The sequence below is a fragment of the Rousettus aegyptiacus genome, unplaced genomic scaffold, assembly GCF_014176215.1.
Source record: "Rousettus aegyptiacus isolate mRouAeg1 unplaced genomic scaffold, mRouAeg1.p scaffold_m13_p_10, whole genome shotgun sequence".
NCBI lineage: Eukaryota > Metazoa > Chordata > Mammalia > Chiroptera > Pteropodidae > Rousettus > Rousettus aegyptiacus.
The window spans coordinates 64,466,471-64,538,559 of NW_023416285.1; the positions used below are offsets into that span (position 1 = coordinate 64,466,471).

Sequence of the window (72,089 nt, forward strand, 5' to 3'; positions counted from 1 at the left end):
TTTACATCTCCCATGCAACCCAGCTTTCTCAGGTGCAAAAGAAAATCACGTTACAAACCTTCCTACCAATCTCAAGTCTGTACTTCCAACCAGCTACTTTATCTAACTCTCACACATCAAGTCAATATTTCCTCTGTCCAAGTCAACCCAGGGCTAGATACCAACCAGACAACTAGGGACAGCCCTTAAGCCCCAATGCCTGCTGAAATTATTCAAACCAGCGAGTCCTAAGTTGTTTACTTTGCCTTGCCTTTCTAACAGAAACCCAATAAGGGTGTACCTATACTTTTCCTTTGCCTCCTGAAGGAATATGAGACTTCTTCATGTGGCTTACATGGCATGGTGTGCCCCATCCTCTCAGGAAATATAAGTAATAAAAAATCTTCTTTCAATGGCGTTAAACTCTTCATGTTGTCACTCATTCCCCTTATTAAGTAAGACCTGGACACAAACTACACCTCTTCCTTTACAATTTTAGACATGTTACTTCTTTCTTTGAACTTTCTTTAGCTTATCTAAAATATAGAAATAACAATAAGAGTTACTTCATGTGATTATCATGAGGCTTATTTAAGATACGTGATAACAGTATTTGCACATTATAAAGATGTTTATTATCATTAGCTCTGAAGAATCTAATCTGCTAGTGCCTTTTCCCAACAAAATCAACTTCTGATTATTTTTCTGACAATATAGTCAATAAATCATATTCATGTAGGCTCATTACTGTTCAGGTCTGGGGTTCTTATCATAAGCCAGGTAAATTTGTGCGATCTGCCTAAAGCAATAGATACAGAGTTACAATTAGCTGGATTGGTTGGTCTTACCTAATGTAATATTATATACAAAAGTTTGCATTTGAAAAAGAAAACATCAGTAAAAAGGAACCCATTTTATATATATATATATATATATATATATATAAAGACTAGATTTATGAGCGTTCTAGTCAGAACTTTTCAGGAGTTCAGGTAAACAAAGCTTGACCATTAAGCCTTTGCTTGAGCCCAATCGTTAGTTTATAAAAAAAACTTCCCACCGGATTCTTAATTATTGTTGTTCGAAACACTATGATTTGGCAACAAAAAAATGAGATAAATGATGTTTTGAGAAGGAAAGGAAGACAATGGGGGTGGGGGAAAATAGAAAAAAAAATCTGACTTTTCCAGCAGCAAAATGGTATTTGTTATTCCAAGAATTAACAGGGTTTCCACAGAGAGCTCTCCATAGTTTCAAGATGCTAACAAGAAAAGCCTTGTCCGAAACCAGTCAGAGAGTATCAGAATAAAGATGGTCACTCTATTAAAAGGAACTCATCCTGAGGAAATTCTAGATTTCCTGAAGCATTTAATGCTAAATCCACTTGGCTCAGAATGAGAACAGATTACAGCAGGACCATGATCAGGGTGAGGCGAGTGAGATGCCTAGGGCACTAAGTTTAAAGAAGCATTCAGGATTCCCAGCTCTGTGAGTGCCCCTGGTCCCCACTCTACATGTGGCTATAGGGAGAGAGAATTTCCATTCTAGTGTCTTTAACATAGAAGAGCTCTATCAAGTGCTAGCCCTCAGCTGTAGCATAATCATAATACAGACTATTGTAAGTTGCACTCCACGCTGAAGCATGCTTCTATGGATAGACCGGGTTCTTTGCCAAGTAGCCCCCATCCAAACCTAACCAGAGTCCTGAATTTAAAGAGGAATTGAGACTAAACAATGTTTGCTTATTCATACCAGAAGTGGAACAAATGCTCACTCTTAGTGAGGTAAAAGTCAGTAATTCTGAGAAATTCACCTCAAGTTCTACAAATACACTTGTGTGTTTCTTATAAAAATAGCCAAAACCAAGACCACCCATGTAGTTAATTCCAGTGGTGCTCAGGATCAGAAATGTCTCTGTCTCTGCCTCTCATTCTGTTGCCTCACTCCGGGATTGGACAGTTTGCTAGCAAAACTCCGGGTTTTATTTAAAATAAGGAGTATAATTCTTCCCACAAGTCTAAAAGAGATGTTATCATGGCAAATGAGTGCATTTGACAAAGTGTTTGATTTTTCTAGATTCAGTGGCTCTATTTAAACACTTTTCAGCAATTTTCAGATGTGTCCCTGCTAAAACCTTTTGTAAATTCACTATTATGATAGTTGTCCCTTCTTTCACTAGAGCAGAGCACAGCCATTACATCAGAGACATTTCGGATTGACACATGTGGACAGGAGCCTGGGAACAACATTGAGTCTCACCTCAGGAGTTATCCAAGATTTCATGTTGCTTTCTCAGTTCATCTGCTGCCCTGGAGCCCCCATAACTCCTCCCCCTGTGGATGGGTGATTCATTCAATTCTGCAACAAATATTTCTTGAGCACTTACAAGGCACTATTCTAGATAGCAGGGATATATCAGTGAAGAAACCAAACACAGATCCTGTCATTACGTAGCTTACATTCTAGCAGAGGACATAGAAAACAGTGAACACATTGATAAACTGTACAATAAATTAGAAGATTGTAAGTGAGGGAATAAAGAGAAAGTAGAGTAGGACAAATGAGAAAGGAAGTACAGAAGGTAGGGTCTGGCATGGGATGAGGTGTCATGGTACCAATGTCAATATCAAATCGGGCAGTCAGGGTCAGCCTCATGGAAAAGGTGAAATTGAGCAGATGTGTGAAGGAAGTGGGAAAATTCTCCAGACATAGCTAGGGGGAAAGCATTCTGGGCAAAGAGAACAACCAGTTCAAAGGCCATAACATGGGTATATCCTTGTTGTGTTCCAGAGACAGTAATGAGGCTAGTGAGGCTGAAAGGGAGTGAGCAAAAGGGAAAATGTGAGATGTGATGGAGGCTGGATCTTGAAGGGGACAACTATTTTAAACACTTTATGTTTTACTCTGGGTAAAACAGAGAGCCATTGCAGGGTTTTGAGCAAAGGGACAACCTCAAATTCATTTTAAAAGGATGACCCTGGTTACTGTATTAAAAATAGTTTGTTTTGGGGAGGGGAAAGAATACATCAGGATAGACTTAAAGAAACTACTACAGTAATTCAGGTAAAAGGTGATGGTGGCCTGGCCCAGGGTGGTAGCAATGAAAACAGTGTGGAGTGGTCATTTTCTGAATACATTTTGGGTATGCTTAAGGTCAAACCAAAGGCTTGACAGATTAGGTGCAGTGTGAGAGAGGAAGAAGAATTGTCAAAGATGACTCCAATATTTGGAGCATAAGACTTGCCATCAGCTGAGATGAGGGTGACTGAGTGTGGATAAAGCTTGAGGGAAAGAAGTAAGTATCAAGTTTTAATGTTAAGAGGTCACTATTGACATCCAAATGAAGATAATGAATAGGTAGTCAGCCACATGAATCTGTAGTTCAGGAGAGAAGACTGAGTTGGAAATATACGTTTAGGAGTTGCCAGCATATAGATAGTATTTAAAACCATGAGATTAGATAAGAACAAAAAAAAAATTGAGGTTCAAAGACTCAGCCCTGGGACACTCCAACTTAAATAGAAGCCAAGAGAAGGATGAGCAAGGAGACTGAGAAAAACCAGTAGTGCAGGCGGAAAACCAAGAGAGGTTGCTAGAAGCCTAGTGACGAATATTAAAAGCTGAAATCACAGACTCTCTATGAAACTTTTTAGTTTGTTGCAAAGGGCTGCATCACTTATGAATGCATTTGTTGCAAGTAACCAAAAAAAAACACACACACACGCACACACATGAAAATAGCCACTTAGACATGTATTTTTCCATGCAAAAAAAAATAAACTAGAGATAAGACTGATGCACTTATGCAAGAAAGTCGTCAGGGAGCCTGACTTTGTCTATTGACTGCCATTTTTAGTGTATAGTTTTTAATTTCATGGTCAAAAGGTAGCCGTTACAACTCCAGGCAGTGACTTAAAGTTCCAGGTAGGAAGAAGTAGGGTGGACAATTGAGAGATACAAAAACTTTCTCAAGGCTTTGCCTTTTTAATGCAATAGAGAAGCCCTCCCCAGAAATTATACCTACATCTTTATCAGCCAGAATCATGTCACATGGCTAAATTTTAGCTGCAAGAGAATTTGAGTATTTTGCTTTCCAACATTTGTATTACAAAAAGCAATAAAATGATATTGAGAAAGGATGTTGAGTAAGCCAATCTATAATATCTGCTACAGAATAAGAAATAATATAAAGATAAATATCTCATACTGTATAAGTAGATGAGAAGTCAGAACTTCCCAGTAATATCTTTTAATAAATGACTGAATCATTATGACTTTGTACCTATACCTGAGTTATAATCAGACCACTGCCCTATTGCTTCCATTTGAATCTCATTTTGTCTTTATTCTGATCAATAGCCAAGAATTTCAAACATGACAATCCTTTTTTGACTCTCTATTGAACCAATACCATTCTCCTTTGAAATGGTATCAGCTAAATGGATAACCTCGAGAGCCAAACAATCTTTCAGCCCCACCATCATTTTGGTTTATGGAAATGACTGTCTCTGTCCCTGCCTTTCAAAGAGATGTCCTATCTATAGACTATATTTATTAAATATTCATTAGCATGGTTTTTAAGGGAGAGGTCAATTCATGAATCCTGGTGTATTGTTCTTTTGGTTTAGATTGTTCCATATTCTTCTCAGCTAGAAAAAAAAGTCCTTCAAGGCCCAGCTCAAATGCTTCTCTCCAGTGTCCCCTAGCTTGATTAAAGGCTCTTTTTTCTGTACTATATAATACTTTGAATTATATGTCATACTACATTTTACCTACATTTGTGCGATGCAGCTAAAATAATGCTTAGAGGGAAACTTATAGTATTAAATCTTTATATTAGCAAGTATTAGGGTCTCAAATGGATTATTTAAGCTTCTACCTTAAGAAAGTAGAAAAAACAAAATTAAACCTAAAGTAAGCAGAATAAAAGAAGAGGCAAAAGTAGAAATCAATGAAATAAAAATGGGAAAAACAATAGAGAATAGACAGTGAAACCAAGTTGATCCTTTGAAACTATCACTAATATTGATAGACCTGTAGTCAAAATTATCACAAAAAGAGAGAGAGAGAGAGAGAGAGGACACGCAAATTATCAATATCATGAAGGAGGAGACAACACTTTAAATCTTACAATATTAAACAATAAGAAGTGTTGTCAAGAACTTTATGCTAATGAAGTCAATAACTTTATACTAAGAAATTCATAACTGGTATAGACAAATCATTCAAAAATACAAATTACCCAACTTACTCAAGAATAACTAGGTAACTTATAGGAAATAGAATTTATAATTTATAACTTTCCAGGCCCAGTTGGCTTCAATTGGGCAAATTATAAGAAACACTGAAGGAGGATATAATACCAATTCTACACAAACTCTTCCAGAAAATAGAAGAGGTGGAAACACACCCAAACTAATTCTGTGAGGCCATTTTATTACTTTGATATCAAACCGAGGCAAAGACATGACAAGAGTAGAAAACTACAGGCCAGTATCCATCACGAATATAGATTTAAAAATGCTTAACAAAAGAGAAAAAAAAGCTAATTGAATCCAGTAATATATATATATATATATATATATATATATATATATATAGAGAGAGAGAGAGAGAGAGAGAGAGAGAGAGAGAGAGAGAATAAATAATAACTAAGAGGGTTTTAACCCAAGAATACAAGACTACTTAGCTTTTGCAAATAAGCCAATTTAATTAACCATATTAACAAATAAAGAAAGAAAAACTATATGATAATCTCAGTAGATACAGAAAAGGCCTTTTATAAAACACAACATCCATGCCAGTTAAAAACTCTCACCAAACTAGGAATAGAAGAAAATTTCCTTAACCATGAAAAATTTATAACTAACATACTTAATGGTGAAAAACTGAGTATTTTCCCCCTAAGATCAGGAACAAAGCAAGGATGTGACTTTCACCATTTCTACTCTACTAAAATTCTTACTCAGTGCCATAAGGCATCTAGAAGAGATAATAGGCATCCAAATTGGGAAGGAAGATGTAGACTTGTCTTTTTGTACAGATAACATCATTGTCTGAATAAAAAAAAAAAATCCTAAGGAATCTACAAGGTTGCAGAATATAAGGCCAATTGCATTTATATATACTAGCAACAAATATAAATGAAAAAAAAATGCCATTTACAATGGCATTAAAAATGAAATATTTAGAAGTAAATTAACAAAATTAAGTACACAAAAACCTACTATTATTTAGATAAAATAAAGAAGACCTAAGCAATGGATATACCACATCCATGAATTGGAAGACTAGATATTGTTACAATGTCAAGTGCATAAGTCCTTTAACACAAGCAAATTTTAAGTTTCTATTGTATCGTGTCTTGTACCTGTTAGTCAAGTTCAATATCAATGAAGAGAGAATATCTGTTTCTCCTATGAAAGAGAGGAAGAGGAATATAGTTCTGAAGTATAATTCAATTTACCACAGTGTTCACTGAACATCCATGATACTAATATCCTTAGAACTTAACATATGGGAAATGGTTGTCAAATGATAACTAAATGTCTTTTAGAAAAGTATGTCAAAATATCACTTCATGTTTCAATTTGGATCTTTAGTTTCAAAAATTGTACCTAGACTAACACAACCTTACCCTATGATGATGTTACCTCACTAACCATATCTCTGAGACTCTCATCACTACAGTCTCACGCTGGGAGCAAAAAGAGTTATGACAGGAGTTGAGTGGCAGCATCAAAATACTCACATCACTCTTGCTAGGAATGAGAAATTGCCATTTTTTTCGTCCTATTTTTATCGAGTTGAGGTGTAATGGTAAGTCGAACACGTATACAATAGAAAATAACCTTAATTAATTGTTATCTCATAACTTCTCCTACATACCTGTTCTGTAGAGTTCATTCTTCCTGTCCCTTTGGATAAAATTAAGAATATGCCCTTTGATATTTTTTGTTTGCTTAAATAATAAAATGTTCACTATTTCCTCCAGTATGTAACCATGAACTCTGAACTTTATGTGAAGCTTTAATTTCTACTTCTTCGCCTTTGATTTATTGAAGAAAAAAAGACTGTAATGGCAAAAAGAGATGAATATGGTCAATTTCTTTCTCGACTAATTTTTTTTATTCCACTACTTTCCTATTCACTTTGTTGCCACTGGTCCCCCCAAGGTTAAGAGGAGAATCATTTGGAGAAGTAAGGAGATAAGAGAGACCGCACCTACCGACCTTTGTCCCAGAAGGAGATATTGTCCTTATTATATCAGCCACCAACCAAATCTGTCCTCTGCTCTAGAGAGAGACTATATCTTCCATGACATAGAGATTTTGTCTGTTGCATTAATTTCTGAATTTCAAGGCCTGAAACAGTCCCTAGCTTAATAACATGGAAAAACAAAGGTATAAAAGTTGGGGAGAATGGATATGAAGGTGGCCATGGAAGTGTCTGGAAGCAAGGCCGCCAGGTTGGGCCACCCCAGGCTTCTCATTGTCAAATGTTCCAACACTTTGTGTCCTCTGGTTGCAGAAAAGCTTTAGTTTTATCGAAGTCTCCAGTAAGCTATTCTCTATATCCCACTCATCTGGCTATTTGTCACTCCCAAGAACAACTGAGGCCTCCACCTTCGCACAATTTTCTGCTCTGTGACATAATATTCCCCTCAGGTAATTAGCTGGTTGCAGTCAACTCGGCCAGCTGCCTCGTTTAGGCTTAAGCATTCTAGAGATCAAGTAAACAAAGAAGAGACTGTTCTCTAATAAATATTTGTTGAAGGAATTAATTAAAAAATGATTTTCTGCAGCAGGATCATTGCATCATGTTCTCAAGCATTTTCTCCACTTAGGAAACCAAATCCCCACCCTACAAGGGAGAAAGAAAGGATGTCTAATAATCTCGGACTAATGAAAGATGCATCACTTTGTAATTATCTTTGGGCACCAGATATTACATGCAACCTGGTGAGATAGTAAGAAAGAAAATGAGAAATGTAATGGCCTACTCCAAACAGAGAAGAAAAGATTTTCTTCATTTGAAAGAGTTACTTAATTCCTAATCAAGCCTCCAACTTCAACCAACTAAATGATCTGCAGCTCAAGCGCCACACAGAAAATACTGGATCCAATTCTGTTTGGAGCAGTCAGCATGAAATGTAATGAAATTCAAAATAGACAGGATACACATGCTCCAGAGGGAAGTCATTAATACCCATGAATAATGATATAGCAAAATACCATCTGCCAGGATAATGTGGCAAATCTTTTTAAAATTCCAATTAGCCTATAAACCAGAAACAGCGAACAAATATGCTCCCCCTGCCATGTGAGACCGTGTGTCCTTGATGTCTCCATTGCTTTATATGTAGACCAAAATGTGAGTGATGGAAACATTACCCATCTATGCATATATTTTAGAGGGCGCATTCATTATCTTTTAGGACACGGGTGCTATTTGTGTAACCAGGTGGAACAGAACGTTAGAATCTGCTAATTAAGACCACATACGTATCTTCATATAGATTTTAATTGTGGAGGTAAAAAGAGTGTGTCTGTTCTAAAAACACAATATATTAATTATGCTGTAACAATGTGGTTGGGTTTAATCCTTATATAGATCTGGAGCCAGAGATAATGAAGTATTTCTATCGCTCTGTTATCCTAGGGAAATTTGCCTAGTTTTTGATGGATTCAGATATTCTAAGCCATTTTCCTGAACTGCATTTTATAAAGCACGTAACTATTAAAATCATAATGTCCGTTATTAGAACTGTTGTAGTAGAGCCTGAAAAGAAATTGCTCTTATTACAAACGCGCAAAATAGTTCTACAGGCCAACTAGTCCATCATTTGTCTTTTGAAATATCTCAAGAAGCAAAGCAACCGACTCTGAACGCAGACATTTCCCACTATCTCTTGCTTTTCCATGGTTTGTTGTAGTGTAAACAGCACTGGAATTCATGTAATTCGAATTTCTGATCCCACTTCTCTCATTACTCAGTCACATGCTTTTTAGAAGTCACTTGGTTTCCTCATCTATGAAATGTCTTCCCTGCCTCGAAGCGCTATTAAAAGAATCAAAATAAGTAAATATGAAAAGAATCTTCAAAAGGTCTTAAAAACCCTCTGGTAGTAAAAGTCATTTTTACTATCATGATAAGATAAAGGAGGCAGAATTGTCTGCATTATATTAAGAGGTAAAATTATACATTAAAAAGGAGAACAAAACAATCTCTCCACAGGCTTGAAGTATGGATTTGATGTTAAATTATGCAGCTATTGTTTAATCAGTGGGATTATTATTCCCAAAGATCTGTCTCCTTCCTGGGGCTGGAAGTGAGGTTGAGCTAATATTTAATTTCATGGAGCTCGGAGCTCCTCCCAGCTCTAATTCCAACAAGGTGAACTTTAATCTGCAGGCTACTTGAACTTGGATAACAAGGAGTTGGGTTGGAATAAGGTGCTACATTCTAATTACGAACAACATAATGAATTTCCATTATTCAGATGTTGAAAAGAAGGTGAAGACTATCATGTTTTTTAATTTTCTAAAGTCATTTGATATGGCATGGTTCAGAATACAAAAATCCACATACTTCCACATGTATCACATTACAGTGCGACGTGAGGCAGAGGAAAGCCTAGAAAACTGCACATAATCTACAAAGCAGGTGATTCGCATGCAGATGTTCAAGAATTTACTGCTATGATCATATGTGAAGACTTGAGCTCAACATTAATTCATTTCTGCACATTCTTTGGCCTAGTAATTTTATTTCTAGACACCTATCCTAACAGGACACTACTCTGAGTCGGGATGTTCATGAAGTCATTGTCATAGCAAAGAACTGGAAACTCTAAATGCATACATAGGAACACAAAGGCATAAACTATAGTACATTTACATAATGGGGTACTACGCAGCTGATAAATGAGGGAAGTCTACCTATATATACTTCTCACAGAGATCTCTAAAACATAGCTTTAAAAAGAAAAGCACTGTGGACTCTGGTGATAATGGTGTGTCAGCGTAAATCATCAGTTGTAATAAATGTACCACTGTGTGAGAGATGGTGATAATGAGGGAGGCTATGCATGTGTGGGAGCAGAAGGTATATGAGATATCGCTATACTTTCTCCTCAATTTTGCTGTGCACCTAAAACTGCTCTAAAAACATCAAGTCTATTTTTAAAAAGAAGAAAAGAGAAAAACAAATAACAAAGCATTACATAAAGTACAATCCCATTTGGGTAACCTACGAAGCAAAAACAGAGATATGTATACAGGCATACCTTGTTTTATTGCACTTCGCTTTATTATGCTTCACAGATGTTGTATTTTTTACAAATTGAAGGCAAGACTTTCCACCAGCAAAAAGATTACGAATTGCTTCATCATGATACTCCCTTTATTGCAGTGGTCCGGAATTGAACCCACAATATCTCCTAGGTATGCCTGTATATGTATATAAGCGGATACACAGAAAGGGGGCTGGAAGAATAAAGAACGCACACTGAATGACGCAGTTCTACCTTTGGGAAACAGGAAGAAGACATGGTGAAAAAGGACTTTAACCTGTACTTTTCACTCTTCTACAACATTTGAATTCTGTCCAGAATAAATGTAGTCCTGTACCCCCTTTGTAGGCAAGAAAAACACCACACAACAATATGCTATTATGACAAACAAACAAACAAAGATAAGATCAAAGATGAGCCAAGTGACAGTCATCTCTAAGTCAAATGCTGGTTCTGAGAACTAACTAGTTAAAATAATGTTTAAATCTTAAATTTTCTATTGGTTTCATCAAACCCATAACAGAATGGGTTTGATGAAACCAATAGAAAATTGGTTTGTTGCCAAAAAAGTAAATTGAACAGGATTGATTTAATTTACATGATTAAACTAAAAACAAAAGTGCTGGAACCTTAGCATAACTTTAAATTATATATTTATATATATATATATATATCTCATTTATTGAAATATAAAGATCTTCATTTACACGTTTAAAAACAAAAACATGAACAGGAGTATTTGTAATACATTTTGCACCGTTAGACCCTTCCTATCGAGTTGTCCTTCTCACACATTCACCACACCACTGTTTTGGGAACACTTACGTATTTTTCTCTTTATTATTTCTAAAATATAAATTTTGGACATTCAAAAGTGCAACAGTTAATGTGCCTGTGGGGAATATCACAGTTAAAAAAATATAAACAAAGGCAGTGATACAGCTTGTCATAAATGTTTGGCAATATTCTCCAAGTCTATATAGAAATACATATATACATATTGATGTATAACATCATTTTATCTTACGTCCCTCTTCACAAAAATAGGACCGTTTTGTTACAGATTGGCAGACCACATTTTAAGGACATCATTGATCATTTAAAAAGTCACAAATTGTGTTTCTCAGGCTAGCTTTGATTGTCTTCATAAAAATAGAAAGCAGAAAGGATTGGTAAATTTTCACCTGGGGACTTTGCAGGAGGCCATAAAGGAACAAATCTGTGATATACAGAAAACACTGTTTTTAAAAAATGCAGTTACACACACATTCAGGTGGGAGCATTCATTAGCACTGGAATCTGCTGGTCTAAGAATTTTAATCCAGTCTCATGATGTCACCCAAGCCTCAAAGGAACATCAAAATGCAAAGTACCAACAAAAGAAGGCTACACAAGGGTGAGTGAGTGATAAACAGAATGCTTGAGCTGTGATTCTAGAAACACAAATGTATTTCAAGTCTAATTGACTCTACAGAACCTAGTCAGGTTTTCTTTTTTAATTGGCCAATCTGGCTTAGTCTTCAGACTATGAAAAAGGTGGATATAAAAAAGTTGGAGCTTGCACTAAGATTACACCACTAGGTAGTCAAGTACCTTGTTATTGCTTCAACATCTTGCAAAGCATCACCTGCCAGGAGCACATACAGTGATTGCAGTAATCACAGCCCATGTTTCATTCATGTGGTGTCAGCGATTAAGCGTTATTGCAAAGAATGCCAATGAACCCACACTAACCAGTGTGATAGTTTGGAGGGATGTGACAATTTGTCTTCCCATCTAAACATCAGTAAAACTTTTTTATTTATTTATTTATTTTTCAACAAAAAATTGACCTGGTTATAGAGATCTGGCACACTGAATTGCATCATTTTTGTATATGCATTTTGCGGGGCGGAGAGAAGGGAGTTCAGTTCCCCTATGTGGTGGAAAGCAGTGTCTTTACTTTTAGAAGACCTGCCAAACCAAGATTTAGCTTGCTCAGCCCCAGCTAAGAGTAAAAAGTTAAATTAAGGGTAGCAATTGCTAGATATATGGCATTAAATGGCACTGACCCAAAGCCAACGAGTTAAATAGTAGGCTTCCTGCATGGTTGACTTCCAGCTCAGTTCCTAATTTCAAATTGGCTTTTTCCCATGGCACTTTTCTATAACCTAAGTCAGTGTTTCACAAAGCTGGCTGATCAGAACAGCCAGGGTGTTTATAAAAATACAGGTTTCTACTGCCCCCAGACTTAATAATTTAGAATCTCTAGGATGGGGTCCTAGAATCTGGAGATACTAGTTGCCAGCTCCATTTGGGAACCAAGGATCCAGGCTAAGGCACACACAGCCTTCACTCAGCAACGTTGTTATGCTCTCAGAGTTCCAATCTTTTTCTCTTTGGGATGAGATGAAGGGAGAGGGCTCATGTTCAAGGCATTCTTCTGACTCTTTTAGGATTTGTAGAATTTTAAAAATATATATGTTGAGATCCATGAAAGTTGAGATCCACCAAAGTTATTACGAGGCAAGACAAAACCTCTGCAAATCCCATCTTTTTGCTGATGATTATCTTTTCCACTGGGTAACATGAGAAGTCATGTTAGGCATAAGCTTATACCTTTATATTGAGAACATTTAGGATTTAGGGGTTTTGCTTATTTATTTCGAATCCCAATACTTCTGAGGGCAGTTTATTGTTTTTAGTACAACAGATTAGGGAACCTATTCAGTACGCAGTTAAAAACTCTGACTTCCTGAAAGACTACTTTTACTTTGTTCTCTATGTTCAACTAAACTTAATCCACTAAAACTATTACCATATTTTATAGAGAAACATATGTTATTTAATAAATGTCAAAAACTGTCAAACTTGTGACCTACTTAGTAAGAATTGTTTTTAAATTGTGCTTTTTCTGTGGGGAAAACATGTTACATATCACACATTTAGTGTTACTGATAACAGTAGTATTATTATAAGTGTAGATTACAATATAAAAATGAGTTGTTGGACTTCTAAATGACCCAAATCTATAAAACGAGGTTGGTTAATCATTAGCCTTTATCTCTTTAACACTAAAAGAAAGTAAAATGCTATAGTACTAGTACCTTTTAAGGTTCAAAAGTGGTTTTGCACGTACTTCACAAGAAAGTTCAACAGCAGCTGATACCAGGTTTCAGGTGGGAAGCACATGGATGGGTTGAGTGGTCGGTCTCTTCAGAGGTCCAGAGAAGATAGTTAATACAAATCTAAACACATCCTTGGTTAGAGTTATTTACATAATTACAATTCTAGAGTTTTGTCGAAACAAAAATTGTGCACATTGGAATCTCACCAATGCCCTTGAAACACAAAGTCGTCTTCTGTGGCCCGTTATTTCCTGTCCATCTACCTCCAAACTCCACATGTTGAGATGCTACTGAAGCATTGCAAGAAGCAATGCTAAAAAAGTTTATTTCAAAATATACCATTCACTCATATTTAGAAGGCTCCCTGAGGCCCTTGGCTGGGAACTTCTCTTTACACATCATCCAAGTCCTCCTCTCAAACTTTGCATTGCAATAAAGTGGTTTTCTTAAAAGGATCCAAGATGGGTTCAGGAGTGGAAGGTACCCTTCAAATCTGCCAGTTACAGGAAGCTGTCCTCCACCAGGTCTGAGGAGTCTATACCAATGTCATCCATCATGTCGATGTCTTCAATGGTCTCATCCTCTCTCTTGATGAAGGTAGAACTGCTGGAACCCGTCTCAATAGCACTCTCTTCAGAGGTCTGTGAGCTGGAGGAAGGGAAGAATAGGAAAGGTTACAACCATGTACAGACCAACTAGACCATGGTGGTGTTTCTAGGGTACCCCCCAAAGGCAAAGGAGGTCTTTCTGCAAGATCCTTGGCATTCAAACTCAGGCTACCCAGTCAGGCAAGATTCTGCAACCAAGCCAAACAGCTACTCATCACTTGTCACACTGCAAGGGGCCACATGGAAAACAAAGATCCATAGGTCCTCTCCATACTTCAGCTTTCCTTCTCTTCTGCCAAATCTTTCATTGAAGTTGCTAATAAGCTGCAACCATTCCTACTTTCCCTACTCAATCCAGCCTGTAAAAGTGAGAGGGAATCCTAGAGCTAGGATGCTCTGGGTCTAGCAGTCAGGAATCACCATGGAGGTTCAGCCCTCTCCTCAAGCTCAGGGTGGCCTTGGGAGGGGAGTGGGCAAGAGGAAGGTAAGGCTAAATTTTGCTCCCCTAAATTCATAAACTGAATTTGAAACCACATTATGACTATATTTAGAGATAGTACCTTTAAGAGAAGTAATTACGGTTAAGGTCATGAAAATGGAGGTTTAATCCAACAGGACTGGTGTCCTTATAAGAGGGCAAGACACCAGGAATACCTGCACACAGGAAAAGGCCATGTGAGGACGCAGTGAGAAGGTGGCCACCGACAAGCCAAGGAGAGAGGCCCCAGGAGAAACTGAATCTGTCAACACCTTGATCTTAAACTTCTAGCCTCCAGAACTGTGAAGAAGTAAATTTCTGTGTTTAAGGCCCCCAGTCTGTGGTATTGTGTTATGACAAACTAAGCTAAGACATGTATTATGTTCAGCCTACCTGTCAGGGCCACAGTCTCACTGGACCTTGTTTAATCATGTAGGAGACAATTTCTGTGATTCAAAAATCAAATGTATCACCCCAGCAGAAGTTCTAATTATCTAATACAACAACTACTTATCAACTAGAATTGTTCTCTCTGTGGAATATGTGTCAAATTCTTCAGTCTGGCCTCTTATACCCCTAGAAAAGTTCTGGGTACCTTTCTTATGTTATTTATCCCAATGTGACCTTCTAATTTTATTTTGAAGCATAATCCTTTTTTGAACTGAAATGTTATTCAGAGTCCTCAAACACAAATTAACCAAGGAGATGACAGATGTGGTGGAGCATACTGAGACCCACTGCTCTGCCTTCCCCGCCCATATAAAGTTCTCACACAGATCCCCAAAACCTGGACAAACAGTATTTGTTAGAGGAATATAAACACATTTTTAAAATTGTCCTAAGGAAAGGATAAATAAGAGCTGTCTACACTTTCTGCCTCAGTTGTCTGAGAGCGGTCACAATCACGAGCCTCCAAAATAATAATGCCGTGTGTTTCTACCTAAACAATTGTATGTTGTCAACTGAATGACTGAGGCAGAAGGGAAAACAATATCCTCAATGAAGAGGGGAAAAAGAGAGAGAGAGATTCACAGCAACTTAGATTTTGAACCAAGGGTCACTATCACCTTCTCCTAACTCTGTTCAAGCGCTAAGCAAAGAGAGTGGGAAACTGGGGCATTCCATCTGGACTGTGTATGCCAATGGTTATAGTTATGGCTGTGCATTAGCATCATTTTGTAGTAAATTAATGGATCTAGGTAATGAACATCAACAGCTGCTAGTGTCACCAAAAGAGAGATAACTGGAGAGTAGGTACCTCCTGACAGAAGTATACAGCACCATCTTTAAAACAAGCTTACTAAAAATCTAACCTGAGTCAGATCAAGTCTCAAAAGGAACTACTAGTTTATATAACAAATATAGGAGACAGAAGCACATAAGAAAACATAGTACAGGATGCAATCAGCAAAATTTTGAATGTGAGAACTCTATAGGCAAATGCTCTTGTGGTTTCTTCACAAACAATATGCAAGGGGGCAAAAAGAGGCAAGACAAACTTATAGAGACACACCAACCAAATGTGTGACTCTTATGTAGGTCTAGAAAAAAAAACAAATGTAAAATGGTATTTCTGAGAAGATCAAGGAAACTGGAACACCGACTGGACATCTGATGCTCTTAACGATTTATTGTCAATTTGTGGAGTGAGATCATGGTTAATTCAAATAACTATAGTTATTTTTTAAAATAGAGCACTTATCAGGAATTTCCAGACAAATGGCAGAGTAGGTAAAGGCTGCACTCGCCTCCTTCCTCACTCACGATTACATCAAAATTACAATTAAACTACAGAACAACCATCACTGAGAATCACCTGAAATCTAGATGAACAGAAGTCTTACAACTAAGAACATTCAGAAGAAGCCACCTCGAGACTGGAAGGAGGGGCAGAGATATGGAACAAACTGGTCCCACACCCACATATGGCAGTTAAAAATCGGGAGGGATAGCTCAGCTATGGAGGTCTCCCTGGAGGAGTAAGGGGTCCTGGCCCACACCAGGTTCCCCAACCTGGAGCATCAGTGCCAGGAAAAGAAGTCCCCACAACTTCTGGTTTTAAAAACCAGCAGAGATTGTGGCTCAGTGAGTCCAAGAGCTGTGAGAGTCCCAGGCATTCCTCTTAAAGGGCCCACATCAGACTTATTTGCTGATAGACTCATTTGCTCTGAGCTCCAGCTCTGGGGTGCAATAGCTCAAAAGGTGCCAGGAACACATGAGGAAAAACTGAATTGTCTGGCTTGAGGGATACTGCTAGAGGGACAGCTTTCTCTCAGACGGAAGTACTGGCAGAGCCATTGCTCCTTTGTTGATCCCTCCACATGCAGACTTATGTGGGTGGCATATCTGAGTCTCCATCAACCTGGCTAACACTGGTCACCCGATCCTGGTGATCATGAGGCCCCACTCCACCCAATTTACGGGCCCACCCAAATCGCTTCCAGGGGCTTCTCCTCCATGCAAACAGTCTATGTAGGTTTGTGCTGTAGATTTTCCTAAAATTTCTCAAAGGTTCACAAAACCCAAACAAGCAGCATCTGGCCTTGGCACTCCCTGTACCTCTTGCTGAGCAGTCCCAAGCCTGGCACTAGCAGCAGCCATCCTCAGTTCACAGTCTAGCCCCTCTGAGGCACCTCAAAGCCCAGTACAGCGTAAAGATATCTGTGGATCACTTTGTGGCTCATGACAGGTGGCCCCAGGCAGGACACAGGCAGCAGCTGAACCTGGCCTGTGGCAAGGCCCCTCCTAGGAGGCCCTGGAGTCGGCATGCCTGGTGGTTGCTTCTGAGCCAGAGCACCACCCAGCTGCCTTCACAAATGACACACTCAAAGGGCAGATTTGGCAAGCACCAGAGCCCTACTAAAGCCAATCCTGCTCTATAGGGGTCAGCCCCTCACCAGCCAGTCCTCACACAATCAGCCTGAGAATCAACCCCTCCCATTGAAGTGCAAACAGCAACCAAGGCTCAACTACAACAGGAGGGCACACACAACCCATACAAGGGACACACCTGGAGCACCCAGCTCAGGTGACCAGGGAAGACTGTGCCACTGTGCCTCACAGGACACCTACTACAAAAAGCCCCTCAACAAAGACCAGAAGACGTAGCAGCCCTACCTAATACATAGGAATAAACACAGGGAAGTAGCCAAAATGGGGAGTCAAAGAAACATGTCCCAAACGAAAGAACAGAACAAAGCTCCAGAAAAGAACTAAACGAAATGGAGACAAAAAATCTACTAAGTGAAAAGTTCAAAACACTGCTTATAAGAATGCACAAAGAACTTAGGGGAAGAGTAGATGAACTCAGTGAGAACTTTAACAAAAAGATATAAAATGTAAAAATACAGATAGAAAACATAAAAGAGAACCAGTCAGAAATGAAGAATACAATAATTGAAATGAAGAATACATTAGAGGGAATCAAGAGTAAATTAGATAAAGCAGACGATTCAGCAACAAGAAAAAAGAATCCAAAAAATGATGATAGTTTAAGGGGCCTCTGTGACAACATCAAGCATACCAACATTCCCATTATAGGGGTTCCAGAAGGAGAAGAAAGAGAGCAAGGAATCAGAAACCTATTTGAAGAAATAATGATGGAAAACTTCCATAACTTGGCAAAAGAAATGAACACACAAGTCCAGAAAGCGCAGAGAATACCAAACAATATAAACCCAAAGAGGCCCACATTTGGATACATCACAATTAAAACGCCAAAGCTTAAAGACAAAAAGAGAATCTTAAAAGCATCAAGAGGAAAGCAATTAGTTACCTATAAGAGAGCACCCATAGACTGTCAGCAGCTTTCTCAACAGAAACTTTGCAGGCCAGAGGGATTGGTATGAAATATTCAAAGTGATGAAAAGCAAAGACCTACAACCAGGATTACTCTACCCAGTAAAGCTATTATTTAGAATCAAAAGACAGATAAAGAGCTTCCTAGACCAGAAAAAGGTAAAGGAGTTCATCAACACCAAACCAGTATTATAAGAAATGTTAAGAGGGATTTCTTTAGAAAGATGAAAAAGAAAAGATCAAAAACAGTAATAATAAAATGTCAATAAGTACATATCTAGCAATAATTACTTTAAATGTAAGTAGATTAAATACTCCAATCAAAAGATAGAATGGTTGAATGGTTAAGAAAACCAGACTCTTACATATGCTGCCTGCAAGAGATTCACTTCCGATCCAAAGACACACACAGACTAAAAGATAAAAAAAAAAAAAAAAAGATACTTCATGAAAATGGAAACAAACAAAAATCAGCTGGGGTAGCAATACTTATTCCAGATAAAATAGGCTTAAAAAAAAAAATGGCTACAAAAGAGACAAAGAAGGACCCAGTAAGCCCGCTTCTGGGTATTTATCTGAAGAAACTCAAAACGCTACTTTGAGGGAACATGTGAACCCACATTGCAACATTATTTACAATAGCCAAGAAATTCAGGCAAGCTGGCTGTCCATCCATAGAGGAATGTATAAAGAAGAGGTGGTACATGTATGCAGTGGAATAGTACTCAGCCACAAAAAAAAAAAAAAATGAACGAAATCTTGCCATTTGCAACAACATGGATGGACCTAGAGGATATTGTACTGAGTAGAGATAAATGTCATACAATTTCACTTATATGTGGAATTTAAAAAACAAAATAAAAGAACAAACCAAACAGAAACAAACTTAGAGAACATTATGACAATTGCCAGATGGAAGGAGAGGTTGGGAGTGGTTGAAAAGCGGAAGGGATTAAGACATCCAAATTGGTAGTTACAGAACAGTCATAAGAGAGTAAAGTACAGCATAAGGAATATGGTCAATAACATAATAACTATATATAGTTATATAGTGTCAAATGGGGACTAGATCACTTTATCGGGATGATTACTTCATAAGTTATACAAATTTCAAATCACTATATTTTCACCTGAAACTAATGTTGTATGGCAATTGTAATAGAAAAATAAAAAATTTTTCAAATTAATTAATTAGAGCACTTTTCTTTTAGAGGTACATACTGAGATCGTCATGGATGAAATGCTATGATGTCTAGGATCTGCTTCAAAATAATCCAGAGGAGAGAGAGGAGGAGGAATAGGTATGGCTATGCCTGCAGACTGGCCATGAGTTCATAAACATTGAAAGTGAAAGATGGATACCTGACAATTTCACTATACTCTTTGAATTGTGCATGTTAGAAATCTCCCATAATACAAAGTTAAAAAGAAAGAACGAATCAGCCAGGGCACGCTTGGGCCCTACTCCCAGAGATTTTGCTTTGTTGGTCTGGATGAGGCTTGTACATCAGTATGTTTCAAAACCCCCAAGTAATTCCAACTTGCAGTTAAAGTTACGAACTGTGATGGAGCATCATTATAGCTCAGTCCAGCCTCCTCAGTGGAATGACCAAGGAAACAAGAGATGCTTACAGTATCTCAATAGTCTCAGGTGCTGTGTCAGTTTCATCTAATTACCTGAGGACTTAGGTCTAAGATTCTCCAGCAGGGAAGCACATCTTTCCTTGCCCTAAATCGCCTCCATCTCCAGGAAGCACATATTAGAATCATTTGGGAAACATTTTTAAAACTAAACAGATCCCTTCAAGATTCCGCTCCTCACTCCCCGAGAACAGATTCACCACCAGGAGCCTCATCATCCTGACAATAGTTTTGTTCCTTCAAGTGCACAGGTGCAGAGGAGCTCTGCCAGAAGCTGAGGTGTGCCTATGTCTACCTGTGTCTGTTTCTCTTGCCCAGGTCTTCTTCCTCAGGCACGGGGTCGATGTCCGGCAGAGGGATGATATAGCCGCTGTCTGCACTCAGCCTCTGCTCATCAAGGCCGCCCTCCCAGTCCTTCAGCTTGTCCTCTTCATTTTTATAGGTGACACCAATATAAGCATTGTCAGCATCCACGCGCATGCGTGCCACTGCGGGATGGTCACTCTTCAGGAAGTCCAGGTGAATCTTTTCATAACTCTATAAACGTTCATTTCACATAGTTAATGAAATACTATTGACCAAACTGCCAAAAAAGAATACAGACGCTCAAACTACCTCACAGATATGGAGTTTAGACAACTGAGAGTCAGATGTCAACTATCCCCAGTGATACAGGACATAAAGAAAGGGCCACCAATGGCACAGATCTCCTGCTGGCAAGTCTTAAGATACCAAGAGCCCCTCCTCCAAGTCAGTAGCAATGACCGTGCCCCTCCCCCACAAACATTCTACATGGTGACTAATCTGAATCTAAGAAATTGAGTTTATTACACAAGTGTGTCTAGGTTTCCTTCTCAGCATCTCAGCAGAAAGTTCTTTCGTTCATTAACATATCCTACTTGGTTCCATGAAATTACATTTGTTCTTTTGAACAATGCTTCTCATTCCACAAAAAAACCAGCTGGAGCCACAGATAACAGCTGAGCTTGTTCCTTCCAGTCAGCTGGTAAAAGCCAATTTTGCATGGATTTAAGTGCATTCAAATTAGCAATTTAATGGCTGTGGATGCCCTGAGACTTCTGACTGCACAGTGGCTTCAGATATTCAAAACATCTGGAGAACAAAGTGCTTACAGGTGTTGCACCCTGAAGATGAAAGGGGAGCCCTGGGAGAAGGGGAGGGTTTTCATTCTCCATTGTTACCAGAGCCTGGGGAGCACTCTATGAAGCCCAACCACTATACCACTCCATCTTTTTCCTCCTTTGAAAATGTTCCTAAAAAACAGTGAATAGTACTCCTTGCTCACATAACTATCTGCTACTATCTTCTCCCTTTGCTCATCCCTTTTTGCCCATCTGAAGAGGCCCAGACGAACCTTTTTATATTGTCCAGGCAACAGGTTCTCCACAATTTCACTCAGGTGGTAAAAGGAAGGTCTCTTCTCCGGCTCACTGTTCCAGCACTTCACCATGATCTCATAGCTGGAGGAGCACAGAACTCAAAGTGGGCACAGGGAGGAGCTGCAGGGCACCCCCGCCCCACAGACCCACTTGTAACATGAATACAAGGCCCGTGGGATGGGGAGAGGCTCACACTTCACTGGTGGCGTGGTCAGGCTTGGCCATCCGGTACCCACTCTTGATCTTGTTGTAGAAAGTAGAATCCACCATCATGCCCGGGTAGGGTGTACCACCTGAAAGCCAAAAGGGAAAGCCACCAGAATTAATGAGGGTGTGGTACATTGAAGCATTGGGGTGATACAGCACCCTTAGGAAAGGTTTGGGGATCCCCAGCTTCGAGTACGATTCTTTCAAGGAAACAGAATGTTATCATTTCTCTGCTTAAATCTTAAATTTAAACAGGATTCTAGGTTGCTCAAGCCCAGACACTCAAAGCAAAAATTTTACATCTCTAGAAAAAGCACAAAAGAGTTTTTAATGTTTCTGACTACTGAACCTACATACACAAAGTAAAATAGAAAACCAAGAGAAATTCTAAATCATTGATGGCAAAAAAGTCATTTTCGCCAGAAGTGTTCAAATAATTAAAGCAAAAGTCAAAGTTGGGGCTTGAAATGTTTAGATAATTCTCTAGATTTAACGGACTATGAGACTCGGTTAAGCTGCAAGCTGGGATGGTCCGCAGTGATATCCAAGAAGGAAGAATTGAGATAGAAAAAGGATAGCAGGCAGGGAAGATATGCTTTACTATCACATCGGGAGAACATTAATTCATGAGACATTTCAAATGTTTATGGCCAAGGCCAGGTCCAGTTTAATTTCCTCACCAAAGCCTTCCAAAATTACTCCAGGACTCCTCTCTCCTTTCTCCAAACTTCCATTACAATTTTAAATCAGGACCACAGAGTTTATCACTAAGGTCAGAGTCATGAATCACTCCTCTCTTAGGGCCCTCACTTGGCAACACGGAGCACCTGTGTTTTTCAGTACCCAATGACTGACTAAATGACTAGGAGTTTTCTCTCCTCTGGAATGACGACCAGGAAGGGGGTCCCACCCTTTTCCTTGCCACACTACCTTTCACCTGAGCATCTATCACCATGAGGTGAGGAAGCAGTTACTCTCCTCTGGTGAACCCACTTAACTTCAAGTCCAACATGAAAAACCAGTCAGTGAGTGAATGTCATCGGGAACATTTCCAGTAGAATAAAGTCACTCTGGGATAGCCCAAATGAGGGGAGGGCAAAGGCCAAGGGTGACAGCAAAGGTCAGGGATAAGAGTACAGTTCCCCAAGACCCCCATCTCATTCTGCATGGGCACACAACAGATGCTGTACATGCACAATGTGTGATATAAACTGGCTGCAGGGTGTTTGACTCGCATTAGGCATCTTACTTTGATTACATCCTGAAGCTTGAAAAACACAGTATTTCCCTTCCACTGTTGTTCCAGAACAACCCAGACTAGCAGAGATGTCAGGCCCATACCAAGGGAAAAGATCTCCCACAGAAGAATGCCGTAAGACCAGACGTCACTCAGTGTGGTGTAGAGGTTGTCGAAGATGCTCTCAGGAGCCATCCACTTCACAGGGAGGAAGGTCTGCAGGGAAGAAGGCAGGAAATGAACCCCAGTGTACACACCGATGGTCTGCAGCAGCAGAAGCAGAAAGGGGTTCTCTTTGGGCTCCTAATAACTTGTACTAACAGCCTTGCCCTGCATGAGTATCTCTTGTATGTGTGTTCACTGCTGTACTCTCAGCACTCCAAAGAATGCCTGACACCTAGTGGGTGCTCAATAAATAGCTGACGGTCAGTGTTGCCTCTTATGTCCTCCCAACAAATAACATCCCAAAATATTCAATCCTGAATTTTTACCCAAAATCTGTGAATCCTGAATGGATCTTCCCCTATTTTCAGGTGTGCCTAGGAACAAAATTAAGAATAGATCCAATGATCTAAAAGCAAATTACATTTTTGAACTTTGAGAAATAGTCATTTGCTACTACAAAGAGTCTGACATAATTATAATTCTACAGCCTCTTTTGTGAGGCCTTACAACCTTCCATGGACACACTAAACTAAGGCAGATACCTTCAGCAGCCCCATGACTATCCTTCCACCACCTGAGATTGCTGGGAATATAACCTTTTTGAACAGCTAAGAAATGGGCGCCAAGTCCACTGATTTGTTCGAGGTACCTAAAACTAAAAGTCATGACCACAAAGTACATGAAACACACAGAGCATGGACACAGCCCAGAGTCCTCTAGGTGGATGCAGCAGCCCCGTGAGCTGTCTCACAACCAGTACAGCAGGGTGATTTGAAACTGTACCTACACATGGCACATGTATCACCAGCTACTCCATCTGCTTCAAGGTGGAAAGGGTGGAGAGAAAGGTCAAATGTGAGATAGGATTACTATCTTTAAGGAAAATGTGCCTCTAAGATACATGAACGTAAACGGTTTTAACATTTTCGAGGTCATAGACGCCACTTGAAAATTTGATGAAAGTTAGTGACGCTTTCCTTGGAAATGAATGCATATACACAGGTGTGCACAACTCACACGTTAACAGCTAATACTTACTGGGTGCTTGTACGTGTCGGGCACTGTCCTAAGCATTTTACATGAATTCACTGACTTAATCTTCCACAGTAATGCAAGAGTTAGCTACTATTATTGTGTTCCTGCCACAGACAGGGAAACTAAGACACAGAATGGTCAAGTAACTCATCCCAAACCCCACACTAGGAGCTGGTGCTCACACCCAGGCAGCATGCTGCAGAGCCGTGCTTTTCTTCTCGACTCCCTGGAGCCCTTCATGAGTCTCATGGACTCCATGTTGAAAATACAGGCACCCAAATAGCTAGAAGCGACACCTGGATTCAGAAAATCAAGTGAGGGAGGGCAAGCATGCCAAATGACAGAGGAGAGCACATACGCTGCCTTTCGACACATAGTTGGAATCATGCATAATATCTCTGGCCAGGCCAAAGTCACAGATCTTCACAATTTTCCCTTGTGCCAGGAGGACGTTGCGAGCGGCCAGGTCCCGGTGGACACACTGCACAGAAAGGGAAGAACCAATGTCAGTCAATCCATCTGCTGTTAGAGAGTATTGCCCCTGTGAGACCAAACACCTTATGGTGGCATGTGGAGCCACCCAGCACTTCTCAAGGAGGCCAATAGGGCATAAAGAGCTCACCTTTCCCAGGCTCTCATTCTCACTCCCAAGAATGAGAAAGCTCTAGAGAAAAGTAGACACCCGATAGTGTCAGACTCCCTGCTCTGCTTTGGGAAAGAGATAGAGAGAAGTAGCCATTGCTACTGGCCTCTCCAAGACCTATCTTCCATTCTCACCACACTCAGACCTACAGCCTGGGTCTAAAGAGTTGTCTGATCTTTGAACACACTTACATTTTTCGAAGCCAAAAATTCCATTCCTCGGGCAACCTGATAGGTAAAGCTCAACAAATCCAACAAAGTAAGGCCTTCCGAGTTATCGTCTGAAAGAAGGTTTTTGACTTCCGAATCTGTAGAAAAGGAATTAAGTGTGTTGGTGCTGGCGGATGGCATGAAACATCACCCACTGCGCCACTCCCACGGAGAAGCCAAAAAACTACATCTAAAATTTTTTCTTATATAGAGTTTCTATGTGACTAGTTAGTATCTAAACTATGCAAGTTCTGGACAAAATACCTTGGAATTTAGAAATGACCTTTTCAGATGGAAGTGAAAATCTGTTAGTAACTTGCCTTATTCAGGACTAAAGACATGAATAAAATCAGACTTTGTTAAAAATATACATATTACATATTTAAGGCTAAAGACTAAAAAAATCTAACTATATTATAAAACAGAAAATAAGTAAATAAAAATTGAAAAGTAAAAAAATACTTTGCAAAGCCTCTATTTTTAAAAAGAAATATATCAACGGAAACATATATCTGGTTTAGAATATATATATATATCCATAAGAACCAATTTAATGGATTCTCACATTTCGTGGTTTGCCTCCCAAATTTCTTTTTCAATTTTAGTTAGCAAATCACCTCAGCTACCATTAAAAAACACATACCTACTAAAATCTTCCATCATAAATATACATGAGGGCCCTTTGAAAAAGTAGCTTCTAGGAATTGCTTTTTTTTTTCTTTTTCTTTTTAAAGCCACCTTCATAGTTCTTGGCTTATTCGGTAAATGAGAGCAATCACCAGCCAGACTAGAAGAGGTAGTAATCTAAAGATCAGTGCCAATGACTTTGCATTTAGGTCCCTTTGTAACTTGTCCACTTTCCCGTGTTAGTCTCATCTGGAAGGGTCCCAGAGTTTTCGAGGAAGGAGGCAATCTAGGCCAGCAGTTCTCAGTTCTTTTTTGAAAATTTTCGGGCAAGTGCAGAGTAGCTGCAGCCATTCACATTTTTCCAGCCAGCCAGGAGCAGGCCAGAAAACAGCAGTCTGCCTGCCAACGGGTCCTGGGCTGTGCATGAATCAGGTTCCCCTGACATCCTGAGCCAGGTCCAGCCTAGGAAGCAATGTAAACTATTTTTAGCAATACAGGAGGGGAGAGGAAGCACTGATTCCGACAACCCTCACTGGCTAATCTTTAAAAAGAGCTTGGAAGTTTACCCACTTGGCAGTGGGAAATGAATGGAACTTGGAACTGCAGTGATGGAAAATATTGTGTACTGAGCTTTGCAAAATGAGCACATTCTTTTTGTAATGGATTGTACCTTTCACTTAAGAACCCTGAAAGCATTCAGAGCACACCAGTAATTTTCAAAACAATTTCCACAGCTGCTCAACGTTTTCTTGCATCGATCAATGGGCAGGTTCAGACCCAACAGCAAAAGATGACGGGACAAGTCAACGTCAGACCCATTTAGAAGCCTCCTCCCCACTCCAAGCCTGTGATTAGACTAGAACCCTGGAGAGGCCACCCCCACTGCAGATGTGTGGTGGTCCATCTAGTCCAGGCATCAGCTGGACTTCCTGGAGTTTATGAATCAATTCAACCCTGACACATGCTCATCTGCTTTGAAAACAGAGGGACCCTTCCTTCAAATAACATTCAGTTTTAGAAAATATAACCTCGTTGTCCACTTTCCAGTTTCTATCACAAATTGGATTTAGCAAAGCTAAAAGAAAGGCTATTGAACTCATAGATATCAGGGACTTACACATTTAAATTTTAAAAAATAGTGTTAGGAACCAAAATAAGATTGCCAACTTTTAATTTTGCCAAGTAAGGGCACTGAGAAAAAAGATCAATTATCATCAAACTATCATTAAAAAAAAAAAAGACATTAACATCAAAAAATAAAGGTTATATCAGAATAAACAATTCTTTTAAATGATTACATTTAAAATCTGAAAAAAAATTATTACATAAGGTCTGTCTTTATTCTTCTTCTTCTTTTCAATTCACAGGCCACAAACCGATGAAAACATGGCACAGACCCCGTCGAAATGCAGAACTGCATTTAGGGACCATGTGGCCTGGTAGTTCTACTTACCATGCCTGCTCACCTCCCTCTGAGTATTTTAAGTATCACATTAAACCACCAGAAGATCACAACACTCAAAGAGTGAGGTGAGCATAGACATTTTTACCTAACATAGATTTCTTCTTATATGAGGCTGGGCGATCATACAGAGATCTCTGGATGTCTGAATATTTAGAAACCTCTTTCCTTTCCAGCATGGGGACATACTGTGTGGTATCGGCTTGCTTCATGTCCATGTAGTCACCATTGTTTTCAAAAGATAAAATAACATAACTGTAAAAACAGAAAAATACACCTTATCCAGGTGTCCTTCTGTAGTGATCAACAACATTCAGGCAGTGACGAGCAGGTGCCTACCATCTGCGGGGTAGTATGGTGGTCAGGGGGGTGGCAGAGGGAGTGAAAGTAAAACCAACCCACACCCTTCAAATGGGATGACCCGGTCGGGAAGATGAGCATGAATCAATAACCACACAAGTATACAGATCATCTCAATTCAGGTGTGCCTGTCTTAATTCTGTTTTTCAATGTACAGGTCACAAACCCATGCCACATGACCCATGTGCCTTAGACAGACAATTCCTGCTACTCAATAATTTTAGCACCAATTTGGTGTCCATCAAGTAATTTAATGTAAAGTGAACTCATTGTACTTTCCAATGTTACAGAACTTCATATCTGCAGAGATCTCTACAGCTACTTACAGGTTTCTGCAGTGGGGATCACTATCATTGGCTTGATTTATAGGCCTAGGTTCAGCAAGAACCAGTATCTCAAGTTTGAAGATCCTCAAACAGTTTCTTTCACTGAGGCATCCCTAGCCAGAGCTGCATTCGATAGATCTTAAGTGGACCACATATAAATAGGAATATGGCTCCCCGAACAATTCCAACTCTTGATCTCATTCAAACCCATCAGCAAGGTCCCCCACATGATATCCTGGTCTGAACACCTGCACATATCATGTAACAATCGCCACCATGACGTGGGACGATGGGGCAAGCAGCCGGACTCTAAGTCTTGCTACCTCCTGGCACGGAATCTACAGACATGAATTCTGTCAGGACATGGGGTTTCTCTACTGGTGAGGCTCATAGACAATGATCAAAGCAATGTCTCTCTCTCTCCACACCCACCTCCGAGTGCTTTCATCAGCGGGGTTCAATCCGAAGATGTCCAGCTCTTTCTTTGGCTTCTCTGGGTGGCGGCTCAGGAAGCTGTCCCTATTCTTATGCAAATAGTTGACCAAATCCCCATAGAAACAGTACTCAGTGATGATGTAAATGGGGCCTGTAGGGACCAAAATGGGTTAGGAGATGAGTATGAAAATGACAAACAGAGAAGCCATGAATTACTGTTTGCACTGGCAAGAGATGTTGCTCAAAAACAACAAGCTTTCATTAGTTCAATGGAATCCAGCCAACTCCATTCAAGGGACTTATATTCGCTGGCATGTTTACAGAATGGAGAATTAAAAAGCCGGTTTGACAGTTTTTAGAAAGGTATGTGTTCTATGAAAATCCTCCCTCCCAGGTCAGTAAGCCTACCCGACTTGGTACAGGCTCCCAGCAAGTTTACAATGTTTAAATGTGGCCCCAGGTGAGTCATTATCTTCAGTTCAGACATGAGAGCTTGTTTTTCGCTGGATCTGGCTGTGGCTGTTGAAAAAATAAATCACCTATCATTTCAACTGAGCTACCGACTTCCCCCAAAAAGCTAAAAACATAGCTAATCCTGTGATCAGATATTATTTTATTTACCAAGAGTCTAAAAGAGAAATAGATAGTGGTTCGATTTAGACCCTATTAACATCCTTAGTCTTTAGGGTTAAAAAAAAAAAAAAGTCACTAAAAATCACTCGATTTTCCAACATACAGGCAACAAAAACAATCTAAATATATCTAATTGACAAAAGAGTCTAAATACATATAAAACCTAAAGTTGAAAGAACGGAAATTTAGTCCTAGTTTTGGCATTTACTAGCTCTGTGATTTTGAGCAATTCAGTTAATATCTCCATGCTCCAAAAATCCCCAGGAAGGGAAACTTACGTTTAAGCATCTTTACTGCCACCTTCATGACAGGCTGGGACCTGCTTAATCCATAGGCGGTTCCTTCAACCACTTTCCCAAACGCACCAGATCCCAGGATACGACCTGTGGACAACCAGAACCTTTAACACACAGAGACATCAGGTGTCTCATCGGCTTTATTTACCACAGACAGCGCTCGTGGGTGCACAGTTGGGTGGTGTTTTTCCTGTAAGCATAATGATTCCTCCAAAACATCATGTCAAAGCCAGAATTGAGGCCACACAGAAGGAAATTAGTATAATTGCCTTTGTCAAATAACATTTGCAAAGGAAAGGAAAACACAGACGGGAGAAAGGAGGGTGCAGCCCTCATTGGTGGGAGCATTTCGTCTACCAGCTCCCATGCTGGGCCAGACTACCTCAGGCTCCCACAGCACTTGCTTTCTGTGGCCCTCGCCCAAACACCCTGGTCCTCCGCCCTTCTGTTTTCCATATGCAAACATGGGCATCTTTTGCATCAATAAGTCCTTATCCACTGAAAATACTTAAGTATTCAAGATGTCCTTGACCCTAGTGAGTGATGAAGTAAATTTCAGGCTAGTTCCTTTGCTGCCTGTTTCTCTTGAAGACCAAAAACTGCACAGGCTAAAGCTGCCAAGGGAACATATTTGGCTGCATATTGAGTGGTACAAAAAGGAATGCAAGCTGTCATCTCTCCTCTTAAAAAGCTCATGGTCTAAAAAGGGACCTTTACCAGAGTAGTCAATCTCACCACGTAGAGTCAAGTTGGGGAAGGACAGCTCCTAAAGGACACTAAGAGCTAGCACTGCCTCTGACTGCACGTCTGCACTGCTGGAAGCTGCGCCTGGAGAGGCACTGCTTCCCCAGCAACTGGGAATACACCAGAGCAGACAGAGCCCAGAAGCGCCCTGGCAGTTAAGGATGTTGCCCTTTTCCCCATGTTTTATTGCTTTTTAACTTCCCTCAGGTCTTTGTCCTTTTTTGTAAAGAGGGTGGGGATATATAATAAAGAAAGTTTAGTTCTCAGGTATAAGTACTTGAAATTGAGAGTATCTGGAATGTCTTGTTTGAATTCAAGTTAAGTAACTCTCTAAGTCCCAGTCTCATTGTATTGTGGAATCAGACAAGTTGATAATTAAAAACTACCTTTGGCATCCTCCAAAGTACATACCATTAGAAAAAAACATGGTGACACAATCTCTAGGTCTAACTTTCATTCCTTTGTCCTGTTTTCATCCATTCAGAATATGATTTTTTTTTAAATGCCCTGGACTAAAGCTTCATGTATTTGGTCTCAGCCAAAGAATGAAATATTTGAAAAAGTTTGTGATAAATTGACTTGATTATTCTTACATGTTTTGCTTTTAAAAATGTACCTAGAGTTTTATATCCTAAATACATATATTCTAAAGAAGTATTTACTACAACCTCAGAATGTACTAGATCAAAATGTATTTTGTGGTTGTCCTCATTGATTTCTCATCTGTTCCCTTTTAGTCACAGAAATTCAGCTCATTTTCAACTTGTGTCATATCCAAAGCAAAGCCATTTTGATGGGTATCTTTGGCACATCTCCTCATATTCTCTTCTCTTTTTATAAAATGCTCTTTAACCATAATTTGCTATTTCAAAAAATCATCAGTGATCTAATTAACTCATTTTCAAGACAAAAATATATATATTTCTGAAAGCCAATTTCTATTGCCTAACTCTTAAAGCACAAGCTCAGACCCCTCATTCTTCCATGGGCCTGTAAAGAGTCCAGTTATATACAAATCGAAAGGGAGTCTTGGGAGGTCACCCCAGTAGGAGCTTACCCAGCACTAGTCCATCTCTTGGAAACTCCCATCTCGAGTCATAAGGCAGCTGCATCGGGTCCACATAAATATATTCATGTCCATCGGGGCTGATTGATTCAATGACCCTCCAGCGAATTTCATACCTCGGTTTCTATAAATGACCAGGACAGGTAACTGGTGAATTACCAAGTCCAAAGGCACCAAAGCTTAACTGCAGCAGCAAAGTGACTGGACACAGTAGGATTCAACACATTCATTCAACACATAACTCCTGAGCTCCTTGTACGTGCCAAGCACTGAACTAGATTGCTATTCTTCCTGTTCTTACCAGCTTTGAAATTTTTAGTTGAGAAAAATATCTACCTGTTTCCAAATGACAACCAGGACAATCAGTGAGATGATCACAATCACCAAGAGCACCAGGACTGCGGCCGCCACTGTAAGTTCAGAACGCAGAGCTGGAAGAGAAAGAGAAAGGCATGATGGAGAATTTGCATGAACATGCAGAGGGCAGAAAGGCAGTGCGCCTGTTTCTGGGCCAGAAATCTCTCGCTGCTGATGGAGAAGCATGAGGGCTGCGTGGATCATTTTATGGATGGGCAATTATCTATACATGAGACTACTCCAGTTCCTCCCTTTGAAGAGAATGGGACAAAATTCAGTCAGGGGAATGCAATACTCTCTCAAAAGGTGCTCCAACATTAACCTCCTGAACAGAATGTGAATTGGAATACAAAGACTGATAAAATGAGGTTGAGGTATAATGAGGTATAATTTCAGAAATTTAAGTTCAGTTTATTTTGAAAGGTTGCATTTTGTTTATGTTGCTTTTGGCTTCATTAATTTTTTTAAACGATTCAACCTGTCTCAACTGTTGTGAGGAGCAACAGGGCAAATGATACTTCCTCCTTGCATTCCACACTCAGACTCAAGAGACTGCGTAGTGATATTGTCAGATAAGCGAAATGCCGAGGGTGGCTCTGCAAGGTTCAGTCCTGTATCTGAATCTGAAAGAAAGGGCTCCCACACAGATGCCCAGAGAAGGCCCTGTAAGAGCGTTCAGACCTGAATTTCTGCCTTGAAACCTTCATTCCTATAGGACCCCACTGGGGATTCAAAGTTCCACCTGAAGGAGAAAGGGCTCGGCTGATGATTTTTTTTTTTTTGAGGGTTTGCATTTTATTTTATTGATTGATTGATTGATTGGCATTTTTAGCCATTTTTTATTAAAATTATTGGGGTTACATTGGTTAATAAAATCAAATAAGTTTCAAGTGTACACTTCAATGATATGTCATATATCGGCTGATGATTTAGAGTTGTCCTGACTTATGAACAACTCACTGGGAGCCACCAGCTTCAGCTCTCGGTTCTCAGCCCCAAGAAGATTCCTAGCCAGACATCGAACTGCAATAGTCTCCTCCACTTTGGCGAATGTCACCCGGCCCTCCACTGTGCTCCTGTCCCGGAGGTGGACCTCTGTGACAATGTTTGAGATGTTGTTGGCCAAAATCGTCCATGAAGTCTCATTGTTACATCTGAAGGGAGAAAAAGTACATAAATACAAAGCCAATTATCAGGAGTAATAGAGGTGAGCGGAGCAGTGAGAATTATCTAAGATAACATGCTATTCTTAACTACATTTGGAGGTGGGGCAATAGGTTGATATTTTTATTTTATAAACATATTAACATTAACATTGATTTGCACACATCCAATAGAAAATAACTTACATGTGGATAATTGAAAGTTAACTATTCATGAAGGCAAGACAGAAATAAACACGATTAATGAAATATAACTGCCAATCCCAAGCCTTGAACCCAAGAGTAAACTGAACAATTAGAGTTCAGAATGTCCCAACTTCACCCTCCTTCAAAAAGGCCTAGCAGCCTCCCTTCTCTCCATCCACATTGCGAAGAGCCCCTAAGGTGTCCCTGGGGTAGGACTGACCTCCTGGCTGAGTTATGGAACCTACATTCCAGCTCCGGGTAAGGTCCAAGACCAGTCCCTTGGCCCTAAGAAAGCATAGATCTAGGAGTCTCCGCCTTAAGGAGAAGCAACTGAGACTTCTGAACACAGCCAGTCGCCACAGGCGGAAGTGTGACCATGTCACTCATTCACCCATTTGAGAAGGCTGAGGAACAGGGGTGGGGAGTGAAGGAGGAACCGGTGAGCGAACTCCCACCAAACAGCAGGTAGGCAAATTAAGTAGTGAGCAGTCACATGGGCAGTACTTTTATTTATGTTCACATGCCAGTCTAGCTACCAAATAAAGTTTACCATATAAGAATTGTGAGGTGAAAATGTAGGCCAAGCTAGTAAAAATCCTCTTATAGCAATAGTTCTTAAAATTCATCTTCTTCTCAGATTATAGACTCTTCGAGAATCTGATGTAAGCCATGGACCTTCTCCTTATAGCTATTCATGAACACACACACACACACACACACACACACACACACACACATGCACACATAAAAGGTCCATGTTCAGAATCCTAACTTGTAGTTTATGAGACAGGCTGAATAAGAATCACAAATACAAAAACGGACCAGCCAAACAAATAAAATATATTGAAGATCCTTTGCATCAAGAAAGAAAAATTCTGACCACAAATGAAAAAAGAACATCTGTTTTCCATACTTCTTAATATCCTTGCAAATCATCCATTCAATATCAGGAAGAGGTGTCCCTACGGCTGTGCATCTCACAGTCTGTCCCCCTGTAGCACCATGGTGATCATCGACCAAGTCCAGAATAGATGAGGGAACTGTAAGAGGTAGAAAGAAATCATAACTGAATGGTTTGTGACCCAGAACTTCTGGGAACTACAAAGTGGAACATGAGTTCAGAACTTGCACGCAGGGCATTCGAACCTACAAATCGAGGAACCATCTGAGACGGAGCTGGAACTAGTTGCTAGCATAATAACATCCCAGTTTGCACAGATGCACTTGGTTAAGAGCATTTTCACGGTTTCATTGTTTGGGGATTTGTGTCCTATGGTATTTTAAATCTGGAGTTAGGAAAGCAAAAAGTCCCCATGGTTATTTGGCTCAAAAGGCAAAGAGGCTCTTAAAATTAATATGGCTTGGGATTCAACTAATGGATTCAACTAAAGTATAATCTAAAGCAGCATTTACCAAAGTGCATCTGTGGCATATCATTAGTTTTTAAAGTTTTTTTAATCTGTGATCAAACGATTTAGAAATATGCTAATGCCGTATCATAGGTTTATTGTGAGGGTCAAATGAACCCACCTAAGACAGTACCTGGCTCACGATAAGTACTTAATGAATAGGTGCTGAATCTGAATATAAACGGACTTGAGCAGACTTCTTAAAGGCCACACTGCACAATGGCTACAAGGGAAGCTAAGCAAAAAAGGCCAAAACTCTGGAACACTCTAAGGTCATCTGGACCAAAAAGTATCATTTTACTCTTCCCAGAACTACAGGTGCCAGATTGAGAAGCAAGTGGTAAGGAAGCTGTTGGAGCTTAGGAATTCCCAGTCAAACTGTTCCAGAGTAACCTGGGACCTCCCAGAATTACGTGAATTAAGTCCAACGAAGCTATCCCTGATACGTGACATCTACAGTCCCCGCTTCTCCTCTAAAAGTGCTGCTTTTCCCTCCACAACCTCAGAGAAAAGTGCCAGGCTCTCCTTGGGAGATGCTCATTCACTCATTCATGGAGCGAGCATTATCATTAGACTGCCTGCCCTTACATACCTTGAGTTAAGAGTTCAAAAGTATAGCTCTTCACATCATCTTCATTTTGAACTATAATAGTATAATGGCCACTGTCTTCTTCCTTAGCACGAATCAGCTTTAATTTGCTTCGATACCTTAAAAGAAAAGGACTTTGTTTCAGCAAGTAGAAGCCAAAAAAATTTCAATCACTTCAGCAATTACCATGTTCAATTTAAATTTTATTTTTATAAAAAACAAAAATAGCTTTTCTTGTCTGGATCATTGATTTTCTGAAATTTTTTGGTACACTTTCTACATGTTGAAGATCTGAGTTGTAAATGCTTAATACTTTTTTTAAAATTAAATGTATGGTGGTGACATTGGTTAATAAAATTATATAGGTTTCAAGTATACAATTCAATTACATATCACCTGTATTTTGCATTGTATATTCACTATCCAAAGTTAAATCTCCATCCATTATCATATATTGGACTCCCTTTAGCCTTATCTACTTCTCCCTCTCCTCCCCCCTATCCCTCTGGTAACTTCTGAACTGTTGTCTGTGTCTGAGTTTTTGTTTGTCTTGTTCATTTGTTGCTTTTAGTTTTGTATCTCACATGAGTGAAATCTCAAGATCCATCCATGTTGTTGCAAATGACAATATTTCATCTTTTCTTATGGCTGAGTAATTTCTATTGTATATATGTATCACAGCTTCTTTATCCAATCATCTATCAAAAGATACTTCAGTTGTTGCCATGTCTCTTGGCTGCCATGAATAATACTGCAGTGAACATCAGAATGCATATATCTTTACAGATAAATGTTTTCAAATTTGGGGAGTAGATACCCGGAAGTGGAATTGCTGGGTCACATGGTAATTCTGTTCTTAATTTTTGAGAAACCTCCATATTGTTTTCCATAGTGGCTGCAGTGATTACATTCCCACCAGCAGTGTATGAGGGTTCCTTTTCTCCCGCAACCTCTCCAACACTTATTACTTGTCTTGTTGATAACAGCCATTCTTACAAGTGAGGTGGTATCTCATTGTGGTTAAATCTCCATCCATTATTTGATTTGCATTTCTCTAATAACTAGAGAAGTTGAGCATCTTTTCATATATGTAGGTGCTTAATTCTTAAGCAGAGGGCCAGACATTTTGAGAGGAGCAATGACTTATGTGGCTCCAAGAGCAATTAGCTCTGGTAAGGCCTAACTTCTGAATGAGAATAAATACATTTAAACAATGTTTCTTTAAAAAAAAAAAAAAAAAACTTTGATTTTTACCTCTTTGAAAAATACCTGCTTCCCCTAGATAGCCATCATTTAGGTAGCTGAGCCAAACAATGGCATACTGTTGGAAGAATGAGGCACTCTTTACGTATTGATATGAAGAGGTCGCCAGGATATAACATTCCACTTGCTTGATTTGCTTAAAGAAACTCTGGAGGTTTCACAAGAATCTAATGAAACTAATGAAAATATTTCCCCGGCGGTGGGGAGGAGGGGTACTGGGCAGATGGAGACAGGGACAGAATGAAGCTTCTTACAATGCACCTTCTTTATGTTTGAATGTTTTTAAAGACAAGATTTAAAAAAATAATTTAAAAAAATATTTAGAAAAATATATTTCTTCATGTTTTATGAAACAGAAGTTTCTCCCCCAAATTTCTTACACATATTACAAATGACATTTGGCCGTGTGTGTACATGTACACATGTGTGTGTGTGCACATCAGTATAGTATTTGCCCATTTGATTGTCCTTCTTCATAGAACATCACAGGTTGGAAAAGCAACCAGAGTGGAGAAGAGCACTGGTCGTGGAGTGAGCAGACCTTGGGCATTACTGAAATTCTTCATGCCTCAGTTTCCTCATGTGCAGCATAGGATAATTGTATGCATAACATAGCGTCATTGAGAGAATAAATTAAATACAATTACATGTGTGAAAGCATTTCATAAGCTCAAAAGTTCCCTGCAAACGTAGAGCCTTCTAGCCCCAGATGCCAGTCACTAGGACCCGTGATGTGAGCAGGACGTGCTCCAGGACTGGGTTTCCACAGAGAGAATCCTAAGGCACATCTGGCTGCTGATTACCAAACGGTCTTCTGTCCTTCATCTTCTATACTTGTTCAGCCAAGAAAGCTAATGGATCCACTAGTTCTGAGCTCCAGGAAGCCAGATACCCCATCCATCACGTGCATCATGTGTTCTCTGGCCCATAATGGGAAGGTGAAGAGTATGTGCTAAAGGAACTCTGGAATCCCTCGGACGGGCAGCTTTCCTGAACCACTCGGCTGGCGAGCTTTGTCTTGACTTGCTATTGATCATCTCTTGCAGATAGTGCTGGCACACGTGTTTGAAGCATTGGCCCTGCCAGGATTACCCTATTCCTCCTGGCTTCATAATCTGGTAGAAGGGTCAGTACTTCCCATCTCTTTGTGCCCCTTTATTTCATGTCATCACAACTCAGTATTCCACTTCTTTTTCCATCGCCAGCTACAGAGGTCATAAATTTCATTTTCTAAGATGCTATTTCTCAATTACACATGGAATTTAGGTTCAGAAAGAAGAAAGCAAATCCTGAGATTAAGTGAACTGATGAGAGAGGTTCTGTCTCCTCCCTGGTGGCTTGAAGCAGAGAACTGACTTTTGTCTCTGAGATGGCTTCTGACGAGGGGGCAGGGCTGGATTAGCTGGGCCCTTCGAGGTGCACCTTCTGCTCCTGAATTCTAATCAGAGCTTAAAATTGCAAGAGACCTCAAATATCATCTGATCTGATCCCCTGCTTTGAAGAACACAGATATCATTACCTTACATTGTAGATGAGGAAACTGAAGCTGTGAGATGACTTACCCAAAACTCCACCATCAGTGAATAGATGAGAGTGATCCTCTCTCACCAGAGGGCAGTTCTCCAAACCCCTCATTGTTCATTTTCTCCTAACCAAATTTAACCAGGCTCTATTCTTATTTCCTTATTGAGACAAATGTGTTTCAAATTAAGTCAATGATGATTTGTTTCATGTCAGCTTATGTGATAACTGTCTTCCAATGGATCAGCATGGGCGTTTTGACCTGCGCTATTTCCAACCTGACTGGTTCAATCCACCTTAGGCAACCTGGCGGCCCCCTGGAGGTTTCTGGGAGGTCACCATATTGATGCTGATCAATCGGCATAGCGCACTGCGGCCCAGAACTCCTGGGCTCCAGCGATCCTCTTGCCTCAACCTCCCGAGTCGCTGGGACTATGGGCACCCACCACCGCGCCCAGCTCAGCCAGAATCATCATACATGTCTGCTTGCAATATGAATGATGGGCATCAAGAAATATATTCAGTCCAAGTGGGTCCAATTTTACTTCTTTTCCTTCACTCCTCACTGGATCCAGGAACCTATCTTTCATTGGGGGCAGAGCTTTTCAGTTCTTCCTTCTTATTATTTTATCATTAAATACTTATCAACATACTATTACCACGTTGCAATATTATCATTAAGGGTACTTGATTTTAAGTATCTCCTAACTCAGATTACTAAATTTTCTAGATTGACTCCAGGTTTGGGTTGTAAGACATGCACAAACCTCAGTCTGTCTAGGGACGCACAAGAAAAAAAAAAAAGCAGGCTTGGGAAGGGTGTTTTTTTACCTTATTTCCTGAATCTTTTCTATGTCAGTGGTGATCTCGGTGAGGTTTTCGATCAGAGTCAGGTTATCTTTCAGCCAGGATATCCTGGGAGGAGGGTAGGCCTGCACATCCACCACGAAATGTTTTACTTCATGCAGGTTGACAGCTTCCAACTGGCTGAAGTTGGGTTTGATTTCAATGAACCCTTTCTCTGCACAGGGAAGAGTTTTCATTAAATAATGATTACCACATGGTGGATCCCACGCAGATCGGATGGCTGACATTTTAGAAAGTAGAATGTACCATGGACAGAAATGGTGACTTTCTTCATTTCTTTGACCTCCTTGGTGGCCTGGCGGGCGGCACATCCATACTCTCCACTGTCTTTCACCGTGGCCCCAGGGACCTTCAGCGTGTACACCAGCTTGATGAAGGGGACCTTGGTTTCCTCCAGCGTCGTGACACCTTTGCCCCTCTACAGCAGCAGAGGGAGAAAACGGACTTTAACAAGCTGGCTCCTGGGAACAAACCCGCACGTAAACTATGGACTGTGAGTGCCAATGCTGTGACAATGCAGGTTCATCAGCTGTAACAACTGTGCTACCCTGTGGGGGTGGTGATAATGGGGAGGCTGTGCGCGTGTGGGCATGGGGGCGGCATGGAAATCTCGGCACCTGCCACCCAATTTTGCTGCAAACCTAAACTGCTCTAAAAAATAGAATGTGATAAAAAAAAATTAAGCTAGCTCCTTAGAAAATCGTGTTTTAAAAAGACATTTAATGACATAGTAAGGTGTTTGTGCTATATTGCCAAAGGAAAAAGGACATAAAGTACTATTTAAAGTATAATACCTATTAATTATTGAACAATGATATATGTATTCAAAGTACCTAAAGGATTTGTCTCCCTAAAATATTAACAGTAATGCTCTGGGAAGTGGCTTTTCCTGTTTCTGTGTATTTTATAAAGTTTTAATAATACACCTGCATTACTTTTATTACCAGACAAAAAACTGATTATATACTTTTATATTTTTGGACCAAATAACAAGTACTTTGGTTTAGGGGGAAAATGTCTTTCTATAATAAATAAAAATAAATTTTGTTTTAAGGATTAAAGGCAATCAACTACGAACAGAAAAACAACCAGCTCCATATTTCAGGGAAGATGTACACCTACTGGACTATGCATGAGGCTTATAAGGTAACATGTCAAAGTGCCCACCTCCCAGTCAGATGCCCCAGAGAGAAAGGAGGAGCATCAGCAAAGCTATCAAATGCCAAAAAGAGCAGAAAGCAGAAATTTGTGTATCAGTAGTAACAGGAAAAATATGTAGATGGTTTTTGTCCTCTCTGAGGCTGCTGCGCTAAGCACTGTTAATCACTTCCGCATTGGACTGTCACCACCGTGTGTCTTCATTTCTCTCATACACTTAACCACAATGCACTAGAATAAGCGAAACACTGTGTATAAATTCCCAGTGACCAGAAGTGGCACGGTGGTCCCCTTTCCCCACTTCCAACTCCACCCCTCCCTTCCTCTTCCTTTTGTGCATGGGCTGGCTTCTAGCAGACTGCTAGGGATTTAGCAAATATCACTAAATCTTTGCTGAGTGAGTCAAGTGACACCTGTTCACTGAAAGTGAGCCATGCAAAGACAGGCCAGGCTGGTAGAAGGCAGAACAGTGTCCTGGGGCGCAGGCGACAAAGCAGAAATGAAAGGGAGGCAGGTAACCAACATTATCAGATGCCTCAAACCCCAAAGGCCTGGGAACCAAGAAATAAGAATGAATGACTGTCTCAGCAATTAGCGTTCATTTTTTGCTTTTCTAATTTTTTGGTTGTTATCTTGTAACCATAGACTCCTCCTATTTCTTTCTGACTTATGAACACGAAGTCTCAGTGTACCCTCTTGATACATGCTGAATGTCCTGGTCCAGCTATTGTCATCTCAAACTCTCCCACTACTCAAAGAGCCATAAAGTCATCTAGCCAAATGTGCCCATTGTGGAGATGGGAAGCTGAGGTGACAGGTCTCCTGCACTCTGCTGTGCCCTACTCCGTACTGCCAGGAGCCTTGAGGGTACCTACCATTTCTCCGGGATAAGTCCACTGAAGGTCAACCACCTCGTTGTTAAAGACGGCACAGGTGACCACAACCGTTTCTCCTGACTTATATACAGTTTTAGGGGCTTCCATTTCTAGATCAAGTTCTGATGTTGCTATTTGAAAAAAGAACAAACACAAGGACCTAAATATCCATAGTATAATTGGGATCCTATAAGGTTTGGGTGTTTGTTTTGTTTGTTTTTTAAGAAAACTTTGAAAAGTAATTTGAAAATCACTTTGATCAAAACAAAATTTTCTGTACTCTGTGTACTTTTCAAGAGCTATTTTGTAAACAGATGATATATTTCTCCATTGAAAACCCAATTTTAAAAAACAACAACACAATCCTCCTCAAAAAAAATGTTTTTTGAAAGTCTCCAAAGCTCTGATTTTGAGTTGGCATACATAATATGGCATATAGCTATAATACAAAATAACATACACACCTATTTAGACAGGGTACAAATAGTGAAAATAATAGTGAAATAATAGTGAAAATAAATTCCAATTGAACAGAACACTCCATTCCTGAACATTTGTGATGGTAGACTTTTGCAATCACTTTTCCTGACATATTTATTCATTTAACCAATTAACCTTTACTGACCAGACTCCTCTAGGCACTTAGCTCCTACCCATCATTCATTCTCCTCTTCTTTCCCACTCTGCTCCCTAAATATTCTCAGCACTTTTCCAGAACCTATCACAGTGCCGGGCATAAAACAAGCCCTTGATAAGAGTTAAATGGCACATTCTTGCTGCTGCCATACTTACAGATAAGTGTGCAAGAAATCATTGACCCGAACACGCATTACACTTTCCTACTCTCATTAACCACTCACATCAAAGGGATGAAGTCTGTGACAATAAGCTTTTCTCAAAATCAAAGTCACTTTTCTTTAGTTACTAAAATTAACGTAGTCATCCACCCCACCCCCCAGGTGTGTGTTTGTTTTTAGGGCCTCTGTAGCCAGGAATGTGGGTAAAACAGTAAGAGGCTTATACAATAAAAGAATTCCTTACAGTATTTCGAAGTGAACTGATGAAACACGAAATCTCAAAGGGGTAAGAAAGCTTTTTACCTTCAGGAAGGCTAAGCTTCGTATTATTATAGCCGCAGAGGTCAGCCTGACATTGCATGGGAAACGTGGGGCCCTAAATCCCCACAGCAGAATCCGGGCTCTCCATCACTGGGGATGATGATTTTGTTTTAAAATTCTATATGCATCTGATGACTTGGCCTGGATCTCTTATTTAAAAATGAAGGTAGAGGGTACACATACCTTTTAAAGCATAAACATTAAATGGAATGGTCCGGAACTTCCTCCCTCTGACGGTGGCCTCGCAGATATAGAGCCCAACGGTGAAGGTTCCATTAAAGCCCTGTCTGCTGTTATAGGAGGCGAGGACCACCCCATCACTGTTGAGTAAGGTTACTGGAGTATCGGGGTCAGTTGTTCGACAAGGTATGATGGCAGAGTCATCGTCTTCCACGATGACTAAATAATCTGTCATTCCCAGAGGTACAAAGGCTACATCCGGGTCTGTGTTTTAAAAATGAAAGGCAGGCATATTAGGTATTGAGGTCACCTTTACACATATATGCAAAAAAAAATGTATCCCATTGGCATTAATCTCATTAGGTATGAATTTTACCTTGTCCAGAAGCTGTCACCCCACTGGCCTTAGTCATTATAATAGCTACAAGATGATTTTAAACTATGAACAATGTCAATATGTCCATACCCTAATAAAATATACTGATGATGCATATAAATATTAGCCAGGAATTAAAATTAAAATTTAAACAACTACTAAAAACAAAAAATGGAAAACAATCAAATCTGTTCAAAATAAGAAAAAATATTCTTAGTTTTTAAATTAGGAAATGCTTTTTAAAATTCCTATCCCGTGTAGTCAGCTCATGGCTAAGCCTAGTCAGTCAGGATGGTTGCTCTGAGAAAGCACCACACATTCCTCCAGCTGCAGGGGCCACCTCTGAATCACACAGCCCAAGGCCACACTCTTTCAGCCAGTGACTGTGTCAAACCAGGGGTCTGTAGGCTGGAGGACTCCTGGACCTTCCTTAGAGGCCTAAGATTCCACCTTCCTTCCTTCAATCCTTCACTTAGGGGCACACTTACCATGCAGCCGGACAGCTCTCCCGGCCTCTGCTGGATCCCTCCCCACTTTTTCTCAGAGGCCTCTCCCATAATAAAACCCTCACTTGCATGCTTAATCCTATCTTACTCCTGTCTTGGTATCTGCTTCTCAGAGGACAAGAAATAACATCATTGCTGTGGGTTTTGCCCCTAAATTCTAATTTAAAAGAAAAAAAAAAAATCCCTTCGAATTCATCGAGAGTAGATATATGTTTTATCGAATTTGAAAAAATAGCAGTTATGTGTCAGCTTTTGAACTATAAGCAATTAGGCCTACCAAACACTTAGCACGATGCCTGACACACGGGAAATGCACAGTAAGTATTCATGGAACTTGACTGAACTAAATATAAATAAATACATTTCAGATTTTTTTTTTTGCATAATACCAATAAAGAATATGCCACAATAAAAATGATTTTCAAAACGATATAGTTCCAAAAGTTAAAAATGAATATTTCTTGACAATGATAACTACAAATGATCTTGACTTCGTTCTGTGCCTTCTCCTGAATTTTCCTAATTTTCTGCAATAAACATTTATTACTTTTATATTTTTTTAAATCTCTAATGCAGCACACGGGGGAGTCAGGACAACAGCAAGGCTGGTCCGGGGGACCGATGCAGCTCACCTGGCACGTAGATGTAAATGCGTCGGCCTTCGATCTCATTTTCTTCTGTCTGCGTGTGGTTGTAATAGCAAGTGTACAGCCCCGTGTGGGCTGCCGAGGCATTGACCACTTCCAGCACGGCCACAAAAAGGCCACTGTTATTCTCCTCATTTCTGATTTCCACGTTGGAGTTCTCGTCAGACAAGGGGTACTGCCAGCTCACTTCGCTCTCCCCAAAGCATCTCAGAGAAAAGGATGAATTCAGCTGCACAACCTTTTCATTTTCGTTTGGGAGGATAGAGGGTAATGAAAGCTGGCAGAGGATTAGGCTCGGCCCTGTGAAAGGGAACAGGCTCTGAATAGGATGCAGTCAGAAGGGACGGCCTCACTCAGAGAACCGAGAGAAGCAACAGTAGCTGCTTATATGAACAATGACCATTTCTACACAAAAATCCGTTAGCCTGGATGCCCATGAAAGGCCCCCCATTATGACAGCCACCGCATCTGCTGAGAGCAGCAAATGCTCCAAAGGCTTCAATAGCTGCACCAAGCTCCCCACACTCACCCCCCAGACACTCAGATGGATAGAGGACATCTCACTCCAATTCCATATTTCAGATTCTTATGTGTTACCATAAAATATCCCGAGATGGCATATGCTCAAGCACATGTGGGTTCTTTATCGCCCACACTCCCAGCAGAGGTTTCCCTTGGTAAGAGAGAAGATGAGCACGGAGCAGGGAGACCGACTGAACAAGCACACAGCAGGTCTTCGCTCAAGAATTGCATTTCTTCTCTTTCTTACATTCTGACACGCCTTCTCTAATGAGTCCCAGAAACCAAAGCAGGGCGATGTGGATTTTCATTCAAAAATAAGAATAAGTAAAACCCAAAAGTGAAAAGTCTAAGTTTATTTTAGAGCTTAAATTTTCAGTCTCATGTCACCTGCCTATAAGACTAACGGCAGAGATATAACGACTTAATAAATTATTTATTAATGGACTGTTAACTGCCCACGGAGCCCAATGTGGGGTCCCACCCATCTTCAATATGTGCCCACTGTGATTCCTGCAGCTCGTGAGGATGGGCATTGGAAGCACATCCGGGTCACCAATCGCCCCGTAGATGGCATCAGTTAGTGGAATTTAGAACTACTATAACACTGATCTTGCTCAATTCTACTTTATCCATATATTTAAGACCTAAAGACATCAATAAGCTTACATTAATTCCTCAGACTAGAAAAACATTGGTTTCTTGGTAAACATCTGCAATGCATAAATATCTGGATGATAACTTAGAAAAGTCCAATAAATATTTCAACAAATGGCTCCAACGGCATCCTCCTGGCCAGAAAGTTAACAAGATTCCCAAAAGTCAAATATTCTATTAGATTCTAAGGGAAAAGGTGGTGCTAAGAGTTTCTGGCAATTTAAGCACCTTCCACTTAAGACGGGTATGATTTTCTGGACACGAATTTTCCATTATTAATTTTTTTGAACATTCCTAAATTTCTCTGAATCACCTTGACTGGAAACCCATGTCCCAGAAGAAGAAGGAGGACAGTGGGTAAATTTAGACTAACAACATTTCAACGCTAGGATTGACGCATACTAAATTGCCCCCGGAGAACATTCTTTTTGAAATAGAACTCGTGCAAAGGGAACTGAAGGTCTGTGGCCACTTTAGATAATGTTCTATAATTTTCTGCTTCTCTTCACTCTTTTGGACTGTTTGTACAAAGTACAGCTAATGTGCCCCGGAACACGTAACAAGGCTTCCCCCAGGGATAACGAACTTGGGACAGGTGTCCATACCTGCAAGGAGACAGCCTAAGACCAGGAATGCAGGATGGGAAGTCCCCATAGCTCTGGAAAACTGAAAAAGTCAAAAGTCAAACAAAAAACGGTGTTAGCCAGTAGAAATAACTCATGAGCCTAGTTCTCTTTGTGCTTTGAGCTATGGAAAATGCCAATAACATCATTTTAGTCAAAAACATCCTGTTGAAGATTCACAATTGAAATGATAAGATGTCTAAGAAAAAAAAGAATCAAATACCCTGACAGGGCCCCAAGATCATGGCAGGAGCCATCTGAATCTGAAACCCTTGATTGCGTGCAGTTTTCAAATTCCGAACTGTCTCGCTTTATTGCCTTGGAATGTGTCTAACAAGACAGGAGAACCATTCCTTTTAAACTATTTCAATTAAAACCATGAAAAACAAAAAAGTAAACAGCTGTATTTGCTCAACTTTCAAACTTGAACTGTTTTCACTCAAAATGAGTTCCCAGTTGTTTTGTGTCATTACAGAAAGCACATGAACGTCACTTCCTCTGCAACCTTTGGAAAAGATGTTTGGCTAGAACAAATATCTCATTCTTTAAGAGTCATTCAATTCTAAACTTTTTGAAAGTTTCACTAACCAACATCCTGTAGAGGATAATGTCACTCTGTGATACAGAGGCTGTACCTGAGCTCCCAGCTCTCATCCTCATAGGACCTACTGCACTCATGACCAAGCTAATAAAAGGACAAAAGCCCAGAGCACAGGTGTGGAAGGAGGAGCAGTGAAGAAAGTGAAGAAGGAAGAGGAAATAGGAGAGAAAAGTGTAAAGAAAGTGAATAAAGGAGAGGAAATAAAGAAATGTGTGACTAAATTCCCGGTCTTGAGGGATGCAGTAGACCACAGGATAAAATTCCATAGAGACTGACGATTCGTTTTCACATTAAGATAATAACAGTACCTACAGAAACCAAGCTCTAGACTCTGATTTGCTGCAACAAAATCTGAGGAATGTAAGAGAAGTAGAGAGATTGAAAGTGAATGTCCATAATACACAAGCAAGGAAAGCAGTGGGCAAAAAGGAGGGAAGAAAATTAAGGAACAGACAAAAATAGAGAGGGGCCCAGGTCACCCTGTGATAAAAGCAGTGAATAGTCTATTTTGGCCAACTCTCTAAAAAAGACCCATTTTCTTGATCTTTCTCTTCATGTGCACCCCCACTCACTTTATTTTATCTCCCCCTGCACTTCCCACATGAGGTCACCAAAGGCAATGAAAAGAAACTGTAGACAGGCCCGTGACGTCGCAGAACTTGATTTGTTCCATCACTAAGATGCATGCACATGATTCCTGAATAAAGGAGAAATTCAATCTATGTCTCTTTAGCTCTAATTGTTTGTTTTTGGTTTGCTGTGGGGGTTTGTTGTTAGAAAATACCCAATAGGTAATAGCTTAGTAATTTTTGTTGGTGCTTGATGAATTTTTGCTTTAAAGTGGCAAGGTGATCTACGTGCAGAAATCAGATTTCTGCTTCACTAATTCTAACAGAAAAATGGAGGAAGATGAAATGCTGGTAATGCAGAACGGTGTAAATTGGACAGAAAAAAAAATGTTCATTGTTTTCTGCAAAGCAGAAATAAGAAACCAGTTTTTACTAAGCCAAAGTTTTCACACATATGCTGTACTTATTTATAACCCTGTGACATACTCGATTTTAAGAAGTGGCAGTTGAGGCTCAGAGGTTTGGTGACAAAGCCAGGATTCTAACATAAAGTCTGTGTGATGCAAAAACCATGCTCTCTCCAATCCACCATATGGGTCTCTCTCAAGGGAAGGTCACAGTTTCAGCCTTATGTGTCTCCACTCCCCACCTCCACCCCCTCCCCCACCCCCAACTATTTCCTAATGCAAATTAGGGCCCTGCTTTTCCTCTCTGCTCACCACCCTGAGAGAAGCACAATTACAGTGCTGTGAACCCAAATGCAATTTGCACGATGCTGGCTGACTGATGGCTTCTGAGGATCCTGGCATGTGCCCGGGGATGTAGGATTTCCACTCTGCTGTGGTGACGGGCACAGCAGGCCCCAGAGCCATGATGGCCAGCCTGATTTACCTCAATTAGCAGTAAGGGCTTGTGTGTTTGTACATATAAATATCAGCCTCCCACTGATAATCCACTTAGCGAGCTTCAAAGGAGCTCTCCAGAGCCAGCTTGCTGTCTTGGGTTTTATCACATTTATATCCTGTATTTCTGTAGCAGGGCTTGCCAACGAAGCATCTTTAAAGCATTCCCCAGCTTAAGAGAGGGAGGGACTTGCCGTTTTTACAGGGCAGGCTCTGAGCAACGTTTTGCCCCCGCCAGGCCCCACCAGATTTCCTTCTGTGTGTCCAGATACTGTGGATCCTCTGCCAGGTAGGATACTCACCAACATACAAAGTGGGCAATGAAAACAGAGCCTAGGAGGGAGTGATTATGATGTGCATACTGAGAATCAACATGTGTTTGCTTAACATTTCAAACTCCTCTGATAAGAGTGGTTCCCTGGTTAGAAATTCAGGCAGATTTGTGAAGTTTCCTGTCATTACTCATTTATAACTCAGACAATTTACCCGTGAATAATTTCAGAGTGTTTGCCATAATGGTAGGTAATGAAAAATGACCAGCTGGGGAGAATGGAGGCTCCTCTGCCTAGTGGCCCTGTAGTGAGACTCTAGATGTCTTGCTACTTCCTGCACTTTTCTACCCTGGTTAAAACACCCATCCTTAATCAGCAACCCCTCTCCTGAAGCTCACCCAAAAGTCAGATGTGCACATATATAACATTACATATTCAGAGAAACATGGCACATTATGAGTCAGCAAGAACAAATCATTATGCAAGGAGGAACAATAGATTTCATCCAAAGCTTTTTTAAAAAATCATAATCATTTCTCTCATGCCAACTATGTGTTGGACTTTATCCAAATACTCTCTAATCACAACCCAAAAACATTTGCCATGAGTGAGAAACAAACAAGAGATCCCTGACATGTTCAATTTCAGGCAAGTGACTTGCGATCCTCCCATGCCACCCCCATTCTCTTTCCTTCTCATTCCTTCTCTCAGAAGACATGATGGAAATTGCATTGGACTAAGCTCTAATTCCATATGACACTTAGTTCACCTCTCTGAACCTCAGTATCTTCTTCTGTAAACGGGAACTAATCACACCTGACTTGCCAGCTTGCATTACCTACATTATTATAAAGATTTAAATATACTAGTTTAATTGAAAGTGCTTCGAAAACCACAGCTATTGGTTTTCACACTGACTCTTTCTGCAGACTCCTCAGATGTTTTAGGTGAGGGAGACACCAGAGTGGCTACCTCATTTTCCCCTTCCTGAGAAAATCAGGCCCCAAAGGTTATGTGACTTGCCTTGCCTACTTCATCTGCCTAGTGGAGAAGCTGATCTGAACTCAGACTCAGCCCAGCCTGGTGTAGCTATCAAGCCTATTTTAAGTCAATCCAATAAACAGTCAAGTAAACAGAGAAACAAATCCGCAGTCATAATTCTTTCTCTTTAACAGGTTGCCATCTACTCCTCGCAAAAAGAAGGAAAGAGCCATTGAGTGTGACTCCAACCAAAGGCAACATGCTAAGCTAGAGAGTAAACAGCAAGGCAAGGGTCCTATTTCCAGAAGTAAGCATTATTCTCATAAAGCCACAGAGCTAGCTTCCCGGTCACCAACTGCACAATGCACCCACTGCAGAGCCACTGAATATTGAATTTCACCCCACCCTGGCATGATTAAAGGCCACAGGAGACTCTCTCACAGTCCCAAAAGCCACTGACGACTTAAAGATTCAGATTTCCGAGGTTTAGTTAATTTCAGCTCTCCTAAGTTAATTCTAACTGTGAAAATTACATATCTTGTTTTGTCCCTGTGACAAATGTTCTACTCAGTCTCATAACTTCAGCCCAGGCAATCCAAGTGCTGGTCTACACTGGTGGCAACTTCACAGAGGGTGTGTTGACCAGGGTCTATACCTCACCAGAGCCTTGCTTAGTTGTTTGGATCTCCCTGAGCTCCTGTAGACATTACAGTGACAGGTGAGGGCTGGAGTATTTTACATCAAAGCATTTTATAGGACAATCTGAGCTCATAAACCTTTCTGCTCTCGCTGCACCAGATATTTAACCATGATAGACTAACATGACACTTCCTTTTGATTGTCACCAAACCTGTGGGACGACCTTAGATGTAGCAACTTGTAATAGTACACTTGAGCTGGAGAGCACCAAGCCCCCCGACACTAGGGCTTCACTTATAAAGAGAAATGCAAATTCTGCTCTGATGATCAAATGTGGGAGGTCAGCATTTTGCTTATGGCATAAATACCAAAGATTAACAACTAAATCAAAAAATTACTCCAAGGTCTACAAAATAAATACTGCCTGCCCAATGACTCTTGCAGCTTTATAGGAAAAGAAAAGCAATCATCATCTTTCACTTGGTCCTATGCGGCCAAAAATGCATCTTCCCGATGCCACGACTTGATTAGAATCCTCGCAAAGCCCATTCGCCCCGCAGAGGGTCACTGCAGTTCTCGAATGTGGCCAGCAGATGGCAGCGTTGTTCCAAGGACGTGCGTCCAGGGGTTCGTGGGTACGCAGCCGCCTCTGCAAATTCTGAGCTAAAATGTCCCAAATCTTAACTTTCAATCTCTTCCTTTCTTGGATTGTACTTTTAGGTTTCGTGGTAACCTCAGTTCAAAGTCTGTAGGCTGGCAGCAGGAATAGGGAAACTTCTGCTGAAAATGGTTAACTCTGCGTGGGGCCCCAGGAGAATTCAGTGGACCGGCACCATCACCATCACCACTGCAGGAGGGGGCAGTAGGGCCTCGGGAAACGAAAATGACGCCATCCCAGGCCGCAAAGGTTTAGCAGGAAAAGTCACTCGAGAGGAGGCTGGGCGGTTCAGGGTTTTGCTTAGGCAACGATCTTTCCACCTCGGAGTTTCCGCCCACTCGGGGAGGTATACCACCTGGGCCGTACCGGGTGCGGGTCGCGATGCTGTTACCAGCTGCCCGCTGCTGCCCAATCTGTTCGCGTGCCATTATCACCCCTAGTTATCCTGCCCAGCCCGGGCCGCGACGGCCGCGTACCCGGGGATCGCAGGCTGATTGGAAACGACTGTTCCCGTTGCACAATGACGCAGGGTCGTAAAACAAACAAACAGCAACAGGCCGCCTGCGCGGCAGGAGAACTTGTGAGGGGGTGAAAAACAAAAGTCGGCAACTACTTCCCCTACAGTGCCCGGGACCCTTTAACCTCCGCCTTCCTCTGCTTCTCCCACATTTGATTATTACGACGCCCCACCCTTATCCCTAAACCGGGGACCTCCACCCCCTCCTGCCTGCCCAGCGCCTCCCAGGCCCACCCAGTGCCTGCGAGATGTCCATTCGAGGCCTCCAGAAGAGGGAGAGGCGACCAGGTTAGTCTTTCTGGGGCCCCGTTGGTCTCAGCCGGGCGCTGAGACGCTGCGGCGGCGCTGACCGCCGGAGGCTGACGGAAAACGGGATTGCGCTCCGGGGTCCCGCCAGAGGGCGCAGCAGCCCCGCACATCTTACCGGCTGGCTGGCTCGCTCTCGCGTCCGCAGCTCGGGCTCCGGGTCCCCGACAGCGCGGCCGGGACCGCGGTTCGCCCACCTTCTCCCAGGAGAGTCTGCGCTGACACCTTCCTGCCTCCTGCTCTGCCACACCCACATGTACACGGGGCGGGCTGCTCCCCCTTCCACCGCCTCCACGCCCTCCGCGGCTCGGTCACCCTAGGGGTGGTGGCGACGACCTCCGGCTCCGGGGTTGGGCGCCCGCACCCTCCGCGTTCCCGGCCTCAGAGCTGCAGCGGCTGCTGCGCCCCAGGCACGACGCTTGGCGTTTGCATTGTTTTCGGTCAAGACCTGAGAGGGGGCTGGGCCGGGTGGAGGGAGAGGGGCTGGGCGGGGTGGAGGGAGAGGGACCAGGGGTTTAGAGTTACAGTCGCCCGCCAGCGCCTCCTATGGGCCCGAAAGAGACAGGGCCGCGGCCAGCTGCTCGCGGAGAAGGCTCCCTCGAGCTGAGACTGCGCTCCCTCCGCTTTTAAGAAGCGGGCGGACCTCCCCATCACCCTCTTTGCCCGACGCTCGCCTTTGCTGCGGCAGCCCACTGCACAGTTGCACTCGCCTGCGCCTCTCGCTCCCTTGCGCGGGGAAGGCGGCCTGAAGTAGGAAGGGAAGAAAGCGCCCCAAGCCCGAGGTCGTCTTTATCCTCTTCATTCTACTTTTCTAACCGATCCCTGGCTCACTGTTCAGTTCTAAACAAAAGGAAATGCCACTGAGCCACTTTAACAAACGACTAGCGTTGGCTGAGCCCGGACTAGAGAGAAGTGAGTAAAAACAATTTGCCCCCGACCCTTGCATTACACGCGGAGGGCGAGCCCTCAAGACCTCCCCGTCACTCCCTTGACGGCTGATGCTGCGCGTGGACCCCGCAAAAGCAAACGCGGACACTGAGAGCCGCACCTTTCAGTCACCGAGCAGGCTTTTAGCTCTTTCCCCAGAATTGTCACGTTCCCATCAGCAACATGTAATCCTGAAGCAGCTTCACGGTGGCCAGAGAGAGTCCTACTAGCTGGGGTTTGCGGGAAGGCACTGGCCACCACGTCCCGGGGACGCGTCGCAGCGCTGCGCGCGCCGCCCATGGCCCATCCCCAGGCGCAAAACGGGCCCGCCTCGGCGCCAGACGCGTTTGCAGCTGGAAAGCCCAGCCTGGTGCCCCTCCCCCTTCACCCCTCCTTAGCCCGCGCCCCTGTAGGAAAGCGGACTTGAGCTCGAGAGGCGGGAGCCGGAGCTCTGCTTCGGACCCCCCTTGGTCTATCTAAGGCTAGTGCAAGGGCCGAAGGTCAGCTACGGATTCTTTCCCAGTATCTCCCCCTACCTCCTTCTTCTGCCTCCCCCCTCGCTCTCAGGACTTCCATCCTGGAGTCCAGCTATACTTGGGTCAAACCAAAACCAAGACTGTGCAGGAACCCCGGAGCAGGGACTGACCAGGGCGTCAAAGCAAGGCTGGTCGGGGAGCTGAAGAAGGTCCCCTTTAGGGTGAGGGCTGTGAAAAAGAGGAAACCGGGCAGGGGGAGAGAGAAGGATGCAAATCAGCAGCACCAGAGTCCTAGTGGGTCAGATGGCGGCGATGGGGGTGGGGTGTAAAAACCAGAGCTAGCGCGGCAGCAGATGAGGTGCGCCTGCCCTGGGCGTCCCTTCCTCCCCTCCAGCGGCCCTGGGGCCCGCTGGGCTCTGGGGTGTTAGTCTGGGGAGCTATGCGGCTGACTGTCATGTCTGTTTGCCCTGGATGCCTCTCCCTCTTCTAAAAAGCTGCCTAGTTCTGGTCGGGAGCGACTGCGGCAAAGCGAGACTGTCCAAAAGGTTGAGCAATTCGGCTGCGAAGCCAAAAAGCCATTTCCCACACCGCCCAGCCCCGGGCTTTTCCAGGCAGCTCGGCCAGGCACGGGGCAATCCGGACCTGATAAGGGCCGTCCACGCTCCCTCTCCAGCCCTGGTTTGCCTCTCACTCTTGGAGATGAGTGGCAAGTTCTTCCAGGCAATTTCTGTACATCCTGGGGTCTTAGCCGGTCTGGGGGGCAAAGTACGGGATGGGCGCTCTGGCTGCGGGAGAGAGAGCCAGCCGTTCCCGGCTGAGACGCTTGACCAGGCCGTTGGCAGCTCCACACCTGGCCAGGGAGTCGGGGCTCCTGGCCCCCTCCAGCAGGCAGCTGTACTCAGATCGAGCCACGCTCCCTCTCGCTCTGAGCTGGCCGCGACCACCCCTTCCGAACACAACCGCTGATCCCAGTTGTTTGTAAGCCAAGTGGACGCCGCCCGCTCCCCTTGCCGATTTCCTTGGAGACAGACGGCGGAGGAAGGAGGGACGAGAGGAGACCACTCCGCAGGGGGCAAGGAGGCTGGCACTGGGAGCGGAGTAAAAACTGGAGGAACTGGAGAAGATGAAGGAACGCCAAGCTAGTGCAGGGGGCGAGTGCCACAAATTTCGGAGCAGAAGGAAGCATACGAGGGAGGTCCGGGGCTCAGGGCCCAGAGGACGGTGGTGAGGGTTGTTGGCCTCCCTCTAGTCTTACCTGGAACCAAGTTTCCCCGTTCCAAGTCATTCCTAATTTCCTCACACGACGTTCAGCACTTTTCTGGAGACCTTCCCTCTTTCCTTCCAGCGGCCGAGACCGGGCAGCAGAAGAGCCCCGGGTTTTGCAGGAACGAGTCCACCCAGGAAGGAGACGCACAGAGACGAGTAGGGGTGAGGAATCCAGCGCACAATGAGGGCCCCTTGGAGCGCAGTTCGAAATTCCTCAAATCCCAGTTGCTGGAATACGAGGCGACGACGACTTCTTCACTCGGAGCCAAATGTGTTTGTCATTATTCCAGACCTCCTGCCCGCCCGCCTGCGCCGCCGTCACCCGCGCGCTAGGGCGCGCAACCCGAGCTCACTGCGGGGCTGGCGCCCGCTCTCTCGCACTTCGCTGATCCTACAAACAGCTGGGGAGCTCTCCAAACTCTGGCCCAAGTCTGCGCCCCCTCTACATATCTTGTAGCCGACACGGTTGTGCTGAGTCTGGCCCCGACTCACACCCGGCTCAGCGCCGTCCAGTAATTACGCGCCCTGGGCGGGCGCCTTGTACACCCAGCCGGCACCCAAGATCCGGCCTCCTCCAGCCGAGCCCTTCACACCTCCCCTCCCCGCAACCCCTCCTGCGCCCCACTGCGCTCTTCTCTCCCTCCTACCCCGGGGCTCCAGCCGCACTCCACACCACCGCTGCAGCGTTGTCCCGCCAAACCGCGAGCAAGGAATGAAAATACTCATTAAAAACCTGTCGCCTTCCAGGACCCACTGCCAAAAAGAGGGCAAACACCTCTGCCTCCACTCCCAGCACTACTTGGTGCTCGTCCCAGGATGCAGTAATACCACCCCCAGCCCAAAAAGAAACCTCAAAAATGTAAGCCTAAACAATTTCTTTGGGAGGCCATAGAGTTGTTAGGAAAACACTGCTTTTAAAAATAGGTCTGGAAATGTGTTTTTTTAAATCCCTAGACTTTCGAACTCTACGACTATCTTCCCTCCAAGCGAAGTGTATTCAAAATAAATTACTCTCTGGACACACAACTGGAATTCAACTTCAATTTTGTTAGTTTTGTTTTGTTTTGTTTCTCATCGCCCAAAGTTTGAGTGAAGTTACTTCACTTCTAGCCCAAATGGCCTGACAGAGGCTTCTCTCAGAAATAAAAATCTTTTTTTTTCTTCTCCCTTACCTTCTTCTCCTATGTCAATTCGCAATGAAAATCCTACATATGGAGTAAAGAGTGTGTCCGCGGCCTCCGGTCCTCCCCTGTAGTCAGTCCCCTCCTCTGTTTGTCTCCTTCTAGTTCCAACTGTAATCGGCTCAAAAACCGCGTTTTGTAATTGATTCAATGTTATAGTCCATCCTTCTAAAACTAATCATTTGCTCTAAGTAAATAGCTGTCAGGAAATGAAGCCCCCCCCCTTGGCCTCTTCAAAATAAAAGTTTCCTCTAACTCTGCACTCTCAATCTCCCAGCCTTCAGATTGCGCCTTCGTATTTTGCTCTTACGCAATCAGGGGTCCGGCCTCAACCCCCAGACTTCGACAACTGGGGGGGCGGGGCGAGGAGAAGCCGACCAGATGGGGTGGGGGTGGTGGAAGGGGGAAGTGTTGATGCTCTGACGGGAAAGAGGTTCGTGAAAATGCAAACTGCCCATCATTTTAAGGATGAGTTTGCCTCCTGATTGGGGGTGAGGGGGATCATTTCCCTACTGCTATATTGCTTAGTATTCTTCTCATCGAAAGGAATAAAAAGAACATGTAAAAATCGTATTTAATGCCCTGCGGGAATATAAACCTAGAATCGAGAAGCGTCCCTTCTGTAGAAATTCCCAGCCAAACTGGAAATAGGGCCCTGGGGAGAGGTCTCGAAGGGGTTGCGTCGTTTTGAACCTGGGGTCTTTTAGGGAAGTGCCGTGTACTTGATAATCCTTTAATGGCATTAGACAAACTGTTGAGTCCAATATAAAGATGGTGGAGGTTTTGTTTTTGAAAACGGGTTTGAATGAGGGTACAAAGAATCGAGGGTCTGTGTAGGTATGGAACGTTCTCCTACAGGACGACCTTTACTCCCTTGGAGCCACTTATCTTGTCGTGCCTTTGTTTTCAGGGTTATCTGGGCGAGGTTGCCCTGGTTTCTATCACGTACACAAAAAAAGGCTTAAGCTTGGGCGTTTGGGGAATCGTCTATGACAAGCCCTCCACCTCCACATTCAGGGGCTGTTGCATTTTGACCCTCCCCGCTCTCCATCCCGCCGCGTGAATCAGACTCTTCCAATGCCCTGTGGTTGAGAGCGGAGCCCCAAACCCTATTCCCAAGGCGCAAGGGCAGACTGTGCCGGGAGAGAACGATCCTGCAAGCTAAGGAAAGGGGGCGCTGACGCTCCAGGAACCAGACCCAGGCAGAGTGGGGCTTCCAAGAGAGGGCGGGAGAGGGCAGCGCGTTCTCCTCCCTGCCTTCTCTAATTTTGAATTCTCTTGTTGGGTTCAGGGGGGGTCATCCTTTACCCCACCCTATCACACATTCTGAGAATGGCCTAGGCGGCCAGATAGAGACTGGAAGGAATGTCTGACAGCCAGCACCTTTCTCCCTCATCAGGAGAGTGAACACGAGACAGCTGGCAGAGGAGAGTCACAGAGTACTCCAAGGGGTGCTTGTACCTAACTGGGACGGGCTCCTGGGACGCAGGCTCGGGAAGACGCCTGGGGCTGAGCTAGGGGCCCCATTCCCCAGCCCTTTCTGAGCGCCTGCCTCTCGTGCATCTTCAATTCGGGTGACTGCACTGCTCACTATTACTTCCACATGTTCCTTCAGGAAATCATTGAAGGCAAATATATGAACAGCCCCTTGTTCGGAATGCTAACAGGATACCGTAATGTTTGTAGATAACGAACCGGGACTAACGACCCCAAAAATATCCGAGTGCGGAATAGGAGAAAGCGGGTGCTGACTTTTATGTTATTAATAAAGACAAGTTGATACCTAGGTTTGTATACCAAATACCCAAGAGGGTAGGAAGCGAGGCAGGAGGGCCTGCCCGCTACCGGGAGGTGCCAGCCGGGTCGCACCAGGGTCTCATGAATGCAGGCCCCCAGCGTTCCCCGCCCACAAACAGTAACTTCACAGTTCATTTCAGAGACGCTTGTGGGGGGGGGGGGGCGAAAAGCCAACCGGGAGGGGGTTTCTTCAGGCCGTTACTCCACGCGAGTTTAAAGCAGAGCGAATGGATGAACTAGTGAGCACCCAGTTGTCCTTCTGGTAGTAATTACCTGCCTAATTTGAATGATGCCTTTGTTATGATCACTAACAAACATTTGTTAAAGGTTTCCATGTGTGACATTCCAGAAGGTTTAAAGGCCTGGGGAGCTGACTCCCGGGATAGCACACCGGCGGGGGGTGGCGCAGGGAAACAAATGGTTGGGGGAGGATTTCGCGGAGTCTGGGCCGAGCAAAGATGGAGAAGAGGTCAACATCTGCCTTCCCTGCCGAAGCAAAATAAACGCAGTGGTCAGGAGCAACCTCGGGGCTGGAGGCTCACGAAGAGAGGCGGTTCGTTCCTTAAACCGAGTCCTGCCTGCCGTTCCCACCCTCCCGCCCCTCCCGCAGCTCATAGGCGAGTTTGAATCCTGCCGTCTGCACTCCGCTGCTGCTCCAAGTCTTCCGGCGAGGTCGGGTCTGAGCTCAGCAGTCCGCCCGAGCGTTGGGGGGAGGTGGGACGGGTGGGGCCGCGCTCTGCTGTTGTTGTCCTAAGATCCTTCCAGATTGATCCCGGGTCGCCCGGGGTCCTGGGTGGTCCTGGAGCCGCAGCGGGCAAGAAGCGGCGCCGGGCCAAGACAGATGGGGTCTTTTCTCCGCTCCCTCGGCTTCTGCCCCGGCCACCGCGGGCGACCAGGCGGCCCTGTGCGCCCTGAGGAGTGACCTTCGCCGGCCTAGATAGGTGTGCGAAGGTCCCAACCCGCACCCGGGTTTTGTTTTTCAACCTCTTGTGTTTTTTTCCCTGAGATCATCGTGGGGTTAAGAATGTCCACGAAACGGGAGTCTGGACGGCCACCACCCTCTGGGAAGGGGGCCCAACTCTGGAGCTAAGCTGGGCCGCAGAGTTTGCGGAAAGCGGCGGTCCTGGCGCGGCGTCGCGCGTCTAGACCCGCAGGCGACAAGAAATTGGATGCAAAGGTCTAAAGAGATGTAGTGGAACCGGCTATAAAAAAAAAAATAAAATAAAATAAAAGAGGGCCCCCGCAAACATTTTACAACCAAATTAAAATGGTCACTGAAAACAAAAAGAGTCTCCCACTGCCCAGCCTCCCGGACTCGTTCCTTTCGGCCCCCGCCCCTCGGGGACCGCGCCTGCGGCCCGGAGAGTCACACCTTCGGCTTTCGTGGGCGTTTCCCACTGAGTTGGCTTTTTGTTTCTTCTCTACTCCTCCTCTGCTGTCAGCTCCACCCCCCAATTCTACTTTCCTCTGAGAATTCAGATCTTTTTGCCTCAGAAAACCTTGGGCTGTAACAGTTATAAAAGCCGCTAGTCGTGAAAATCACGTGCAAACCAACTTGTGATTTTTTGATGGGGCTGGGACACAGTTCTAGTTTTCTTGAAAATGAAGGGCCGTTTGGTGGTTTGCCAAAGAAAATGGCGTTAACTGCCCCTTCCCCCACGCTTCAATTCCTAACTGAGAGCCGCCTCTCTGGGCCCAGCGAAGGGAACTTCGTGGGGAAGACTCGGAGGAGGCTTGTGGAAATGGCGCACAGATGTGGGGTCCCTGCGGGGATACCGGCAAGAACTCCACTTTTGCCTCGAATCTGAACCAGCTGAGGCCTGAAAGCTTGCTCCGTACCCCTTTATAGCCCAACTCTTGGGGGGGGAAAGTTGAAAGAATTCTCCAAAAGGGTCCCCACTGGCATGTGTAACTTTGGGTGACAGGTCTCTTTGAAGGCCTCCTCGCACACGTCCTCTTCTTCCAGTTGCCGGTTGGATCTAACTGCGTTCCTTGGGGCTTTCTCTCTAGAGACCTGTCTCCAGAGAGAAGTGGAAAGCAGTTCCCTTTGGCTAGTGAGTAGCTGCACCCTCTCCTAGGGTTCCTAACACCGCGGCCTGCTTAGGGACCTCGCTTAGGACCAAAGATTGCCAGCTCTGTGTGTGACCCGCCCAGCCCAGGTGCGCCTGCACTCCTCAGAGGTGGGAAAGATGTAGATCTGGATCTGAATTTTTTTATACCCTTTTCCTAGTGAGAGAGCCCCAACTTTTGCAATACTTTAGTGCCTCCTACGCCCCTCTCCTTCTCTTTAGGCCTTGGTTTTTACTTACTTTTAATTTGAAAACCCCCGCGAGGGGTAGGGGAGGGACTGAGGAGATTGGGAGGTCTGCTCTCTATTAGGGGCCTCAGCCATCCAGCTTTCCAACACACAGCTGTGGCTTGGGAGGGGAAGGAGGGCTGGCTCTGTTTAGGTCAGCCTGACTGAAGAAAAGGCCTTGTCCTCTAGAAGTCCCAGGAGTACACTGTGAATTTTTTTTTTTTTTGGGGGGGGGGGCGGATCTCCCAGCAGAGCAATGTTATGAAGTGGAAAACCAGTGGAACCGTGGGTTTCATGCTTACATTAATTATAGTGCATAAGTTTGAGTATGAGCCACATTATTTAATCAGGATATTGTTTTATTTAATATCCCAGATAACTGTCTGGGTTGTACATGATTGTCCCCATTTAATAGATAAGCAAAACAAAGTCAGAGGGGTTAAGCAATTTGCATACAGCAGTGCCAAGATCTGCCTGGTTGCAGTTACTGTATGATCTGGTCAAGAAAAGTCATGTCTCTGAGCCGCAGTCTCGTATGTATGAATGGGCATGTCTGCATGATGTTTCTGGATTATAGTGAAGATTAAATAAAATGGTGTATATGAAACCCAGAGAAAAGCTAATATTATCTTTCTCTTCCTTTTTCAGGCTTTCCGCAGGCATAGTCACTGTCACACTCACATTCAGTTCCCTTAGATTGGCCTCAAGAGTTGGGTGAGACCAGTCTGGCTTTCTAGTTCATATTCTCAATTAAGGGTGGGGCGGGGGACATCTTGGTTCCCAACTATTACTCACTAATTTTTCAGGCCATCTCAAAAAATGGACCGCAGACAGGATGGCAGAAGGAAATGGAGCCAGGAAGGAGAAAGCAACTGAAATCAAGACGATAGGCCTGGCTTCACCAGCGGCAGCATCTATAAGAAAACCAGGAAAAAGGAAAGCTGAGGTCTCAGCTTGGGGGAACTTGGGGTGAGGATCAGTGAGGGAACCCCTTGGATGTCTTGTAGGATTATGCACTAGATGTTCTGACTTTGAGAGGATGCAGGTGGTAGCCTCTGCATGCACCTCACACACAGCCACCCTCACCGTCCAGACTTCCCTCTAAACTTGGTTCTGGAAGTTTCTTTTTCCATTTTTTTAATTCATCAAAAACATATGACTTGTCCCAATCAGTATATCTTATCATATTTAGAGAGTTGATTCATTGATTAAAAAAACATTCATCAATTCAAGAAACGTTCACTGAGCATCTATCTGCCTTGTGTTTGGCTCTGTACTAGGCATTAGGGATATATGAGTAAGCAGAATGACTATGGTAGCTGCCTTCATGGAGTTTACTAGATACTCTTATCTAGCCACTAGGGTTTCCCTGCATTGCAGTTCCACTTCTGAGTGTTGAGAGAGCATCCATTGAAACAACACTCATTTCTTTGTGAAACTGTTATAAAGAAAATGGCTAGAGAAAGCAGAGCAGGCTAAATCTTGAATCGTGGGCCACAGAACCTCCCCAAACTCTCCAGAAAGTGTATGACTGGGATCTCTAGCCTGGCCTGGGAGGAGACTGTCTGAATCCAATTCAATGCAATAAATACTTAGCCTAAGATGACCACGACTCTTGCCAAATGCTAAGGACACAGATTTGCCTGCCATAGAGTTTATAGACTAGCTAAGCAAACAACCAGTTAAACATTAAAGTTGCACTATAGTGCTGTAAGCAAATGTTAGAGAGGCAGAGTGATGTCGGAGCACATAGGAGGAGCCTACTCCCAATTCGGGAGGCAAAGAGAACATCTTAGAGGGAAGAGACATCATCTCTGTGAACCTAAGAAGAATAGAATTTAGCTGGGGAGGAATCTCATGTGCATGGGCTTAAAGGTGAAAGACAGCACAAGGTGATCAGGAGTAAAAGAAGTTTGGAATAGCTGGAACTTGTAAAGGTCCAGATGGAGAAGAGCAAGAAAGGTCAGATCCTGGAGACTTCCAGGTCATGTTAAGAGTCTGGATTTAATTCTACTGAAGTATCAGAGTTGATTTAAGGGGAGGCAGAACTGGGGCGGAGTTGCATTTTAGGCAAGATCAGCATAGATGATGCCAGGAGGCAGGGAGACTCCCACTGTAATCTAGCAAGATAGGATGCTTCCCTGGCCCCAGGCCTGATGGCAGGGGTTTTGGAGAAAGTGAATCAGAGAGAATGAAGTAGAATGCACAGCGCTCTCAAAAGAGCTGTGAGGGAGCATCAAGTCCCTGCCTTAGGCCATAGCTAGTGCAGTTTACTCAGATTGAGAATAAAAGGAACACAAATTTGGGAAGGCAAAGGATGAGTCTACTCTTAAACATGATACATTTGGGAAAGTTTAGGATGGAAAGGATTACTGTGAGGAGAAAATCTAGAACAGATTCTTGAGTAACTCCAGCATTTTCTAGTGGGCAGAGGATATGCTGAGAAAGAACACCCAGAAATCTTTACCTCCTGAATATTCAGCTCTTGCCTCTGAATTCATACTATGGGAGTTGGTTGAATTTAAAGAGCAGACATAACTGGTGATTTTGTTTATGAGTGATTATGAACATTCTATGAAAACATGAGAACTTTAATTATTATGTGACTGACAATACTAGAGTATTTTCCCCTCATTCATACTCTTATATATATGTTTGTATCCATACTTAGATTTCAGATCAGTCAAAGACCTAAGCAGAGTTGAAGCCAGATTCTTGTCCTAAGGATATCTAGTACCAACTCTCTATCCCCCACTCCCAACTTGGCCTTGCACTGAGATTGAGGCAGGGCTTACTTTCAGGGACAACACACACACACACACACACACACACACACACACACACACACACGATTGCAATGACAAAGATTGCTTATTATCCTCCAGTAATCTTTTTTCCTTATCAGTAATTGAGCCTCTGAGTTTTTTGCTTCCTGGAACAAAATCTTTCATAGTCTCTCCTGCAGCTAGATGTGGTTATGAACAAAAGTTATGGCCTCTGGGATGTAAGCAGAAGTTGTGGGTGCAACTGCCAAGATGTGTCCATACTAATAAAGGGTACATCTTCCTCAATCCATCCAATCTTTTTGCTGGATAGAAAGCAGATGTATGACTGGAGCTTCAGCAGCCATTTTAGACTATGTGGCAACCTTGAAAATGGAAACCATGCACTATGATGCAATAAAATGGAAGGTCTCTGACCAGTGAGGCTCCAAACAAACCCTTATAAACTATCTACTGTCTTATTGAAATGAAAGAGAAACAAAATTCTATCTTTTTGAGCCTCTTATTTTGAATTTTTCTATGATTTACAGCCAAGTTTGATCCTAACTAATAAAGCCAGAAAGGATTTGTGCATTCTAACTACAAACACAACCACCCCCACTCAAAAGTGAAAATTGTCTGCGGAAAGAAGGGCTAAATACACATACACAGTTGTGTGATATCCCCCATTAAGCCTACCAAGACTTGGATGTCTCCCTGCTGACATGCTCACATTTACAATCTTCCTGTGAGAGTATGTGTGTGTGTGTGGTGTGTGTGTTTAAAACACTCAATTCAGACATGCTGTTTGTTCAACTCAATTTGTCTTTGGCTAATCAGTGACACAAAAGGAAATTTCAAGAAGACAAAAAAAGGACATATTAGTTCTCGTCTCCATATGCTTTCTCCTGGCCTAATATTTTCATTCTCCATTATAATTTTGTTTTTACTTTTTGTTGTATTGTTACAGTCTAAACACTTCCAGCCTTCTCTCTTTGCCACTTCAGATCCTCAACATATTTACATTCTCGTTTGATATTTAGTGCTTTGAAAGTACATCTTCAGAAAGGTAAACTTCATTCTCCCATTTTGAGGTAAGAAAACTATCTGCAGGTCAACCAGCCACAGAGTTTAGGCAACATCCACCAGACAAAGAAATGCAACCCCACATACGAGGCAAGAAGATGATGATTCCTCCTTGATTCGGGAATTGGATGAGAGAACTCTGAGTTTCTCCTTTCTCTACAGATATGCATTGGCCTTTGGGTGACAATCTCAAACATCCCACCCAGTTATTGCTGTCTTTAATCATATACTCTTTCTGCTCATAATTTGAGTAAAGGAGTTCCTCTTAGCCCTAAAATAAGAATCAAAATCAGCTTTCCTCTGTAGGCTTTCTCCTCAGCATGTAACCTGCTGGATTGTATCAGGCAGTTGACAAATGTTTATTCAGCATCCCCTGGGCCAAGCATTGTGCTAGACTCCGGGGTCCTGTAGTAGAGGAGTAAACAAGACCTCTGTACTATGAGACTTCTCTTCTGGTAGGGGACACCGACAACAGATGTTAAACAAACCAGGTCCTGATTAAAGGGTAGGTGTGACAAGTACTCTGCTGTCATTTGGTGCTGGGGAAACTATCATGGGAAGTCAGAGCTGGTCTGGTACCTCAAAGAGTCTTCCCTGAGGAGGTGATATTTAAAGCTGTGTGCAATTCTGAGAGAAGTAGCTATATTCTTCCATTATTTATTTTTTAGTGATTCAAAGAAGTTCTTCAAGTGTATGATTGGGGCAGTTATAAAGATAGCAAACTATATTCTCCTGTTTCTGAAATGACAGTTGCCCCAAAGGAACTGTAATTTTCTGATATTTAATCACAAATGATTGAACACACTCAACTAAAGAACTGTCCTTGTTCAAAAAAGACAATTTCATTCCCCTGGGATAGGCTATCACAAAATTTGAATGTAACTGAGATTCGTGACATCACCAAATCTTATTTCTCTGTCATCCTGGAGGCAGAGTTGTCTTGAGGAGATAAGAAGAACACACCCTGTCGTCCTGCTCCCTGAGCTAATGTTTCATAGGCTGACAATGACCGAGTGATCGCCTTTGATAAAGCATTTGTTAGATTAGTCACTGGATACATACACCCCATTAGAGATTGCACTACAAAATGAAGAAGCTAAGGCCTCTCAAAAATCCTATAAGATAGTCCAAGTTTCTTGCTGTGTGTGCATTTTGTGAATTATTTTATTGCTCCTTAAGTATATTTATGAAATGACTTCACTGCATAGTAGATCTGTCTCAGTGGTTAAGGTGGATTCCTCCTTTGACTTGTCTGTTGAGTTCTAGCTCTGCCTAACTGTAATTTTAAACCACTAGAGGGCGAACAAGGCCAACTCAGAATCTAGGTCCACTCTGGGCGAGTCCACAATTAGTGCCCAAATGGAAGCGAAATCTTCCCAAATGTTCTGGAGAGGAAACAGGTCAACACTTCTCCCTTCCCTAAGACTCCCGAGTCACTCCTGGAAACTAGTTCAGTGCCAGTCCAATCCTCAACAAACCTGAGGTTCAACTTGAAAGTCTAACCCTGTCTGTAGTCATCCTCAGAACACTAAGGTTTGTGTGTCAGTGCAAGGGGGAGGGGAGTGTGTGATGCAATTAAAAACTAGGGCCAGTTTCCATCTCCTGCCATGTGTCAGCCTCTGTGCTAGGTCTCAGGCAACTTCAACAGAAAAAAAGACGATGATAACAGAGGTACAAATGTAAAGCCATGAAAGCACAGAATTGGGGTGCCTTACTGAACTTCAGAGGTTGGGGAAGGCTTCCTGGGACAGTGTCTGAGCTTGAAGAGTGTATAGAAATAACCAGGGAAGAAAGGTGAGAGAGGTGTTCCTTGTAGAGGGAACAGCTTGAGCAAAGGCATCGAGACCAGAGTGGGGAGAGGAGAGGCCACATACTCCCTAGCAGGCAGGGAGTGACGGCCTGTAGGCCACTCTGTTAGCTGATTTGAAATCCAACAGGCCCCCAGGGACTTCAAAGAGATAACTCAGGACTTGAACTTAAGTTCAACTCAAATTAAAATGTCCAAAATTGGTCCCTGTAACAAATATCAGTGCCTCATAATGTTCAGGCTACATAGATTGCTGGAATTCTCAAACATCAAAACAAAAATCTCAGCAGCTGGTAAGAAATGTAATGATAAGTTTTGCATTTATTACACAAAAACAGTATTTTGACAGACTGTCCTGCATTGTAGAGCTAAATGAATTTAACTTTCTAAGGCTCTCCCGTTGGAAATAGCAGTGTAAAGTCAGCAGGAATTATGGGATATATTTCTTATCAAATAATTTTCTATGGCAGCCCTGTGAAAAACCTGATATTATTACTATGTGTTAGCCCCATTATGTCTACTTGGGAACATTAAGGCCAAGTGAACCAAAGTGATTTCTCCAACTAAAAGACATGTTTTAATGGTTAAGTCATGTTACTACAGAAATAAGTAACACTTGACAGACATACATCCATCTTTAAGAAGGATCTTGATAATTCAGATCCAATACCTCTTTCTATTCTGGTCTAGTTCAGGCATAATTGTGATGACTTCTAATCTTTGCATTTAATTCACTACCGCTAACCCATCTTCTACTAAATAAAGGTGTAATGACATGATTTTATTTGTACGAACACATGAAAGCAAATTTGATTTAAGATACATTTCAATACTCCTTGAGATAATCAGAAACATACCAGACTATCACACATGCAAAAAATTAGGAATGACTAATATAAATTCTGTCTAAGTTTTCTATGGGTCACCTGAATTTGCCAGTGACCAAATCTGAATTAGATTTGATGACTCTGGCATATATAACTACTGTTTCCATAGGTCTGAAACCAGATGAACATCAACAATTCACATGGTTTAACCTAATACCTAGCCTACAAAACTAGTCTATTATTGTATGTAGAATTTGAATTATATATCTATTCTGCACACTTAATAAATGAATTATCTATAGCTATGTGCTTGAATATTTAAGTTTTGGTCTGGCATTTAATGAGATTGGGAGTATTTCCAAATAGAAGACAGTTTAAAACTGCAGGCTCACACTTCAGATAGTGGTTATCTTATCTGCCTGTCTGAGTGCTGTTTGCTTTTCCTCAAGCCACCAATAAAACCTGAGAAAGTGGAATCGTTCATTCGAGAATTCCCTGCCTCCACTCCACTTGATGATAGAGGAAGAGTTCATCTCATGGGTGCTGCTTAATACTGGGTCTTTGAGCACAAGGACTTACCAAGATGACTTATTAAAATGTATAGTTTCATTCTAAAGCTGTGTGACAAATAGCTCATCCTTATATCACAATCATGCATACCATTCAGAGGACAAATGCCAGTTGAATCTACATATTACCTGAAGGGTGAATAAAGAAAAAAATATGTCAATTACCCTGAAATCTTCCAATTCGAACAGACTATTGACAGTATGGGTCACTTTTTTTTTTAATTTCAGCTTTTCTATTCCATTTTAGATGATCTTATACTCCCATGTCATTTTCCAAAAGTGGTTCTGAATATGCTAGCTTATCTGATGCCCCTCACGGCCATGGGCTGAGAGGGCAGCAATTCATCACCACTTGACCACACAAAAACTGAATAGGAGAGTTTGATGACTTATCCAAGCTGTCATTCCCAGGTAAGGAAAGAACAGGGACCCCTCTGGCTTCTAGCAGTCCTCTCCCCACAGTCATCATGCTCTTTGCAGTTAGAAATAATTTTTGTGGGCATAATGGGGATGGAGTTGCTAATCAAAAAACTCAGAAGTAAAATGCATTTTTCCTCCTCTAATCTGAGTGGGGTAGGTTTTCATGTTCCTGTGCCATTTTTTTCTATTATTATGGTTCACATTATATAAATGCCACTAAATTCAAAACGCATCCTATCTATATACCTTACATGTAAAAGGCTTGGTGCTAGGTGACCAGGAAGCCACAAGAAATTATAAGAAATAGAGAGCTATTTCCTGAAAGTTTAAAATCTAATCACTAAGAAACAAACCATTAGCATATGACCAAATTTGGGTAGTCAGTGATTTGATGCCTGAGGATAGGGCAGTATATGACCAGAAGAATGAGGATTCTTATGGGAAGTAGTATTTAGGTTCTACCCAGGTCAGGATTCAACTGGTTCAATTTAAGCTATTCCTCTAAATCTGCTTCTAGTCTAATAGTCTCTTAATTGTTAATATCACAATTCCAAGGGTCCCTCCAGCCATGGCATTGCACTTGGCTAGCCCTTCTCCCTCCCCATCTGAATCTGTTCAGTCCCCAAGACCTCCAAACTTACCTCTCAAATCTTTCTGGGAAGCATATTTTCCTTTCCTTCCTGCTTGCCCCCGGGGCCCTATTTCAAATCCTCAGCATCTCCCCTCCAGACTAATCGTGGCCTCCTAACTGCTTTTCTCAACTCTAATCTTCACAATACTGTCAATATTCCATCTAAATACTGTTAGTATTCCATCTAAAATGCAAACCTGACTGAGCTACTCAGAGTTCTTCAGTGGACCCCCAATGACTATAAGATCTAGTTGCAGAATTCTTGGCACAGCCTACAAAGCCAACCATAAAGGGTGCCTGACAGTCTCTCCAACCTGCCCTGGACATGTCTTCCTGCATTGCACCTCTGTCAACATCCTGTTGTTGAGTCAGAGCCTAGGCAGTTCAGAAAACATTTTGCTTATCCTTCCCCCATGTCTCTAGCTGGTATTTGGGTTCCTTTCCTTTTTTTCCTAGTAAAAGTCTTTTCTTTAATAGTAACTACTTATGATGGGAATTTTCTATTTACTGGCCAGGAGAGGAATGTATGGATATCTTGTGCTTTCCTGGTGGCAGGAGTTTGCTTGTTAGATCCAGAACTAAGGGAGCGATGAGAAATTGTAGAGACTATGGAATCTCAGGAAGAGAATATCTCATTTTGAATGAGATGTCCCCCTCTTTTTCTGTCTAGAGTCCATGTCAGGACTGGCAAGGCTATAAGTATTCAGAGTCATTGTGACCTTCTCTACTTCCTCTGGAATCAGCCTCACACCAACAGAGGTGGTAGGAAGTCTTTATTGACAAACTATAGATTTTCACCCAAACTTAATTCTTCTCTACTGTTTTTCCCATCTCAGGCAACCATCCCAAAGTCCCAAATCTATGAGTTTACCTTGTTCTTCCTTCTCCTTTACCGCTCACTCCACCCTCGCCTCATACATGGGCCATTAGTGAGTTTTACTGGTTTTACCTTCCCGTAAATCTGTCCCATTCCCTCTATCTCCTTGCATCCACCTAGTTCCAAGAGACAGCTCTCACCAGGAATCACCTTTTAATTGCTTTCTACATCTATTCTTGCTTATAGTCAGTCCATTCTCTATATAACATTCGAGATGCTTTTTTTAAATGTAAACTCTTATTTCTTTACATAAGTTAAATATATGTTGTTGAAATATATGTATACAAAAAGAACACAAATCATAGTGCATAACTCATTGATTTTATATAAAATATATAATTAAGTGTTTTCACATAAATTCAACGCACTCATAACCAGTATATCAGAAATCTGAACATGCCCCTCCCAATCTATCCCCTTCCAGGATACCCACTATCCCACTTTCCAACACCATAGATTGGTTTCGCCTGCTTTAAAACTTTATGCAGATAGAATCATACGACGTGTACTATTCTGTATCTGGCTCCTTTCACTCAACATTTTGTTAATGAAATTCATCCATGTTGTTGCTTGTAGTTGTAGTTTGTTTATTCTCATTTCTGGGAAGTATTCCATTGTATGAATTTATCACAATTTACTTACCCATTTTAGTGTTGATAAATAATTGAGTATTTTCCAGTTTTTAGCTATCAAGAATAATACTGCTATAAACATTCTCATGCCTAACTTTTGGTGAGCTTATGCTTGCATTTTTATTGGGAGTATAATTGCTGGGTCATGGGGTATATGTACTCTAATAGATACTGCCAATTTTCCAAGTAGTTGTACCAATTTATGCTCTCATTAGCAATGTATAAGATTTCCATTTGCTTTGTATCCTTGCCAATTCCTGATGTTTATCTGTCTTTTTAATATTAGCCATTCTCATAGGTAGTATGCTTGTTCATAAATCTGACCAAAGTCACTTCCTACTTAATGATCTTCAATGGTTTCTCACAGCATTTAAAACAAAACCCAGACTCTTATATGTGGTTCTGTCATACCCTTTCAATGTTGCCTATATCACTCCCTTTCCTTTCTACACTGGTCTTTCCCTTCTTAAAAGCTATCAAGCTCTTTCTCACCTATGGACCTGCATTGCACACTGCTCTCCTTCAGCAAGGAAAACTTCACTCCATCCTGCCCTCTCTCCCACAGTCTTCGCTAGCCTTCCTTCTCACCCTTTATGTCTCAGATAAAGTTTGTCCTTAAGAGGTCCTTGAGCACTTCCTCCTGTTCTTCCCTTCACAGAACTGATTGTAGTGCAATGATAAGTTACAGAACTTATCACAGTTTGTAGTTGCATATTTATCTGTCCCTCCTCCCTCTTTTTGTCTTTCTCATTAGACTATAAAGTCCTTGAAGACTGGGAGCCTGGCTGCTTCACAAACCACTCTGGGCAGACAGTGCACTTTGCAGACTTTGTAGATAGTGCTTGGCATATACTAGATATTCATCAAATGTTTATTGAAAGAACTAGTGAATGAATCCATTTCTTTCGACTATGAGTAAAATAATGTTTAATATCATCTTTAAGTGTGGAATTTTGACATCCACTGAAGGAAGAAGTCTTTGCTTGGGTACATGGAAAAAAATATATATGGCCAGAAGCAGACATGAAGAGGGCCTGAGGGATAAACCAGCAACAGTTAGACAAGCAGCATCAAGCTTGTCCATAAGGGGAAAGTCCCTGGAAAAAGACAGAGTTCAGGTTAATCCTAGAGAAGAATTAAATGACTTAGTTCCTGAGGGAAGGTTTGGATATCCTGGGAATCCTAGGAAATGAATCTTTAAAAAAATTCAATAGTCTTTTATATCTCTAAGAAGCACCTTGATGTATTCCAAGAAGGAATGGGCTTTTCTAAGGGTTAAGTTATTTCTAGGGAGTGGTGTAAGCTTTAGGGATCAGTTGGCTGAAATCCTAAAACCAGCAACTTTCCTGTAAGAAAGAATATGCTTCAAATATTCTACAATTTCAATAACAATAGAGACAGAATTCGATAATGTGAAAAAGTGTTCCTGGCAAGAATTTTGAGAATGCATTAATTATTATAAGTTGGTAATTTTGTGCATTCTTAAATTTGTTCAGCCTTTCTTGTATAACCTGATTTCCTTCTATTGTCTATGCCATCAAATAACACCTATCTGACAACCACTGCTATAGATTTCCTACTGGACTAGAGAAGCTAAGCATCCTCAATGTGTGAGTAGAATAGAAAAGTATAGCATATTCAAATGAGAACAAGAGCAGCAGTTATTGTCATTTTCACTTAACATGCCATATTAACTTTCCAGATAATTGGAAGGCATTCATCTTCCAAGGCATATGCATTTAAAAGGTTTACTTTGGCTCCAATAATCCTACTGATTTAGCCGCAAAAGTATGTTTCAAATAATGAACTGCATGTTCAACATATCTTACCACTATATAAATGTGCATTTCTGTAGGGCACATGGTATTTTAAATTAAACGTAGTCATTTTATTGTGTAAAAGGTCTAGTTTCAGGGGAGGAAAATGGATGATGGATCATATCAGTAAACTCTTGAAGGTCTCCTAGTTGCTGAGGATACAGAAATGTCTAGGCAGGTCTCTGTTCTCAAAGACCTTTTATTTACTGGGGAAGACACAGAAAAACAGGCAATTGCAGTATATGTACACAAAGTACAACAGGGGACTAGAGCTGATGTAGGAGCCCAGAGGAGGAATTTACTCCAGAGCTGGGGAGAGAGGGGGACTGTCAAAGGTCTAGGAATCTGTTCTCTCTTGCTTGACATTTCTTTCTCCCAATTTTTCCAAATTCATCTCAAATGTTAGTCCTCCAAGGAGCCTTCCCAACCTCGTGGCTAGGATGTTCCCACAGTGGTTTTTTACACCCCTCTGAAGATCGTACTTGAATTACTGCTATTTGTATACCCTTTGGGGACAATTTAAAGTAGGGGTTAGGAAGTAGACTCTGTGGTCAGATAGCCTAGATCAGAATCTCATCTGCTATTTGCTAGCTGTGGCAATTTACTTAACTTTCCTGTGTCTCAGTCTCCTCCTCTGTGTGGAGATTAAATGAGTTAGCATGAGTAAGCACTTAGAACAGTGCCTAGCATGGAATAAGTCTCACTAAGAGTGCTCTCATTGTTTCATGAGTGTCTTATCTCTTTCATTTCATTGTAAGTTCCTTAGAAGCATGTACTATGGTATTCATCTTTGTGTCTTACCCATAGCCCCAACCGTTCTCTACCACTCCAGTCTCTAAAATGATCTCTTGTGCATTTCAAGTGAGAAAAATAACATTTTCTGTGATTCAGAAATGTCTACAGGGAAAAAATAGGTCTACCAGGTGCTATATGGATCAAATTTGAGTCCCCTGTGCAGGTCATTTTAAAAATGCATACAGTGCATCATTTACATCAAATGCTTACTTATATAAATGCCTTTGCCAAATGATAATACCTAATACTTACTGAGCATTTACTACATGCCAGGTACTTTGCTATGCATGTTACACAAATTATCTTGTCTCATTCACACTTAAATCTCCAAGGCACTTTCAGACACTTATAGGAAGCCTGGAATTTTGTCATTACCCATTTTCCTGGCACCAAAAACAATATATTGTCAAAAAATTAGATTTTATATTATGTAAATACAATACACTTAGGTTATATACCATTCCAAAGCTATTTCTTTCTGCAAACTTGTATAATTACAGTGGTATTGTACTTCTCGATGTTATAATTCTAAAATTACCATGTGCATAGAGGGGAGATTCTTTTGTACCTTCTTAATAGATTTCCTCACCACTCTCAAAAGTGCACATAGACAAATGCACAGTCAGCTATATTGTTAGAATATACTGTACAGGTCAATCTGTAATTAAAATAATTGCTATTTACATAGTACCATAAATGTATCTATTACTTGAGTCATAATCACTGTAGTTAGAGACAGAAAACAGCAATTAAATAATCCAGTCAGCCCCAGCAAATGTACGTCAGCCAAGATTCCAGCAGAGCAGATTTAAGAATTAATTTCAAGCAAAAAACAAAAAACAAAATAACAGGCACATGATATCATTCTTCATTCTCAGATTTTCATTCTCTTCACTTTAGTGTGGTTGTCATTCATTCATTCATTCACTCATTCATTCAACAGTTTATCATTTACTATAGTAACCATCTACATTGTTTACCGTGTGCCAGGCCTTTTGCTAGAAATACTATCTAGAAGAATAAGAAAAGGTTCCTACCTTCACAGAGCTCTCAGTTCCTGAAAAAAGGCAAAGATGAATACACTCAGAGTCTGATCCCAAGTGACTCATAATTAAATGAAAGTCATTTGCATATATGCAAACAATTCTAGTGTAAACATCATGGGAAATAACAACTGACATTTCTGGAACTCTTACTACATGTGAAAGACATTGTGCTAGATGTTTTACACATGTCATTTTATTTAATTTCCATCCCCCAACAGATTATTAGGTAGAAATTATCATTATTATTCAATTTTATAAATGATGAGAATGAAGCCTGGAAAGATTAGGCAACCTAGTCTCAAACAGCCTCTACCCTTCCCGGCCCTCTAGATCTTACCATTAACCATGTAAGTGTTCAGGAATGTATCTGGGTTGCCTTGAAGAAATTAACCCCTCAAAAATGGATGAGGGCCTAATCTGTAGTGGCACCTTACCTGGAGAGGAGACCCAAACCTTGGTCCTGGATAGGTACCCTATTCCAGTTACTGCCCTTGAACACTGTCCCCAATGCAGTACTTTTCTCTCTCTATGATCCTGGCTGCAGAATGATCCCAGAGCTCGGTGTTAGTGTGAATTCAGGCAGTTGCAACCTCAAGGAAATGCACCTTTCCCCAAAAAACATTTTCTTCCCACTTCCTACTCTCTCACCTTCCATATTTTACTTTAAG

General features: G+C 42.1%; 1 protein-coding gene across 5 annotated transcripts; it reads right to left on the reverse strand.

Moving 5' to 3' along the window:
• Nucleotides 1-10,220: 10,220 nt before the first annotated feature.
• Nucleotides 10,221-54,233, reverse strand: PDGFRA (platelet derived growth factor receptor alpha). 5 transcript variants are annotated; one of them, XM_016124295.2, is made up of 24 exons: nucleotides 54,051-54,233; nucleotides 52,868-53,106; nucleotides 44,747-44,807; nucleotides 42,951-43,265; nucleotides 41,440-41,700; nucleotides 40,139-40,269; nucleotides 38,352-38,523; nucleotides 38,070-38,259; nucleotides 34,458-34,573; nucleotides 33,370-33,496; nucleotides 32,068-32,261; nucleotides 31,087-31,181; nucleotides 30,742-30,874; nucleotides 28,923-29,027; nucleotides 28,420-28,530; nucleotides 28,009-28,162; nucleotides 26,979-27,145; nucleotides 24,784-24,899; nucleotides 24,308-24,430; nucleotides 22,854-22,965; nucleotides 21,499-21,598; nucleotides 21,281-21,386; nucleotides 20,201-20,442; nucleotides 10,221-14,028 (listed from the first exon to the last, which is right to left on the reverse strand). In XM_016124295.2, the coding sequence occupies exons 2-24, from the start codon at nucleotides 52,895-52,897 to the stop codon at nucleotides 13,881-13,883; spliced, it is 3,309 nt and encodes a 1,102-aa protein (XP_015979781.1). In that variant the 5' UTR covers nucleotides 52,898-53,106; nucleotides 54,051-54,233; the 3' UTR covers nucleotides 10,221-13,880. The 5 variants fall into 5 exon arrangements, with proteins under 5 accessions (XP_015979781.1, XP_015979782.1, XP_015979783.1 ...); XM_016124296.2 differs by lacking the exon at nucleotides 52,868-53,106 and having other exon boundaries at nucleotides 54,051-54,232; XM_016124297.2 differs by lacking the exons at nucleotides 52,868-53,106; nucleotides 54,051-54,233 and adding an exon at nucleotides 51,258-51,399.
• Between the last annotated feature and the right edge of the window lie 17,856 nt (nucleotides 54,234-72,089).

Coding starts and splice junctions, on each gene's coding strand:
- PDGFRA (XM_016124293.2), bottom strand. CDS start 50,465: ATGTGGGTGTGGCAGAGCAGGAGGCAGGAAGGTGTCAGCGCAGACTCT. Junction 24,431..24,783: donor AATTTTTGGCTTCGAAAAAT/GTAAGTGTGTTC, acceptor CTTTCTGTGCAG/TGTGTCCACCGGGACCTGGC. Junction 22,966..24,307: donor ACTATGTGTCGAAAGGCAGC/GTATGTGCTCTC, acceptor TCTTCCCTGCAG/ACCTTCCTCCCTGTGAAGTG.